The sequence below is a fragment of the Pollicipes pollicipes genome, unplaced genomic scaffold (genome assembly GCF_011947565.3).
Source record: "Pollicipes pollicipes isolate AB1234 unplaced genomic scaffold, Ppol_2.1 Scaffold_4295;HRSCAF=5057_pilon_pilon_pilon, whole genome shotgun sequence".
Classification (NCBI taxonomy): Eukaryota; Metazoa; Arthropoda; class Thecostraca; order Pollicipedomorpha; family Pollicipedidae; genus Pollicipes; species Pollicipes pollicipes.
The window spans coordinates 8433841-8505502 of record NW_023596461.1 but is presented as its reverse complement, the minus strand read 5'-3'; the positions used below and the strand labels follow the sequence as shown (position 1 = coordinate 8505502).

The following is a 71662-nucleotide window of genomic DNA, read 5'->3' as shown; positions in this document are numbered from 1 at the left end:
CAGTCTCAGGCTCAACATTCGAAAGACTATGGACTCGACCCCCAAGAACGCGAGCTTGGGGTAGGACGTAACGACTTGGAAGCCTGAGTCTGTCTGAGTCTGAGTCGCCTGTCAAATGATGGGCCACTGGAGTCAAGTCCCACTAACGTTATAAGCCCGAACACCGTCCGGCCGGTCTCGGGCCACGTAAAGACGCTGCCGTCACATCACGATATTTCACGGATGCCAGTGTGAAGTCTGGGGCCTAATACACACTCGGGTAGGGATCAAATTGCCCCCCCCCCCCCCCGAAGGTTTTCCGGAATGGTTTCCGAGCGACGCGGAGTAACCATGCCAAATTTTGTATAGCTATAGACAGCTGAATAGTCGATCATCTGGCATCAAAAATTTGATGTACCTTGTAAGGTCGTTCACCTATGGCAGATCAAAGCAGGCCATGGTTTCAGCAAAGGCAATTTCTAGGAAATCGTTTCATCTGATCCAAAGGTCAGACCAAGGTCAAGCCAAACCTGTGTTATTACTCTAGGGTTGCTGTATGGAGTAGTTCCTGGCGCCCATTTCGAATTTATTGATGACAGGGATCGCATTATACACCTTCCATGGATTCATTTAAGGTCAAGAGGGGTAACTGACCTAAAATGACCCAGGTTAACATTTTTCTTTCAGAGGCATACTGCCTGGCATAATCTTCGCCGCTTATTCAAATGCAAAACTCAAAGTGGTCTTGTATGATTTTGGTCATAATGACCTTTACAAGTTTTGACAAGGTCGCTGACCCTAAACGAGCATGTGACATTTTGCTTACACCAGTTATCTAGGTTCCAGAGGCCCTTTGAAGACCAACCTATAATTTGACCTTATTTGACCGTATCTGACCCGAACATCATGACTTAGAGACCTCAAAATTTGACTGAAGTGAGTTAACGTACAGATCAGCACACCCTGTGAATATGGTGTGTCTAACTTTCTTAGTTCCTGAGATCTCAGGGGGATCAAATTGGACCCCCACCCAAGCGAAGGGTATCCAACCGGCCATCCGGACACGTGTTAAAGGGAGTGTTCCACATTTGTCTGAAGGTTTCGAACTAAAATAGCCATCCTGAGGTTATTCAGTGCAGTTCACAGCCCTGCGATTCATAAAGCCCAAGCCCATCTAATTTCTTAACTATACGGCCGCGAAGATGTGCAGACTATTTCGAGGTCACCCAGGCGTCTGTGGCGCCATAATAACGTCATTCAAATCCCTCCATTCCGTTTGCCTGCAGCGATCAAGGCCAATAAAATATAATTGTTGAGTCGTTCATATCCGACAATCGAGAGCGCAATTTCCAGCCATCACGGCCGTCAACTGGCTCTCAATCAGCGTTGTGCAAGGTGGAATGACGTAATTAATCAATGATGCATTGAGACGCATACTTACTACCCAGAGAAATTCTGTGGTAGTCGTAAGTGAGCCTCTTTCATCTTATCCGAGCCTTGCTTAAATACTTTCCAACGTGAAATATTCCCTTTAAATAGCGATGCCACTGCGCGCAAGGCTTCGCCGGCGAATAATGATCAAGCGCCACCATCTCTGAACAGCAGCCATTGGTTTCCAACCGTGGGAATGAATCGGTACTGGCTACCCAGGGACAGATTAGAGTGCCACAGAGCACACGACCTCTTCGCACAAATGCTGTTAATACCGGCTCAGAGAAGTGGCCGGGGGTTTGTTGATGCTTTCTTGATGTCGATGTTGGTGTTTTATGATCTGGGAAGACGCCCCGGCAGATGCAATAAAACCACGACGGGCAGCTTGCGGTCGCATTTTGCAAGGCGTGGGAAGCGAGCAGGTACTGATGGCACGTTCTCGTCGTCTTGATCCCAATACTCCACGAACACCGTTACATGTGAGTCACCGAACACCGTGAGTCACGCAAGGCCTAGCTGGCGGTGATGCGACAGAGCTGTAGTGGCCTTGCTAACGGGACCATCTGTCGTTTTCTCCCGATAAAAGCGATGGCAGAGGCCAATCATAGGCATATCTACGAGCAGGAGTGTGCCACCAGTGATCTGTATATCCACCTGGAATTACTGGGCCTGGGTGAACAATTTCATTAGGTGAGAAACCATGAAGTTCGAGCCTAATGTACTGACTGATTCCTGGTGGCACATATTTCCTTCGCCCGCATTTCCTATCATGGTGCATTTTTCCTCAGACTTGATCAGTTTGCTGTCATAATTTGCTGTGGTGGTATACATGGTTTTGCGATACGACGCCTTGAGCCCGCACTCCCGCTCGCTCGCTAGTTAGTGCAACACTTCCGTGTTTTCATGCATACCTAAAACTTTTGTGAATCACTCTGTCTCTACGGTTACCCGTGCTTCTAGTCCTTCTCTATTTGACCTGAAGATTTTACCGCTCCGCTTTGGCAGGTCGCGTCTTGTTCTCAAAGGTCTAAACGCCAAATACTGCGAAGGATTTTCGGCCGTGCATGTGCTCCAAATGACGTTGTCTAGCGGTTGCGGAGATGTAAAATGAGAGCATAATGAACGTAATCGATAGTCATGACATTTGAAACGCACTCGAGGTCAAGGTCGCATCAAAGCCAACTGCCCAGACGGGGTGTAGTTTCTTATTTGGTTGGGGGCTCCGACTCCCCTGATTTTGAGAAAAAGCGCCCAAGGTGAGGCAGAAACTCACTTGTTGACGAGTATTACGAGTAGTTTTCATCATTTTCGCGGACCAGCTCCCCCTCCCCTCCCCCCCCCCCTCACTCATCGAACTGCGAAACTACGCCACTGCACCCAAAACAGTGTTGATAGACCTTTTGGACAAAAGTAATGTGGCAAATGAGGATTGTAAGCATTTTTATAGATTGAACCACCCACATTTGTGTAAAAGATGGACCGAGCATGCTGCACGCTGCCTCTCATTACGCCGCTCCAAGTGCCGGAGAACGGCAGCGGGCTAGACGTACAGCCAGTCCATGACTCCATGACAAATAAAAGAACAACGCAGTTTCAAAATGATTTACTGTATGCGTTAGGGGGGTAATGCTGCAATGGCACGTGAACACGTGTGCTGTTTCCAAAGAGCAGGTGAATGGATTACAGAGGAAGGATGAGCTCCGATATAAACTAAGTTCCGAAGATTGTGGGATTGCCACATGGAGTTGAACAGGTTGCTTTTAAATGCACCTTATACAATGTTGTAATCGTAGTTAATTAAGCCTTGTTTATTTAGTCTGGAACAGTGTTCGTTGCGGTGCGCCAAGCACAGTTTGTGTTTGAGCAGGCTATATGTTATTCCGTACCTTACGTAGTTACATCATGGCTTAAAAATATGTTGTTTGTAACTACCACCATTGAAATAATATTTGTAGCGTAGCTAGCCGATTAGGTGCCGTGTCCCTTTCAAGCTTCTGTTCTACACTGACCTCTTTTCAAGCTGCGGTGGATATGATTGGCAATATTTTTGCTGAGCGTGAAATCAAATGTGACGGCAGAACTGGCGCATTTCCAACAATCCTGTGGGCCGTTAGCCCGCCTTTCCATCAACCCAGTGCATAATTCTTCCAGCATATGTTCTCACCACGTTTCGCCCCAGCATCTGCACATTCCAGTGGAACTTTGGCAAGCCACGCCATTTGGCAAAAGTGTGCGGTTACTCATGCTCTCCGGTAAGATCCTGGTTGTTTTTGTTCCTGTTTTTTGTTATTAAGTACTTTTCCAAGATAATACAAACACATAAACAAGGTCGCGTCGGATTGACCTCAAAGGGCAGGGCTATCCTCTCAACGCTTTAGCATAAGTACAGCTACACGCTTAAAATGAGCATGGACATGTTGGTTTTGAATTTCAAAATGGAAGTTCCGTCTTTCCGCCTATTCCATTGCACCTACGTATGTTATTACTGGTCACGACCGATCAGCTGACTCTCTGAAGCTGCTGCGCCAAGGGATCCCCTGCTACGGCGATGAACACTGATCGACTGTCCGCTCCCTTAACTGTGAACACTGCTTTGTCCGCCCTGTCTGCCGTTAAAATACATGCTTTTATGAATGAATTATTTCCTTAAATGATTTCGCTTTGCCTTTCGCCGGACAACATTAGCGGGCTGAGGCAAAAGTTTTGCACCGGATCCCGCAAAACCGGCTTAACGTCCCACCATCTCCATGCAGCTTTCTAAGCTCGCCATAGATAACTGAAATATTCACCTAATTTCCAATCCAATCCAAAGCCCAAAATATTCCTCCCTCCTCTCCAGGCAGGGCAGACACCCAGTTTCAGCCAGCATACCAACTGTTGGGGCGCGACGGAAGACGCCCACCAGGCCGCACGTGTCGTATGAGGCTTGAAGCAGACCTAAGTTAAGGACGATGATGCTGATGAATGACGAAGATGGCGAGGAAGTGAATGATTGTGGATGGGCTCGAAGCTCTCACAGGCTTTTGGTAAACGAAAACAGCCTCGAGAAGGGCCTGTTGGACCTAATCCCTAGGGCTTGTCACTGGTTCGAATTCTACCGCGCATTCTACCGCGTATTCAGCTGCTCCGGTTGCCGAGATCCTCCGAGCTTTTCCGTGGTCGAAGGAAATAAACCCAGCCGTAGATCGCGCTTAGGCCTGAAGCCTCGCAGGTCCCGAAGGTGGGGGGATGCCGCCTCCCTGACTAGACTTTCCAGTGGTATAGGGCTGTTGTGTCTGCTCATAGCGGCCGCAGATGTCCTGACGTTAGTGGGATGGCCGTGTGCGAATGAACGCTTCGGTTGCAATGGTGAAATCACCCGGAATGGGGTTAAAATGTCTGTTACAGCGAACCATTTTTACGGTGAGGTACGAGTACAAAGCTGGGATATTTCCTCCCTATACCCACAGTCCCTATATTTCGTCCTGTAAGTCGCTCAATCTCATGCTGGATTATTACGTCATGCTCTCCATGTCGTCGAATAGGAGCCGGCTGCAACCGTGTTGTACCAACATTGCTTAGTATTGTTGCCATAGTGTGAGAGTGACTAAGGCGAAGCTTCCAGGGCTACATATTACTTGAAATATTTAGTTATTTTTTATGAAAGTTACTTTCAATAGCCAAATTGCTATTTCATTACGTATTGCAGAGGAGGAAGAGAGAGGGAGAGAGAAGAGAGAGAAGAGAGAGAATTGAGAGATAGAGAAGAGAGAGATAGAGAGATAGAGAGATAGAGATATAGAGAGATAGAGAAATGAGAGATAGAGAGATAGAGATATAGAGAGATAGAGAGATAGAGAGATAGAGGAGATAGAGAGATAGATAGATAGATAGATAGATAGAAGATAGATAGATAGAAAGATAGATAGGCATAAATTTATCACGAAATGAGGACTTTGTGCTGGGTAAGCCAACTCACTCAACGAGCATCGGAAAGCCTTAAGACATTAATAGTTTTGACCAGAAGCGCAGGCAGAGGGGGGGGGGGGAGGAAGCACAGGAGGAACGTCCCCCACATTATGTTTCGAAGAGCCCTTCGGGTAGCTCGGTACCTACCATTAAGGACCCGAAAAGCCGGCTGTAGGTTGTATTCAGTCCCGGCTCGAGTCCCGGCCCGAAGGCCCGGGCACTTTAATGCCAATTAAGAACTCGAAAGGCCGCCTGCAGGTCGTATTCAGTCCCCGTCCGAGTCCCGGTCCGAAGGCCCGGGCACGCCAATGCCAACCACAAGGCTCTGCGCTCTGATCAGTGGTCCCTGAGCCGATAAGGGCCTGTACGTCGCTCGGACACCACCAGCAACGCGCACTCGGTTCCGAGATGGCATGGGCCTGAGGGCCCATTTTCCAGGTAGGGAAAAAGCCAGAGCCAGCGAATTACATCGGTCGGGGCCCTACAGCGCCTAACTGGGGCCCTGTGCTGACAAGGGGCCCCAAGTCGGCCAGAGGCAGTGTTTCAGAACGCCCGAAGAGCCTGGAGGGCCCACCGGGTCCGACGATCAAGGGCTCGATTGAAGGGTCTAAGGGCACGAAGGACTGGTCGAAGTCTTATTCAGGGGCCCCGGCCTGCAGGGACGAACCCTCAAATGACAGAAGGCTGACCCTTTGTGCCGATCAGGGACACTTCTGTTAGGGCGTTCTTGTTAGGTTTCTCTATCCCTATCACATAGGGATTCGACACGAAGCCAAACAGACGGCTCCATGTCCGTTTGAGCTCTCGAAACCAATTTCCCAAGCAGCGACCCGGCCGGGCCCGCGATTTACATTGGTCGGGGTCCCTGCAGCAATGCGGGGCTCCGGTATCGCTCAGGGGTCCGCAATGCCCAACAGGCATTCTGTGCCAACAAGGGAGTCAGTCGGGGGAAGGGTTGCTCAACAGGGACGACGACGGGACCCCGAATGACAGAGGGCCTTGTTGCGTCGATTGAGGCCCTCTGACAATGAAAGGAAACATGACACCTTAGGATGGTTGCTCACATTGAGGCAATGGAAGGGTTCCGTGCCAGTCAGGGCCCCTAGTTCCGAACGTTGGGCCCTCGAACCCAACTGCATCATGGACCTGTTAAGCCAAACTGGGATCCATGTGCCAATTATTGGACCACCCGCGGTAGTCAGGATGCTGTTGCGTCAATGAGGGTTCCTGCGTCGATCCGGGGTCAACTGCAACCTGCGCGGGCCAGGAGGCCTCCCTCGTCAGCGAGGGGGACCAGTGTGATGATGCATCCCTCTAAGGGCCTCCGGATCGGCCAGGAGATCCTGCCCGTGACACCAGAATGACAGCCGGAAGACAGCCCGCGGTGGGTCGGAGTGGCCCTTCAGCCCTTGATCGGGGACAATAATGTGTCCCCTAGTGTTCTTCTCAAGGGCGTCCGTTTCCCGGAAAGCACTAAGGGGTTCCACTAATGTTGAAAAGAGTGAGCCAAAATGAGTTAAAAAGGGTGCGAGGTCTTCTCGTGCTTGCCTGAGAACGAGTATTCCTTTACAGAATCGACTAGTGAAACCAATCATCAAGAGGCTCGAGCCTGCGCGCCCGCAATCTCGGAGGTAAGGATAGGGATGGCCTGGGTTGCAGCAGCCGTAAAACCGAACGGCGGTGGTCTCTACGAGTAACGCCAGGCGGCGGATGCCGTGCGGGCGAGAGAGCAAGCGTCGCAGAATAATACTTCCGAATGTGTTAAAAAATAGATTCGCATCCGTCACACCTTAAGCTAGGCGTACCTTTTTACAACTTTGAGATTGTCCTCTGGACAGATTTACAGCTACCGCAGCACAAGAAATTGAAATTATACCTTTACTTCTCTAGTTCTATCAGCAGACTCCAGCACCATTTCGCGGAGCTGTAAAGGCTAATCCGCAAAATTCATCAATATAAAAATCGCGCAGGTGAAATATACGCTCTGCCACCTTTCAAATGTACGCTATGACGTCATACAGGGTTCAAAGGTACTCTTTCAAATGCGCCACCATTTCCGTCCATCCGTTGGCCATGGCTTAGTGCAAGCCGCAGGGCCGACGCTGTGCGGGCCGATGGAGACTACAACGCCAAGCATCGAGGTTGTATTGCCACGATTTGCGAGCCCGCAAAATTAAAAGCTACGTCGCATAATTTGTATCACTTATCAATTCTGATTGAATGTTGAATATTTCCAGATAAACCTGACTTGGCCATGTTGACACACATTGTTTACCCATTTCTATCTACATTCGCAAGGTTCTCAATATCCCTGTACAGCCCAGATAAAGGTTCTGACAAAGTGTCTGAGTTCTATCGGTGTAGCAAGGGTTTAATGAGCCATTTTAAAATGAAGAGTGCCAGCGATTTATTATAATGAGTCGTTTAACGCATAATTTCTTCAGCTGATTGACTTAAACAACCAAGCAGAATTGATCTCGCATTAGCCTCTAGCTTCTATTCCAGCAATAAGAGGCAAAAATGAGAACAAATATAAAAGCATGCCCTTATAAACAAATGGGCCATGTTAGGCATTTCTGAGGGGCCTTGTATTATCGGGGAGCCGCCCCGTGTCAACCCGTGCCCCACCCTTGTCAAGGCTCTGGCTGCGCGCCTGATTTTGGACCAAAGGTAATATTAAGGTCTTTTTGCGATATCTGCGCAGATTATTTCAGCACCCGTTTGAATAGTTGGAATAGCAGTTAAGCGCTGGAATGCTTGGGCAAATCAAAGCATTCTCTGCCAAATACTAATATTCTACGCCGAATTCTCGGCGCCTGCTAGGATAATGTGACAATTGTGCTTTAATATGGGTATGAATGTGTATCAACATATTACCTAGTGAACGGATGCTATAATTTGTACACATATGTGAGCACATATGCAATATTTACATTCGTGCATACGTTTTATCCGGATATAACTTGTGTGCATGTTCCTAAGAGCACCTATTTCCATGTAGAACGCATGGGTATGCATGCGTGTATATGAGCGTATGGATGGATGCATGTCAACACATTTCTACAATGCACTTTTAGACCTCAACATACGCACATTATCGACGACAGGAACACTCGATCATGCTCCAGACTGTCGTACACGTGGTAACCTAAACAAGAGACAATGGACCGAAACGGCACATGTACCGCAGTTGGACTCAAACGGCCACACCAGCGCTCCCGAGGCACCCCGCGCACGCCGCGCCCATACACACAGTTCGGATTCAGGCGATGTGGGAGGGTTTTCGGAGTTCGGAGTTCCCGGAATTCCCGCTTCGACCAAAACCCAGCCGGCTCCAGGACCCCGTGAGGGGAATGGACTAATCGCTCCCACCGTCCAAACTGAGACTGACAAGGGCTTCTTTCGGATCAGGCCGAGTTCTATGTGCAATCGTATGCCTGTTCACGGCCAACAGGAAGGACGCAGCCGTGGTTGACACCAGGCGGTGCCGGTCTTGGATACACGACCGGAAAGTTTTAGTGTTGCCAGCGGTCTTATTTTTAGACAAACGGTATTGATGGCCAGGAATACAAACTCTCGAACGCCTATAGCAGATATAAAGCTGCGTAGATCATGCGAACCGGGGTGCAGTTCCATGTTCAGTTAGAGGGGCATACGAACTTGTCTTAGGGAAGTGGGTCCACTGCGTGAAGAAAGTAAACAGCCCGTGGAAATGAGGATAGTTCTGATTATTTTCACCCAACACAGCCCACCTCCCTACCAACTGATTCACAAAACTACGTCCACGATGAACGCTGGCATTTCTTAGCACACCGATGATCTATTGAACTTTCGGTGGGTGCCGCTGGTCGTTACACGTTAAATTCATTCATTTAATTCATTAAATGGCGTGTATTCAAATCGGCGCTGCACGCGATACCAAACCATCGGTAACACACTCCAGTACGCGTGTCCACATTCGAGTCGAGACATCTTCACAAACATTCCAGACGCGTCCGCTGTTTATCCACCGTGTCCACCGCCCAAAACAGCCGCAAACCGTTAGATGGCAAACCACCGACTCACCTGTCCTGATCCTGAGCGTGAGTACTTCAGGCGCTCCGTGGTGCACCTGAGTCCGGACGTCCTCGGGCGCAGCCTACGAGCGGCTCCTCTCTCATCCCGCTGCGCGTGGTATGCCGCTAACAGATGGCCTCTGCGGGCTTCGGCGCCGCCACCACTGGGTCAGCACGGTCGCGGCGGCCGCGCGGCGCCGTGCTGTCGCCGCATCGGGGTCGCCGGGTTTGCGGCGTCCTACCGGCGCGCGCCTGCCCACCGCCGCCGACACAGACGGCCGCCACCGACGGCACCGCGCGGGACCGCACCGGGCCACACCAACCGCCTGCGCGACGGCACACTCATCCCGACGCAGGTACCAGCTCCCTGGAACCGCCTCCTGCAGGCCGGCCGAGAGTCGGCGGCGGCGCCGCCCGCGCGCCGCCGCGCCGGCCGCCGCCGGCCCGGCGCGCGGCCGCGTTCCCGCCGAGTCTCGGCCGGGTTGACGACCCCGCGCATCATAGCCAGGAAGCGCGACGGCCTTTGCCAGTGGGCAGACCGACGGGAAAGACCGGATAGAGGGTGCCGGAATGCGGGCGGTCGCCCGCCGCCCGCCGCCGGCCCGCTCTGCATTGTTTTCCACCCGGCGCTTCCGTGCAAACGGACCGAGCTCGCCGGTCGCGCCGTTTATTTGGGCATTACCCGCTGCGGCTGACTCGCTCCACGCTAAATGATGCGGAGTGCACGGGTCCTGTTGCTTGTCAGCAGGAAAATCATCTTTCCGTTCAATGACATGCAAATGGTATTCGGGTGCGCTGCCTGTCTTCGGGTTTGGGTCGATCCAGCAAAGCCGCAAGCTTAGCGGAGCGTTGCCCGCTTGATCCATGGCGGGAAACGTGGCTGGATGTCTGAGGCTTAGGCTCATCGCCTCTGGCTACGTTGGATGGCCCGGAACATAACAAGTGCGCGGGCTGAATGTGCGTACATGCGCACATTTAGGGTGAGCTATTGTCACAGCTGCGCGTCACAGCCAGAAGTATAGCAGGTCGACCACCGATCTGTCCGTAGACAAAATAGAATGGCTTCAGAACTTCAGATGAAGCTAATGAAGCCGATGCCGACGAACGTTGCAACGAGCCGAAACCTGAAAGTCACCTCGTGGATAGCTGTCAGCAAACCGAATGCAAAAATGCGCTCGTGTGATCGAGCCTGAGGATAGTCACCGCGATCCGACGATGAATCCTCCTGCGGCCCAGCGTTGTGGTCTACGCTGATGCTTGACGGAGCACCTGTGTGGGGCTTGGCAGCCTCCTATTGCTGGCGACGAACGCCGGGCCCCAGTACGAGTCGCGTGGAAAGTGAATGACCGAGTCAACGGCCAGTGGAAAAAGTGAAGTACTTAATGGCCCGGAAAGGCAGTTCAGTTCAGTTTATATCGGTCGCGTCCTCTATCTGAGGCCCTCAATGTCTACAAGTATGCGAGCAAAAAGTGACAAGAGACGAAACCAGCGAGGTTTTTATACGCGCCCACGGTTCATCAGTAAGCGGTGAAACTTCCGGATCAGGTTTAGCGAGAGAAGTCATCGTTTGATCTGGCGAGGCGATTCAAACTTCGGAGCCGCGAAATTATTCAAACCGGGCGTAGAATTGAGGTAAACATCCCGTTTTCTCTAAGTGGCACAGTAGTGTCGGGATTTGCCATTTACAAAACAAGACAGGTCTTCAATGTGGGTCCAGATCATTCCTAAAAACGCATCCTGCTAACTTTTGCTGAACAGTCATTCAATACCAGTCAGGACAGGTAGCAGACGATCACATTTTATCGGTTTATTCACCACGAGAACGGATATTTGCAGAAGAACATCCAAGCAGCAAATCTGCCCGGCGTTTTATAACGCGCGAAGTCAAATATTTCCGGATAAACCACGCTTAGAAAACGGGGGTGAAACATCTTGCTGGGAAACATTACTAAAAAATCACAAAATCACACGTTCGATGTGAAGAAACTTCGACTGGCTCTACGCCTTCCTCTCGGCCACATATTTGTTGCCGAGCGTTAGCATAACCTTCCTGACGGCCTGCTGACAGAGGTGATAGTCCCTGAAGGGAGGGTACAGACACTCATCCAGCCTGGTCAGGTTGTCCTTCAGCTTCTCCATACCGCGGTTCAGGTCCCCGGTCTCCAGGTCTCGCATACCTGGCGACACAAGCCACGCGCCTGACAGGTCACGGAGACCTCGTGACACAAAACAGAGCCGATTGGAGGTCACGAGCGCCTGCTGGTGCAGACCACAGACGCGGCAGACGGCACGGATGCTTGGTGACGCGCACCACACAGCTCATGAGTTCGTGGCTATATCGATACGGTACGATGGAGCTGTGCTGTGTGCACGGATACCCACGCAGCTCATGAGTTCGTGGCTACATCGATACGTTGCGATGGAGCTGTGCTGTGTGCACGCATACGGTAGAGCTGCATTGTATGTATCTCGGTATACCCAGATACATACGCACAGACATGCATACTTATAATACAGAGCTGTATTGCATGCGTCCCGATACTCCTAGATCTTGGTATGTCATGTCTCGTTGCGTGCTGCGCCTAGATATTTGTCAGGTGTCGATATACGTAAAGTATCTATACATGTTAGGTGTTGATTTATGTTACGCGTCATTCTATGTAAGGTATCAATATATGTGAAGTGTAAATATACGTCAGCTCTGACATAAGATGCCTGTGGCGGCTCTCTCGACTCTATTCGAGGGACGGGTGTCACACGGTCAGGCCGGACCACGAGTGGGGCACCGCCCGTGGCGCCCGCTCACCAGCCTTGAAGGTGGCCTCGGTGTCCTGCAACACCTTCAGCGCCTTCATGATGTTCGTCTCGTGTCCGCAGCTAGAGCAGGTGAACAACGGCGACAGCGTCTCCGTCGACACGGGCAGCGCGCTCTGTCACGGCAAACGAGCACGTCACACAGCGGCAACGAAGGGCTTCACGGGAGACGTGGGGACGGCAGTGTAGGTTACGAATGGCTCAGTTGTTTTAAAGCATCCTGTGCCTAGTTTTAATGCCCATAAGCCCCGTATAAAGGCGTCGATTTCGTCCCAGGATTCACGGTGCTGAAACAAGCAAGGGCATGATTTGACCCTGCGCCGATCGTAGCCGAATTCAACACTAGCACTTTGTTAGTAAAGAGACCAAGAACTACACACGAACGCTCAGAGATGACTCACACATAACACTGTACCTCGGTAACTGAAGCAATCGTTGAACATTGCCATTTGGGAGCATTGTCACATTATTAGTCATGTTGCAAGATGCTTAAGGGCATCAAACGGGCAATGGTCAAAGACGCTTTACAGCCAATCATTATCAGGGCCTTCTCGCTGCCCGAATGAAGCACGGTTGCAAAAAGTGCTAACTGAGGTATGGACGCTGACAAACTTAAACCTATGATGCCGTCTTACCTTGCAAGTTTGACATTTAAACTTCCACATGGAGTTGTCCATTTCAGCAAACGTTGGCCAGAGCTCCGTGCACGGCTTGCATTTGCATTCAAACTCGTAACGTTCGCGAAGATACTGCAAGATGTGCGCGTGTCAGTCAGGACGGTGTCCGATTCGACCTGTACCTATCCCCCCCCCCCCGCTTCATTCCCAATCATTGGATCCCACCACCATTCTGAAAACCGGCCATTCTGACGAAGTCCCGGCCGAACAGCTGACGGGAGTCCTGGAGTCCCGTCCTCACGGCAGTCCCGGCTGAGCAGCTGAACACGCCCAGCAGTTGGACCTCAGCCCGCAGTAGGCAGCGGTGGCCGTGACGACCCACCATGTTCCACCGCTAAACTCTCTCCTTAACGCCACAGCTCTGATATGGCCAATCACAGTAGGCAGCCGTGGCCGTGACGACCCACCATGTTCCACCGCTAAACTCTCTCCTTAACGCCACAGCTCTGATATGGCCAATCACAGCCAAAAGAGCTCTGACCTAATTAGCTCAAAAGATAGCGTCCAGTGTCCAGTTCTAAAAACTTATCACGCTGCACACAACATGCGTGACAACCACAACGTACACGGTCTTTATGACCAAACCCTTATCAGATCTTTCTATCCGTTCCAGACTGCGCTGTCAACGGGACACGTAAAGCAAACACGGCCCAGTTTTTAGACGCAAGTTTTGTCGGTGTGGCTTCGAGGGTTAAAAACGGTTTGATGCTCGTCAGTTCCTTGCACCATAATTATTTCGACCAAGGTCTCTGCCAAAACACCAATACACTGATCTTTTGCCAAAATGTTCATTGAAACGACACATGCATAAACTCCGATGAAATAATGCTAGGACAGTTCAAGGTATCAGTGAGAACAGTTCGGACCCAGATCAATTTCATCGCCGTCGATTGCAGGCACTCTCGACCGCAAATATTCTTCGAAGAAACAGCTCACTGTGTTCATAACGGACGAACAGAAAAATCCACAGATCGCTGAACGGGCTGCAACACGTGCGACTGCGCCACCAGCTTCGCCAAGATGATCGGCGATAGGGCCTCTTTACCTGAAGTCTCTCCCTCAACGTCTTCTGCGTAAAAATGGGGCCGTAGTTCTCGGCGATCATCTCGCCTTTGCTGATATTCTTTATTGCCCGAACTATGACAGTCGTTCCGCTGAAATATCTGAAAAAACAGAGTTCTGTGCTTAACCTGCGCCGGCATGACAGCCCAGAGGCAGTCCACTTAGAGGTTCCGGGTGTGACTTACGAACCGTGGGCAAGCGGATCCGCAAACTCCTCAGAGACAGGTGACAGTTTCACATAGTTTAAGGAGAATTGTTTTTCTTGTCTGGTCAGGATGCTCAGTTGTAGCGTCATCAGAGAAGGCTCTCATGACGATCTGTGTCTCTACGTGTAGTAACTCGCGGTTTCCCTGCTTATTTCGATGTAAATGGTAGATTTGCTTGACAGTATGCTATTCGGGGTCAATCACACTGCAAGATGGCATCGAATAATAAAGATTTCACCCTATGATAGGTCACGTGGGATAGACATTGTCTAGGCGTCCGATCGGATTCCATTTGTTGCGCCCATTAATGATAACTTAATCGAGCAAGCTGCACATCTCAAAAGCCTATAGGCTATTGCACGTCAATTGAGCGGTCATGAGGGGGGGGGTGGGTATTTTAGGGTTCATCCAGGCATCCATGACGCCATGATGCGGCACTGAAATTCTACCATTCCATAAGCCATGCGGCGATCAATGTTCAAAAAATATAACTGCCGATTCGGTTTCATTCTAGCGTCTGTGAGCACCGATTTCCAGATATAGCGCGGCCAATCAGGTGTGCAATGCACCATGACGTAATCAAGCATGACGGTTACAGAGGAACATATTCCACTGAACAGAAAATTGTTTGTCTAGAGTAGTCTTGTCCACCTAAAATTATACGAAAAGATATTAGTGAACTCACCTTATCATGTCCGATGATTGCTTAAGCATTTTCAAATGCGGAACGTTCCCTTTAATAAAGAGAACGCTAAAAAAGCCTGAAGCTGTTTAAATGTCCCTGGCGAGTTTTTAGACATTTTCCTTGGCCTGTGACACCAGTCGCGTGAAAAATGCCAATCCATTGAGTTCTAGCTGAGATGGACCTGGTCTGCTGATCGTCGTTTGATTTTTTGCGCCTCAATGATTATACCTCAAATCATCAAGAGAGTATGGGGAGGAACTTCAGCCTCTCCCTGGGACGTCGCCGGAAGCGAAATGCGTCGGGCGGTGCTAGGTTGTCGCGCCAAACGGCAATGACAAGAGCGCTGAATGACCCACTGACCGCACGATCCCCGGGTCGCACGAGTGGTTGAACAGCGCCAGTGTCGGGTACACGGCCGCGCCGAGGAACTGGCTCTGAGAGTCGTCGATGTTGTTGAAGCCCTTCATCTGCAGCTCGGCCACCTCGTGCGCGTTGTAGGGCACCAGCTGGATGTGGTGTAGCAGCAGAGCGCCCACGTAGCGCCGCGTGTCGTCCAGGCTCGTGGTGTCCACCTCTGACACGACACGTGCGCTTCAGTGACGGCGCGTGCATGGTGGGTTTACGGGAGAAGCATGCGTCTGAACGTGATGTCTAATAGTCAAAGATCCATGGACACCAATAATGAGAGGACAACACGGGATATTGATACCCTTGCGTCGACGAATCAACTAAAGGAAGTGGCACAAAAGCGACCACCAGGTCCGCGCTCCCCATTACCAACAGCTGTCCACAAGTTTCCACCTATGACGTTAGAGGAAAGTGTGCCATAGCGGTCTCTACGTCTCGGAGGATAGTCGCTTGTGTATGACGTGGGCACTTGCGCCGTCATAGGTGCAACTCGGAAGGTGCTTGGCCAATGAGAACTCGACCCTGAAGTCAAACGAATAACGATTTCCACAGTCACTTTATCCAGTGTGGCTCCACACCACCTCCTCGCAAGATGGCACCTGCTGTCTCTTCACCCCCAGCAGACCCCACCCTCTTCCGGTGACCACCCCGCACTACACGCGACTCGACGACTGGGTGACGCCCACCTGGCCCGAAGTAGTTCTGGAACTCGAGGCAGCGCAGCATGAAGGCGGCCATCAATGCCAGCGGGAACACGGCCTCCGCCGTCCTGCCCTCGGCGTGGCTGACCAGCCGGTGGATATTCCCGTAGTCGTCCGGGTCGTAGCGCTCCGCCGGCCGGTCGAGCCGCGGCCGCGCCTCCAGCAGCTGCTGCAGCCGCAGCCGGCTCACCAGCCGCAGCGAGAGCATGCAGGTCACGCTCATGCCCGAGGCGTACAGCAGGTCCAGGATGCGGCACTCGAACCGGTGGTAGGTGTCGAGCGCGGCCGTGCGGCACGAGAGCGAGCAGAACAACACGCCGGCGCACCCAGTGCAGGGCACGCAGTCCCGGATCCTGACGGGACAGCGGCAGCGCGTCATGGTCGGAGGAGGGGCACAGGTCCAGGGCCATGGCGACGGAGGGACAGGCACAGTCACGGTGGGCGGAGCCGTAAGTGTGGCCAATTCACCGCCAATGTGTGGTGCGCAGACTCCGACAGTTGGGATGCAACACGGCAAGGCAAAGTCACATATCCGAAGTCACTACGCAAACAGAAAGCATTCTTAACTGTCTTTGCAAATGCACTCAAAATCAGTGTCTGCATATATCATCAACGTTGAACGTGTGCTGCTCGTAATATTTGTTCTCGGGTTTGTGTCTTCGTCTCAATAGCGTGGTGACCGCAAGCATCTCATCTAAATCTGTTGGCAGATGCCAGGACCTGCTTCACTTAAAACGCCGCCGTGTGACCACCGGCGTGTCTGTGGGCAGCTGCAGTCGCTCTGACCTGGTCTGGCAGTGGATACAGTGTGTGCCGTGTTTCTCTGGCCGGAGCACGGCCGCGAACGGCCGCTCCACCACCAGCACGTCACCCACGGCCACGGGCTGGCTGCTCACGGCGAACCGGCCCTCCGTCGATGTCGAGCTGAACGCCACCTGCCGGCGCAAACTCACAACATGGGAGAGGGACGGATTGGCTGGGGACGGAGAAACGTGAAAAACGGGGAGGCAGTGGGCGGCTAATCGGAAGGGGACTGGGAGTTAAGAGCTGCAGTGCTCACAAAGCGACGAGTCTGTGCGGCATCGCTAGTTCCGTCTCTCATGTATCGACTGTTTTCGTGTTCATTTTCACGGATCTCTCCTGGATCCCTCAGGTAATGCTTGCTGACAGGTAAAATGAAGCCTTTTGTTGACATCGCTGATGCAGCAGTCGCGACTTTGTGCACTGATAATGCTTAGAGATGGATGATTATCAAACAACATGGACTTAACTTCTAAAACATCCGTCACGTCCTACACGACGCGTTTATAGTCTTGACATATACCTTTTTGGAGGCGGACGGATAGTCCGGGTTCGCTCCGGACGTCAACGGAGGCAGCGGCGGCAGCCAGGACTGAGGCTTGGCCGCTGGAGCGGGGCAACGAAGATTAGTTAAAACGGCTTAGAAAATTCATACGCATGGTTCTTAATTTAAAACGGTCGCGAGCAAGATGCATCGTTTCATTTTTGTGTTAGTTTCTGTTCGATATTGTGTTTTTTCATTTGCTATGCTTGATCCATTTGAAATGGTTTATAACGCGTTCAGTATGCGTGACAAATTTGACTGGTGCAATTTGTTTAAGATACACAAAAACCTTATGTCAGGTAATGGAACTGCACTGCGCCATATATCTAGCATTTTACTCCGTCATGTCTGGCTGATTGGTTCCTAAGCGGGCTTTTAAAAAACTACGTCACACCTATCGTATCCTATCTGATCAATTTGAGGAAAAGAACCTACCTAATACATACAGTTACTTTGACTTACGTGCATCCGTGTATTTAGCCGTGTCGAACAGTACTAGCATCTTCTGTATTTCCTTCTGCCAATGTAAGTGTTTGCCTGCCTCCAGATTGGCGTCGTCCAGAGCTTTAATGACGCTCTGGAATGCTGTCTTGGCTTCGCTGAAGCGTTTCAGTGCCATCAGACTGCGGGCTCTCCTGAAAGCAGAGCATGCAATTTTTACCAACTTTTAATTTTTTGCTAACTTTTGCTGAAACACCAACACATACAACTTTTTCTTAGCGCATACGCTGAGCTATCATTAACTATACTGAGCCTTTCCAACGTTCCCCGTCTTTCATGCAGAACCGGTCCAATCCGCCACCGACGGCCGTGGGGACACCTCGCCAGCCGGGCCGGAGCCGCCTCGAGGCCACGGCCGCTACGGCAGCGGAGCGGGGGCGCGGCGGACGGAGACCTCACCTGTCCAGCACCTTGAACCGCAGGGCAACCGGGTAGCCCGACTGCAGGGCCAGCTCGACGTCGGCCAGGCAGCGCGCGTGCCGGCCGGCGTGGAAGAGGCAGGCCGACCTGTTGGCGGCGCACACCGCCACCAGCTCGCTCGTGCCGTCTGCACAGGGGAGCGGCCATCATCCACGCGCAGCCGCACATGCCAGCGGCGTGGGCTTCACGGGGCTTAGCGCCATCTGCAGAACAGCTCTACGGGCGCGGCAGTCATAACCCTAGAGATCATTCGTAATATCCTGGAGCTGTATACTGCTACTGCTAACATACCAATGGGGTCAAACGCCTTTGTGCTGGGGCGGGGGCCTCTGATGGACCTGCCACCTGATATCTTTCGCATCGCACTCGCGCATGGGTCACTGTTGTATGCCAGTGTCGCGGAAATTTGGATAGCAATTCGGTCCAGGGCCCTGCGCTTATCATCTAGGTAGGTTTATCTGTCAGGTAGTCGATCGCATGCACTACGTTCTGGCAGGGTGACCGCTCACCTTCTTTGAAGGGCGCCACGGCCATAGCCCGACTGTAGCAGCGCATGGCGGCCGGATAGTCCCCCGCCAGGAACGCCGCGTTGCCCTCATCCTTCTTCTTCTTCGCTTCAGCCTCGTCCTTCTCCTTGAATACCTCGGCCAACGCCACCTGTCGCACTTCCGGCAGGTCGTAGACGAAGCCGATGCGCTGTTCGTCGGAGCTGAGGCTGCAGAAGCTGGCCCACTGGTCGGCACGGAGACCGCGGAACACGCCCTGGCTGAACGGCCGGAAGAAACCCTGGCGTTCTTCGTCCAGCTCCATGGTGCGTCTGCCGCTGACACGTCTCGAGAACTCCCGACCGGCGTACGTTGGCGACGACGGGCCCGACTGGAGGTGCAAAGTGGGTTTCCCTTTCGGGGCGGACGTGGGCCGGCGGCCATTAACCGGCGTCGGCTTTTGGCGGCAGAACGCTTAAACAGGCTGCTCACAGATGTGTCTAGACTAATGTAGCAAATGAGAGGGATCTGTTTCCCCTGCCCATGGGCTTAAGGTATGCATTTTCATCCCTGCTGAACATGATACCCAGGTGCGATTATTTTTGGACCGAAATAAAGGTAAGAGGTTGTGCTGGCATCTAGCGACGCGACAAAGAAGTGTCACTTATATAGTTCTTCGTATAGGTGGCGCTGCCATTCGGCATTTCTGCTGGACTTGCCGATTTTCGCGTGAGCCGACTGCGATTGAGTCTGGTCATCTAGTGAGCCGGCTGCGATTGCTCCTGGTCATCCGCGCAAAATATCGAGGTGATCCCATTCTGTCGTCTCGCATGTGCAGTCACCACTGCGAGGTCAAACCATCAGTATGCCGCTGTGGCGAAACCATGATCGCGAAGCAGATGCTTTCGCCGAGGAATGATCACGCACTGGACTAGTCCGCTGCCTGGTCCAGCTGGGTGTATGGGATCTGGTAAGTGCTCAACCTCCATAGCGAATTTATCCACACAAGTGTTGGAGAGTTGTGTCAAAATTTGAGATCCAATGGTTCACGATTTGCCGTTCATTTGATGCTGACGGCAATCCGGAAGCGTTAGTGATTTCGGCCCTGAACGAACGCAGTAGCCAATCAGCCCGGCTGGTAACAGCGTCACGTGACTGCGCCTGCAGGGGCTCGCTAAATCACTGGCGGCAAGGTCACCACTCACTTCCCAGCATCTGGGTCAGCTGGCTCATGATTATTTATCGGGTGCCAGGACACTTCCTACTTTGGGGGGCGACTTCCACTACGCCCGATAACGGCCAGCTGGAAGGACGCCACGCGCAGCAAACTGACACCAAGACCCACCCGGTTTTTACCTCGTCAAAAGAGCTACCGCTGACTGGATCCGTGGTGACCACATTCCGCGCTCAAGAACGCACGAACTCTCGAATTTCGACGGCAGCCGCAGGACCATATTTCTCGCACACTCAGCGCAGCTTACCCTGGCTCGGACGGCATCAACTACGCGCTATCCGCGCGTGCTGACTCATAGCCAGCCATCAACGGCCTCCATTTCACTAGGCGATAAAGCGTCGCCGATCAGCCTTGCCAGGCCCGGAGACGGGAACAAGCCTCACACAGCGGGTGATCTGTTCAGCACCTGTATTTCTATGTTTCATGCTAGCACAGTGCACCGTGCCAGTATGGCAGGGGACAGTTTCACTCATGGCAATGAACATGATTATATACATGTTTGATGAGACCGACACTCAAACCGCCACTCACGCACCGCGGCACGGGAACACCCGGACCCAGCCAGCCTTAGAATGTGTTCTATACATTAACGCGTCGGGCACTGCGCCACGCGCCCATATTGCTCAGATGCTGGCCGACTATTCCGGCGCACAATGCCACCGCTGACACTCACCGACTCGAACCCGTAGAAAGCGGGGGTTACACTCAGAACGGGCGGCTGGTGCGCCGGTCGCCGGCGCTCAACCCGGCCCGGCGCAGACAGCGGCGCGCGCGCACACTGGCCCTCCGCGCGGCCAGGAGGGCGGCGAGCGAGAGCTGCCCCCTGGCGGCGCCGCGCCAATCAAAAATAAATATCATCGCCATCAAAGATCACTAGCCGGAAAACAGCACGGAGCACCTGAGCGTCGCCCGTAGCGACGTCCCTCTGACGGCGCCGCCGCCCGGGGCGGGGCGACCCCTGACCGGCGGGGCGACCCCTGACCGGCGGGGCGACCCCCGACCGGCGGGGCGACCACCAGCTAGGGCGCCGGGCCGGGCGGGCCGGCCGGGCCGGGCGGCGCCGCGGCGCCCGGCGTGGGCGACGGCGCCTGGCTCGGCTGCGTCGCCTCCAGCTGGGCCAGCACCTCCGGGGACGCGTTCGTCTTGAGCACCTCGTTCTCGCGCTCGAGCACGCTGATCTTGTCGACGAGTTTGGAGATGTTGGCCTTGAGCACGTCCACCTCCTCGCGCACGGCCAGCAGCAGATGCGACTTGACCAGGTCCTGCCGAGCACGCGAGAGGCGTCAGTTCAGTCAGGCGGCGCCCAGAGGCCACCACGCCTTGGCAAAGCAGCGACGAGAAGAGATAATGGACGCAACGTGTTACGGGTCTGGGTCCACCAAATGATGTGTTTATAGATACGGAAAGTCATGGCACCTTTTGCTGACATATGTAGCACCTTTTCTGACAGCCGTTTGTCCCTTACGCCGCAATGCTTCTCCAGCGCTGGACTTGGTTACCTACTTGGTTACCTGGCGACACATGATCGCCATGTAACGATAGTACATTATAACCTAGTCGCGCCAGCATTATGTCGACACTTTGCGCACCAAGCTACAACACAGCCCGCTGACCAGGTCGAGCACGAAATGTCTGTTCTACATCCGTTGCAGCAAAGCAAATATTTGCAGCTTCTTCACTGCGGAGTTGTTTTGGTCCGTCATGTCATTGGGGCTTCACGACGCACTAAGCTGCTGAGGCCATATGGCGCCGCCTGCCTCTCACCCTGGCAGGAAGGGCGGGCACCGCGGGAAATCGAACCCCGTACCTCTGGTTTCCCAGACGCACAGTAGTTAGCGCTGATGCGTGAACCACTACACTACCGGTACCCTTGTTTTGGTCTGTAAAACCGCTCCATAAACGCTGGTGTCTCTGTCGTCACACGTCACATCACGTCACGCACAACCGTGTAACCGCAAACACTATGCACGTAATATTGGCCTACGCAGAAAGCACATGTTTTCGCGTTTGTGCCTTGCCACATACATGGGTGGAATTGCAGGAAAGCACGTTCATAAAAAACAACGGCGCCACTACATGCAAAATATGTAGAATAACTCGGCTATCCTCCCCAACCGACAAAACATGTCACCAACTTCATTCCAACTCCAATGGCAAGCCAGTGGATATTCAGCCGTCCAGAGGCATCCGGTGCTAAGCCAAGCCCACGTGCCCGACATGCCACCTAACTGCAGCTGCGGCAGAACGGCGGCGGCTTTGGAAGCGAAGACGAAGAAACCGGCCCGAGGGATATCGGCGAATGAGAACGGACTACCGCAACGATCGGCGCTCCCATCGAAAACGCAGGGATTCCCTGCGCACACACAGCACGGAGACGCTGCAGGATCTACGACAGCGACTACAGCTACTAGAACAGGGCGTTTTCATTCAACGTGCGGAGATTACTCTATTTCGCAGCAGGAGAGAGGAGCGTGATCTCCGAATAAGCCGGCCTCAGCAGCACCGTGCACGGTTCGGCTCCTACCGAGTATCCCATCACCAGGACTAGCAAAAGGGCAACAGAGATTTACCGGCCAAAGCTCACGCAGGCCGCTGCCTAGATGGCGGAATTCATTTTCATGACGAAATGGCGTCACAGAAGATACATTATAGGCTATTCCACTCAGACCCACTCCGCGAAACGTCGCATAACGTCACAAAATGTTTCCTAGAACTGCATTAACTACGTCAAGGTTTCAATTGTTTTCAGACAGAATCATTGCGCTGACAAGTAAAACCTTTTTTGAGATGTTGGAAAGATGTGCAATATTTCAAGAAATATTGCTTCGTAAAAAGTCTCCCAGCCAGACGGCTATTCAGCATCAAGGGCCACGGCTCACAACCTCCCTCCAAGCCAAAGAGGACAACACGCCGCTAATTCGCCATGCAATACATTCCGATGATACGAAACGAATCATCAGGAAAACAAATTATTTTGCTAAGTACATCTAGTCCAACATGGACGTACAAATCGCAGGACCGGAGCCGGAGATCTTTGACCCGGGCTCGCCCTTGTCCGGATGAGAGCGCCTCAGGGCACGCCCGCGAATCCCTGCACCACCTGGTGAGGTGCTCAAGGGAGCAAGGACACGCTGCGGTCCGGCAGCACGCGCCGCCAGCCTGGTCGAACGGTCGACCAACGTCAGCTTTGTGAACGGCTAACAACGACGTTTGCTCAACAACTTATTCATAAAAGAAACTTAATGTTCGTGACAGCCCAAATTACGAATATTCAGAATGGCAAAGCATAAATCATGACGAACGAAAGGGATGAAAAACAACGATGGATGAAAATCAACGCCACCTGAGCTCCAGGACCCGCAGTTAATGTTATTACGTAGCTAATCAGAGCGCAGGCGAGGTTTGGCCGCCACCGGCATGGTCATGTCAACTAGTAACTGGTCAACGTGGGCCCACCTGGCTCTGAGCGGCTGTGTAAGAGCACGTTTGACAGCTAAAACCCGCCGCGATACTGTCTGGTAAAAAAGAGAAACGCCGGAGGCAAAATCAACTGAACGGGGATAGAACAGGCTAAATGGTGGGCGTGTCAAGCCCTCATCACTAATGACTGATTCCAAATCTAACCATTGCAAATGATCCAAACTCAATTTTAGAGAGGTGCTGGAGCTCCTGGACGACATCCGTCACCAAGTTCCGTAAGGCGGGTACCCACCTCTTCATTAACCACCACATAAACGTGGTCGCCCATGAGCTTGACATCGAATACCATGGACGTTTTGCGGCGGAGCGCGGGCCGGCTGGGGGTGGCCGGCGGCGGCGCCAGCGGCAGGTACGTCAGCACGCCCGGCATGTCACCGATCTTCGTTCGCTCAGGCGCGTAGCTCGAACGTCCGGCTCCCGCGCGAGGACTGATGCAGCCCGCTCCAAACCAGGCGACCCGCGGCTCAGCACCGTCTCACAGTCCGCTCCAGCCGCCTCCGTGCCGACAGGCCTGCCGCACGCTGGCTTCCGACACCGTCCCTATTCCAGACGCGCGCCGACGTCACCGCCGCTCTCTCGACCCTCCAGCCGCACGACTGTCTAGTCCGAGCGCCGGCAGGCGCGCGTGGCCCGGCGCGGGTTCGGCGGCGGTCCGCCAGGCGGCGTGCGAGGCGGGGCGGGGCGGGGGGGCCGCGGCGGCCGGCGCCAGGCCGTCTGACCCGCCACGCACCAGATCTGGGGCGCGCAGCCCCTCGGTGACCCCGCCGCCAGCAGCGGGGCTAGACGCGCCGCCGCTTCCCCCCGGCGACCGGGGCCGATGGCCGCCAGCTCCGGCTCAAACGGCGCTGCAGCGTGCGTAACCGGGTCGCCGACGACGTCGAAATAGACGGCGGCCGCTCTGAAGTCGGCGGTGACGCGACAGCCGCAGCGAGCCGTGCGATGAACAGTCTCGGTCGCAGACAGAGACGGATGGCCAGTTTGCGTCACCCAATCATAAACGATGTAAAAATGTGTGCAGATAAAACGCCGTCTGAACTTACGACTTATGTCTGGGCGCCAAGCGTCTGCACGAAAGGCACTTGCGTGGAAAGCATGGCGAGCAAAACCATGTTAATCCAGACATAACTCAAGGTGGTGCCGGCAGTTTGGAGTAAAAAATCCGGGTTAACAGATGTTTCATCCTCCACTTCGAAGATGCCCAAGAAGCAGCTGCGGTGCCAATGTAAACACAACGCCAGGTGACTAGGTCAGCTGAAGAGCTGCCATAATTCCTCAAAGTTAAATATCATGTCATTCTTTACTTTACATACATTATGACAATTTAAAGTTCCTGAAATTTATATCAGCTGACACCAAACATCAGTCAGCCAAAGGCAACTGAACACAAAACGTCGACTGACATTGAAAACTGACGTATCTGACACAATTTCAATACTAATTTCATGTACAAACCATCATACTTCTTTCCGAATTCATCAAATTTGCCAAGCATCATTTTCTCAAATGAAAAACATCAGCCGACCAACATCATTCCAAAAGGTCCGTGCTGTGGCTTGCACTCGGCTTCACTCATCGCTTTTTGACCTAGACATCACGGTTCTAAAAAGGTGTGCATAGGCCTCCTAACAAGCTTACAGGCGACGTACCTCAAATTTATTTCACGGTTGTTCTGCCCAATCCTGTGACTGGCATGCACTTGACAACTATATCATTGGAAACTTGGTCTTCCATAAAAAACCTGCAGATTACTTTCAAGAGGTGGGGAGAAGAGCGTCGCCTGGTAGCTCGGACCTGTGATCAGACTTTATATGGGCGTTTGCTACCGTACCGAAGAGCCCATGTCCGTGTTCAGGCCACCGAAACGGAAACTAGTCACCAAAGTTCGTAAACAGATATCTGGAGGCTAATTTCCTAAATTAATACAAAAATGACGTCAGTCCGAAGGTTAATGCAAATATGACGTCCTCTGAATTCAAAACTACCCGTGTAAGCCAATCCGAATAAATTCATAGAACAGCCTTCTCTTTCGTGGATGTTGGGAGTGCATGTCAAAAGTCTCGCGTGTCGCCATCCAACCCATTTCCTGAAGCCCCAAGAATAGCTTCGAAAATCGATTCAGCTGATTCCCAATTGGCTACTTCTACCAGGCACTGCAAAGCCCTCCGGGTCTTAACGTGAGCTGTTCGGTCAACTCACGTCCGTGTGCCTGCATGTCTCAGCATCGAACGCCAGCTAAGCCGTCCACGCCCCGCGGCCAGGACGGCTGGCTGGCAGGCCCCGCCCCACCGCTCCACGCCCGCCGGCTCTCCCCGGCCCCGGCCCGAGTCTCAGCTCGGCGCGCCGGCCGGACGCGAGCGTGCGTACGCGGCACGAACGCGCCGAGAAGACGGCGGAGGGCGGGGCGCGCCGAACGGGCCAAGGCCAGTGGGCCGCCCGGGCCGGACCGCGCCGCCCCGGGCGCCACGGACGGGTCGATGGGAGCGCGCCGCCGCTGACGCCGCGCCCGCTCACCCCCCGGGCAGACGCCGCCGCCCCCAACCGGCGGCAGGCAGGCGAGCGGCTGATGGTGGCGACGGCACCCCGGCTAAAGGCGAGCAGCGCTCACCACTTACACAGCTGACGCTAGCAAACAATGACCGCTTATTGGGACTTGGCTAATTGCTTTCGTTGCGTTGATTTGATAATTATTGTCTATCAGCCGTCTCCAGCACGAATGCTTCCCTTTCCTCACGGAACCGGACATCACAATCGGTAACGCGAAATCGATTGGCTCCGTCTGATAGTGTATACATTTCCTGCCAAATTTACTGATGATAACACAAAAACATTGTGGGAAGAAGCCAGGCATTGAATCAAACCTGACCCAGAAACCAAAACGAGTGTAAACACGACTGGCATGGTGACGGACATGGCCATGGACTCTGGGTTTACGCGCCGGGTGGCGCCGTCTAACCAAGCGTAGGCCAGCCCGGAAACACGGAACTAGTCTGGGTCCAGGGCGGGCGCCGGGTGGCGCCGTCTGACCGAGCGTAGGCCGGCACGAAAACGCGGAACTAGTCAGGGTCCAGGACGAGGGCCGGGTGGCGCCGTCTGACCGAGCGTAGGCCACTCCGGAAACACAGGCTTAGTCCACGTCCGGGACAGGACAGGACAGGACAGGAGAGGACAGGACGCCAGGACGGGTGCCGAGTGTCAGCCGCTGACCCGGCGCCAGCCACGGCAGGCAGCTGGTTGGGCGCCGACCGCCGAACATCCAGAACGGATGAACGCACAGCAAATCGGCGGAGATCCGGCAGGACAACGCTCCTCAATAACTAACGCCGTTCTGCATAAGGTTCTGGCAACAGTTCTTGACAAGAGACCCCGGAACAACGAGCAGCCATTTCTGCCGAAAGCTGAGCCCCCGCCGTCGCAGCGCCCCACCACACCCCGGATTATGCTGACATTTGTAGCGAGCCACTTCCGACACGAAGCCACTGGCAGTGCCGGCCGAAGGGGCGGCATCAGCCAATCAGCCAAACCTCGGCAATGTGGTGGCCGGCTGGTGCACTGAACCGCCTCATACGTCACACCCGTCGAGATGACCTCATCACGCGCCAATCCGGCGGTAATGACCTCCTCAGGCGCCCGCTGCCCGTCAGCCCACCGATAATGATATCGCACGACGCCACAAAAAGCAAAGGTCATCGCGCGTCCCCAACAAGCGGGTCCGTACATAAAACCAGCCAGGGAAACAGATACCAATACAAGACCACCACTGGCAGTGGTCGTACAGCATCCGAGCTTTGTTCAAAATATGAGGTCAAATTCGCAGAAAATTTATATTCACGGTGCCTGTTCGACGTGTTTTGTGATTACATTAACAAGTACAACAAAGTCTAGCTTCACGGGATATTAAAATAATGATCTATCCATCATCTATCGAAACATCATTACGCCGTCACCTTAATCATCTATCGCAAATCTTGCAGTCTGGTCACCTTATGCATTTCAATGGAAAACTACATAAAAAAGACAGGCGGATTTAGGTTGATACCCGGGCGGGACGCGTTTGAGTTAAGTGAGAGCCATTAAGGTGAGCCGATGGCCAAAGATGGTGAAATCAAGTTAACGACTATACGTGTTTTGCAATACAAGCGGACAAACAAGCAGCATTGCTTTACAGACACCCTATGCAATAATGATGTCTCGGTTTGGACTTCTGTTGACAACCATTCTTTTGGGACGAGACCTTAATATCATTTACCGAACGCTTCAAAAAATTAAGACGAACCCATTTGTCACTGTCTTGGGCTTGTCACTGTTTTGTCATGAGAGCAACAATATAATCCCGGTAACGTTAGATGATAATCTCACGTCTGCCCGCTACTGGGATTTCATTGCACATAATTCAGCTGTTATTGAGCCCATTATGGCAGTTGCTAACAGTCCCGACTCGATGCAAATGCCGTGGCTTACTTCTGCCTCCGTTATTTATGAATGAGCGCTGCGTGTAGCAGCTATGACTGAACCGGCCGAGCCCGCTGGGGAGCACGCTGCGGGAGCGGTGCGCTGTGTGTGGTGCCGTGCAGCCAGTCTGGCGCCTTGTGATTACGCCGACTGTCACGCATTGCATTGCAATGCCCCAATGGGCGGGTACCCATAGAATATTCCACTTGATTTGTTGTTCATTGGAGTTTTCGGGCGCGTAGACTGCAGTGGTCATTTTGCGCCCAGAATATTCCACTTGACATTCGTCCGCGTTTGTGACGCGCAAGAAAATCTAAGCCAATGACGCCCAATACAAAATGTTTTCTCCCACGTAATATGTCGGTCAAACGGTTAACCGGATATAGTGTGTCAACGTCCACCATTTAATATGACGCTCAGATATCTTTTTAACATATCCATCCTTAATAAAAATTGGTGTTTGGTGAAATAAAATATCCTTCTCGCTTTGTGAAAGGATCATTTCTATTGATATAAACTTTCAAAACTGCCGCACTGCTCCAAATATGTTGAAGATGCTTGTAGTCTTCTACGCCTAGACAGACCTACCGAGCGGACACCACTCCCCTCCATCCAGGGCGAACGCAAGGCGGACCGGCCGGGCCCCGCCATGCCTCGACAGACCCACCGAACGGACACTGCACACCTCCGTCCAGGGGAACGGCTGCGCGTGAATAAGACAAGACTTCATCACAGCTAGACGTTAGCGATTTACAGGGCTAACTGCGAGGTCGCCAGTCCCGCGCCGGAGCGACACTGCTCGCTGTGCCGACTGCTGCACTCCAAACAGGTGTGGTCGGGAGGTCCAAATGACCTGCCCCGCCCTGCCGGCGACAGGCGGTATCACGCGCTGCGATCCGCACCTCTAACCCACCTCATAGCATATTCATCGTTGTCTCCCCCTCCTAATAGGACATTCATCCGCCGACGCACCATCAACAGAGTCCCCTCCAGCCTCCCGCCACTGATGAGTGTGATCGGACGAGACCTACGCGGCGGCAACAGCTGCCGCACCACGGACCACCGCTACCAATTGTGGCATAGATGAGCCATCGTGTTTTTTGCCCACGCGGAAAATACGCAACTACGCGACGCCCTTCCGTCGTCCAGCCTGGCCCAGCCAGCCCGTGACGCCGGCTCGGTGTCCTGAGATCGTTCAGACCGCGCGTTCTCCCTGCCAACGGAGCGGCCGGCAGCGATAGCAGCCGGGCCGGATTTCCCAGCGCGACGGCTTTCCGACCGCACACCATCCGGTCTGGGGGGGCCACGGCCGAGGCGTGACGTCAAGGTGACATCACCCTTCCGCTGTCGAGTGTGACGTCGCCTGGTCTACGTCACCGCTGCCTGCACCGGCCGGATCTCGCCAGTCTGCAGCTGCAGCGACACTGCACCGCAGAGTGTGACGTCATAATACCGCAGCGACGTCACAGGCTCGCCCACGGCCGAGCCGGTGGCGTCACCACGCGAGCCGGGCCGGACAGCGCTTCCGTCCGTGTGTCCGGCGGCCCCAGCCCAGCTGACACCGGCGACCGACCCCGGCCGGCGGGCCGGGCTTGCGCCAGGTGACGGCCGCCGCGGCGGCGACGGAGCGCCGGCCGGCCGGGCTGCGGTCCCGCTCCGAGGCCGCCGCGGCTGGCGGAAAACCACTTCTTCGGGGACGCATGACAACCACGGTCAAGACTGGGACTGCAGGTTAGCAATAAAAGCCTTCTGTTACTTCCGACACGAGTAGACAAAGCGAAAGAATTCGATGCAGGCCGGAGGCAGACATCTGTCAGCCCAGATTTAATTACAACCGACACGCAACAAGTCAAAAGCCAGAGCCCTCCGCCATCGACAGAGGCCCCGCTCCATTCCTGCAACGCAGTCTTCCGTCGCTGTGCTGGCGGACAGATCTGAAGACTCGCACGTCACAAAGGCATTGATCACCTGATTCCGGATACCTGAACCGGGCCACTTTCTAGGAACGAAATGCACTTAACGGAACTTTCTGGCAGCACCTCGCCCTGGCGGCCGAAGCTCTCCGACTGTTCACCGTGCGACTCCACCTTACTGCAGTAGCAGCTGCTGGTTGTTTGTCATTTGGCTATTTGTGAGCCCGTTTCACCCTGTTTACATGTCCTCATTCTACAGCGCGGCCGCACCAAGGCCACAGTTAACGTTTCATGACTGGGTCAAGCATTTAAGTTGTCAGGGAACAACGAGTTCACAAAGATTTCCACGTACTGGCCATGAAACTAGCACGTTTTGGTGGGCCCTCAAGCATCTAAAAAGCTGGCGATGCGACAAAGTAAAAGTTGCCCCGCAAACCATCGTCATAGCAACTAATGGGAATACCGTGCCATCATCGACGGCCTTGACCCGCGTAGTGTGCGGTCCGCGGGGGGGGGAGAGCTCTCGGGAGTCCATTGAGCGGGACGTAACGGCAGGTACTCACCATGGCCTGTTCGATTTTGTTGTCGATCGGTTCCACCTTGTCTACAGCGCCGCTGCCGCCCGGCGACGTGCTGAAACAGACGAGCGCCGCGTGAGGGCGGTGGCGAGCGGCAGTCCCTCGCACGGGGGCACGGTAGCACGGCCGCACCACACCACATAGCAGCGGCCCACCACGCGCGGACCGCCGGCCGCCGGCCGCTCCGTGGCCGACAGACGGGTGCCTGCCTGGATAGGGCCGCGGGGCGGCGGCTGGGCGCAGTGTCGCGGTCCGGGTCACCTCTGGGCCTGGCCAGCGTGACGGCGCCGGACCGGACCACGCTCGCCAGCCGGGGGTGGTGCGGTGGCGCCCGGCGCAGACCGCCGTCTCCGCCACCCCCGTCGCCCGCCGGTGGCGCCACTCGCGGCCGAGCGCGGCCAGGTGCCGGGCATGTCGCTCACCGCCGCGAACCTGAGCAACCACCCACCTGACGCCACCACCACCCACCACGCACGCTCTGGCCACAGACACCCAACATCAAACGGCCTGCGCCATCGTCACCGAGCGTACTACACAGCCGCGAAGAGCCCGCACAGTACGCGGCGTGCGCACGAGAGACGTCTGCCGCGGCTACGGCCGGGACCAGAGTCACATCGTCACCACGCATCAGCAGCTGCTGGCGTAGCTGCGGCGGATCAGGCGCCGGTCGGCAGCGAGCCTCGGCCCGCACCGGCGCACGTGGCGACGTGGGGTCCAAAAACATCATCTCATCAGCTGATCAGATCGGATCGGCCTGACCAGTAACGCAAAGCCAGAGTCGCTGGTAACAGCCCTGGAGTGAGCACGACAAACAACAAAAATACAGGGCACCATGCTTATTTACCGCAAAAGGGTTGCATTAGAAAGAACAAGCGTTGGGCTACACTGCAGCGTGAAGAGAAACACGGTTTACCATGCCATTAGCTCTTTGACATTCTACCCTATTCGAAACCGTTTTCGATCATCCAGCTCCACAGTTCGTAGACAGCGCGGCCGACAGGTCCCCACCTTTCCGGCGATGACACGTCACCAGCCACTTCCACTGACAGCGTTCGGCTTAAAACTCGAAACACTTGGCTGTCAGAAGAGAAACAGCGCCTCAACAAAAAGCACGTGCCGGGAAACTGCAATGACGCGTTCCAGGACGCAGTGCTTATGCCGCACACTCAGCACGGCGCAGTCGTTGCGGCGCACTACGTGGCGCAGTCGGCGCGGCGCAGTGCCAATGCGGCGCAGTCGGCGCGGCGCGCGGAGCGAGAGCGCCCGCCCGTCTCAGGTCAGCTCAGTTTAATCAAAACAAAGTTCACAGGTACGCCACATGTGCCAACCAAAGCTGGCCATTCGGGCAGTTCATTTTGCCCAAACGGAAGGCGCCACGTACGTAGTTTGAGCAAACGGCGATCTAGCGCCCCATTCGTTGATCGGGTCCTACAAAATTTAAGAGCTGTGGTTGAAAGCCACGCACTAGTACTTTCTCGGCATAACAGCATGCATTCTGCGTTGTTTATATGAATTCGGTTTCTCAGGAGTCTATGCCGCTCCAATCGTGTTAAAATAACGGGTTTTCCTTCACTGCATGAGCGTCAGACGTTAAATTCGCCTACATCTGACAGCAGCCTGCCAGACAGGCCCAGAAACACCGAAACGAAGCCCGGTGCGAACAATGCCACAACGCAGCCCCATCTCGCATGTATCAATGTACATATGCTTCATTGCTACAAATGACCTTTCTTGAGCAACGAGCGCGGGATGATTACGAGGCGGAGTATGGAAGAGACGTGCGATTTGAGAGGGACTGGATCTGCAATGATTCACTCGACGCAAAGGACCGCTTCAGTTTTGCAACATGCGTACGCAGTTCACATGACGTACTTAATAACTTCCAGGCTACGCGTTTGCATGGACGTAACCGCCAATGCGCCCACTGGGACGCGAGCAGCAGCGACTCACGGGGAGAGTGGACCAACGTCCGTTTCCACCATACAATATCAATCATAGATTATAGCTGAAGGCGAGTCGCACCCTAGCCAACTGGCTCGGGACCCTGGTACTCATGAGTGTGCTCGGCGCTCGTATAACTGATGCGATGCCTGGCATTCCCTTGCGTAAGACAGGGCAGACCGCCGCCTTGTTGGAGCGGCTGTGACGTGTATGTCCCATTGAGGCTTTACGACGCACTCAGCTGCTCAGGCTATATATCGCCGCCTGCCTTTCACCCGGGCAGTGAGGGCAGTGCGGGCAGTGCGGGCAGTGCGGGCACCGCGGGGCATCCAACGGCGTGACGTACTGATGGCGCCGGTCAGCGGCCGGGGCCAGGCGGGCCACAGCGGCCCCTGGCCGTTAGACTGCGCCGGGCAGTCCAGCGGGCACCGCTCGCCCCCTGACGGGTCAGCGGAGCGCCGGCGGCCCCGGAGTGCATGCCCGTCAGGAGCGTCGATGGTCACTGAGTGCCTGCCCGTCAGGAATGCTGGTGACTCCGGAGTGCCTGCCCGTCAGGAATGCTGGTGACCCCGGAGTGTCTGCCCGTCGGGAGTGCCGGTGTCCCCGGAGTGCCCGCCCGTCAGGAGTGCCGGCGGCCCCTGAGTGCCTGCCCGTCAGGAGTGCCGGTGGCTCCAGAGTGCCTGGCTGTCAGGAGTGCCGGTGTCTGCCGTGCGACCCGTACCGCACATACTCGGTCACCAGCAATTAGAAGAGGCAGTTCAAATGGCTGTCCTGAATGTGCATAACTCTCCCGCGAAACTCACCGAATTACTCTTGAAAAACGCATTAACAAGATGTTGGTTACTCGACAATTTAACGACAGCCCATACACCAACTCTGAAAAATGAGCAAATAACAACTAGGAAAAACAGAGTACTATGAAAAAATGTGTTATACACTCATATTTAAAGCATCCATACACGCAGCACCGGAGCCTTTAGAAAGCCTTTCCAGCAGCCTTTCTAAAGGCTGCCGGAAACCACAATAGTGGTAGCAACCGGCAGCATGGCACCTTCCGGCAAATCTGATCTTGCTAAAATCAAGGTGCTCCGACAGCACCCCGCCTCCTTATCCTGCACATGTCTCCTGCACACTTGACAACCATTTACCACGTCTAAACTCATTCCAGTGTTATGCCTGCCCTCTTCGTAACCTTTTATGGAAATACATTCTCGACAGAACGATGAAATATGCATGTGGGGCACCGACTTATAGACCAGTTCTCGCGACCTTTTAAAAAATTTAGTGCCACGACCCGTTTGTCCGAGTCGCGCGGCGCTGCTTTGATATAAAGCACGATACACTGCCAAACAGCCAACTGCGCGACTGACGCCCGTGCTTTGGACAAGCGGGCGCGGTACCAGTTCATAAACACATACGGCGCCTTCCAATCACACACATCCTGGTTTTTCCACAGGCCGTTAGATCTGTAATCGCAATACTCATGCCGCGGCGACAAACCAATGCCAGTCGCGCCTTCAGTGAATCTAACGAAGAAAACTATTTACAAACTCGAGACCAGTTTATGGACTGGGACCGTTCGGCCCGGCGGCCCAGCAGAGGACCTTGCCTACCCATAACTTCTCGATAACACGCGCCCTACGCAGACAGCTAAGTCTACAGCTAGTGACCGTCGCATGTTACTAAATCAATCGGGAAAAACGCACGCGACCCGCAAACCGCGCGGGTTCAGGCTGTGTTCGTGTGAACACGTTAGCCCTGTGCAGCGACCGCCGCACAAGGGAGACAGCCCCAGCCCGCGCACAAGGGAGAGGGTCCGCTTCCGTCCGCCGCCGCGCGGCTGCAGCGCACCTGACGTCCGCAGAGAGTGCCCCAGCCCGGGAGCAAGGGAGAGGGCCCGCTCCTGTCCGTCGCCGCACGGCTGCAGCGCACCTGACGTCCGCAGAGAGAGCCCCAGCCCGGGCGCAAGGGAGAGGGCCCGCTCCTGTCCGCCGCCGCACGGCTGCAGCGCACCTGACGTCCGCACAGACAGCCCCAGCCCGCGCGCAAGGGAGAGGGCCCGCTCCTGTCCGCCGCCGCGCGGCTGCAGCGCACCTGACGTCCGCACAGACAGCCCCAGCCCGCGCGCAAGGGAGAGGGCCCGCTCCTGTCCGCCGCCGCACGGCTGCAGCGCACCTGACGTCTGCAGAGACAGCCCCAGCCCGAGCGCAAGGGAGAGGGCCCGCTGCCGTCCGCCGCCGCGCGGCTGCAGCGCACCTGACGTCCGCGGAGGCGGCCTTGTCCGGCAGCCAGGGCGTCCTGGCGTCCGGGCCGTCCTGACCCATCACTGTCAGCGACAGCTGGCGCAGCAGGTCCAACTTCATCCGAGGCGGCGGCACGTGCCGGCCACGGGCCACCACACTGCACACGGACCGGCGGCACTCGGCGTGGCTGGCGCTCCGCCTGGGCGCGCGGCTGACCTGACCCGGTCACGGCGGCGAGTGGGCGCGCGGGCCGGCCGGCCGCGCAGCCCGCGGCGATCGATGGCCGCCGCCGGCGGCTGAAGGTCGACCGCCGCCGGCGCTCGCTCAGGCCGCGTGCCGCGCGCGCTCTCCTCCTCGCCGGCTATTTCTGCCGGCGGCGTCCATCGGAGGCCGCCGCTGCGCCGCATTCCTCGGCTGTTTAGCCGCGCCGACCGGCTTCTCTCAAAACAAACCGGTGACGCGGCGATCCGGGGACGGCGCTTGGCCGAGAGCCCCGCAGCCTCAGGCTCGAATCTCGCCGACGCCCGCTGTTTTCACGATCTGAACGCGGCTTCTCGCTGCGACACTCGAACACGGCTGCGACGGACATCTGACACGAGTGTGCAGATGACGCAAAAGTGAAAATACCGGAAGCGATGCAGCGGACAGAAGGGGGTCAGCCCGGCTGCAGCGTGCCGCGCTGACCGGTGCGATCCCGGCCGGCCGTCAGCGGCGTGGTCTTGTCCGGCGGCCGGGTACCGCTAGCGCAGTCACCGGCGCAGCGCACCGACGCTGGCCTGCTCGGCCACTAGCTGCACATAACAAACCGGTCGAGTACGGCCCGGGCAGCACGTGTGCTGTGTGACCGCACGCGGCCGTGCTATCGGCGAATAGGCGAACGGAGCGGACGGGTCAGGTGCGCTTCAGCTTGAGGTGAAACCTCAGCTTCACAGTCGCCATCGAGTGTCAGGACGAGCAGCATCGCCCCATCGGCAGCAATGACCACGCATCTACCACAACCACCGCAAACTTCCATGGACCAGACATGGAGTGAAGCCATATTGCAACTGAAAACCTGAAGACCATGGATGAAGTGGACTACTCGTGAACCGATCGTCCAACGATAAATTGAGCCGACCGTGCATCAGCTGACCAGGGATCAACGTCGCATCCTGACGACCATGCAAGGCTTCCTTCACCATCCAGCCATGCCTGAACAGCCCGGTGGTGTTTCAGGTCAGCGCCTGGCCTGCACCACCGCCGCCGCTGCTGCGTCTCCGCCAGTCCCACTGACCTGACGTGCTTTCGGACGAAGAGGGAGACGGCCAGCAGACAGCGGGCGTCGGCGACGTGCCGGCGAGGGGCGGCGGCCGGCGGCGGCTGGCCGTCCTTAGCGCCGGCCACGACCCGCATCGGGCGCATCGCCGGCCGCGCCGAGCGACGCCGGGATGTGGACGACCACCCTCTGCGCTGCCACGGCAGACGGCCGCACGGTGGCCCGCCGCGCTCACACCGCACCACGCTCACGCGCTCGGCTGTCCCCCGCCGATTACAGGCGAGCGCCCAGCCACGCCGTCGCCGTCGCCCCTCCCGACGCGGGGCGAACACGACTGTACACGGCCGAATACGAGAGCAGCGTGCGTCCGCTGGCGACGGCGGGAGGCGATCACCGAGCGGCGTCCGATGGCGCGGCGCGGCCGGCGTGACGCCCCCGGCGCCCGGACCGGTCCGGAGTGGCCACCGCGGCCCGCTATCCGGCGTCACGTCACGCCGCGACGACCAATGGACGGACCGGACAGTCGCATCATCGGTGGAGGCCGACTACACCGGACAATGGTGAACCTGCCACGCTGCCACCTGGTAGGGTGACAATGCGGCGAGCCAGCCCCACCGGTAGAACGATATTTCGTTATCATTCGTGCCGATGGCAAGCCCATCGTTTCGTATCGTTTGTAAAAAATCACCTCATTCCTACCACAAAGCGTAACAATCGATAATCTGTATCACGCTACCAGGGAAGATCGGATACCGCACATGTCATGAAAAATGTGGGGTCAAAAAGCAACGAACCCACCCAAAAAGCGTTCAGGTTCCGGCCAAACGTCCGGTATATGCGCCTAAATTCCAGGCGGCACTGAAAGTACCACGCAATCCACCACTGGATATAAGGAAGCTGGTAATGCCATAACTTTAAAAGACATTCCCTACACATGGAGCACAGGTAAGTGATTGAGAAAAGCAGTATGACAGAAACAGCACTGGAAACATTCTCCCCGCCGCCTGCCACATTTCCCCAGACTCACCACGTATTTGGGTTGCATATTCTGCAGCAGATCCCCAGTCTATGAAGGTGCTCGTTACTGCTGTCTTCCCAACAGTGAATGGTTTTGCACTTTCCAATGTGCCAGGAGTGTCAGCTCGGTGCCATCAAGTTCTATTGGGCGTTATCTCCAAAAGGCCCACGGCTCACCATACAATCTTCTTTGGCCTTGCATGATTTGTGCTTAAAGTGAATGGGTTTTATTCGTTGCATATAACATAATCCGACGGGCGAATGACCTGTCCACCTGGGCTGAGCACAGATAAAAATCCTGTCATTTAAAAGTTTTTGGTCGCAGGCATCATCGATACTTTTCGCATAATCCGTCCTAGTTTTGCGGACATTCGTTTTATTCCAGGAAGCCGGTTCAAACTGCCGACCTCGCGAACCGAGGCAGTCAAGAATGTCAAACGCCGCGAGCCATTGTCGAACAGCCGTCTGTGCTTATCTACCCCGTATCCCACACCTCGCCCTCTTTATCGTGGACAAGTGCGCTTCCCCGATTCGGTCTACATCCCATTCCTGCTCCCTTTACTTTTTCCCCTTCGTTATTTTCGCTTCCATCACCTGCACATGCATTATTGGTGTCAAGATCACGAAAACGTTTGTTGTTCACACTAACATCCTGCGGAGAGAAGACAATTGATAGCTCGCGTCTTCTCTCTTCACTACCAAAACAGAGCTGCTAAGAAAGACACTCTGGATTGCGGCTGGCATGACTAAGAGAATCTCTTCTACAGACACCAACCCTGCTGGCCTCAAATGTCAACTACACGACCCATTCATTTGTAGCCATTATCTTCCTTTTTGTTGATATCTTTGGAGGTTTCCATCATTTCTTTTCGTTTCACCTTCGTTTCCGCAATCACGTCGCGCTCATCTTCAGAAAAATATAACATAAAGGGCATTGCCACCAGATCAAAATTCGGCTTTCTGTTCATATATTGGCGAATGTTTTCCTACCATAGTGGAAAAGAAAGCGACTGTTAATCCAACAATACATCTCCCCAAATTGCAGGGCCATATATCACAGGTAAAACCATTTCCTCGTCAACAAAGAGACGTTTCTGGACAGTATGACACATGTCGACCAACCAGGAGAACACAATACTGCAGCGACGCATGCGACGTTCTCAGGATGAGCACTCACTCATTACTACTCCATCGCAAACACCAAATGTTCTAGTGACGTCACGCGATCAAACTGCGCTTTTCTTCTCTTTGGTATGACGTAAATAAACGACCTTCAATACACCGAAATATTATGATTAAAAGGTAGAGGGTGAACATTCGAATACACTTAGAAAATGCATGTCATTTCCAGCCGTGCTCTCGGGCTCCTCAAGACGAAGAGCTTTATTGGAAAAGTAATCATTTTCGCTACATATGCCAACGACTGCCTGATGCCTAAACTTATCTGTGGCCTCATGGCATGCTGAAAGTTGGTTATTTTCGGCCGAAAGACTAATATGGATAACGGAAGATCCCAATCAGTCCCTCATTCTTAATCAAATAAACCTTCCCCTCAGCAAACTAGCCCGAATCTAACAAGGCAGAGGATTCCGGTCCCAAGAACACCGACCTACCGAGATTAGTACTGAGAACGCTATAGATACATTAACCAGTGCTTCCATCCACGCCGTTGAAACAATCACATTTTATTGTAAAGGTTTGGGGCGTGTCGACTTCGCGTATCATTCTGCATCCGACCGGTTTCAACAAAGTGTTGCTGGAAAAAAGCCTCTGCAAATTCGCATCAGAGGGCATCTTCACCAGAAACTGTCAACTAGCACCGGACTTCAACGCGACGGTCGAAACCCAATGGCCATGAATGAGCCGAGCCCGCCCGGTGCTCAGGCGGCGCAGGGGTCACGGCGTCACCGGCCGCGGCCGCCGTCGACCGGGCACGGGCGGTTAGTGGGAACGCGTGCTGCCGCCACTACACACGCACACACACACGCTCACTCTCAGCGGGCGACGCCGAGCGGGCGCGCGGCGTCGGCCTGTTAGTGCGGGCCCGGCCGGTGCGGTTAGGCGGAGAGCGGGGCGGGTAGAGACGGACGGGTCACGCCAGGTCAGGGCGGGTCACACCAGGTCAGGGCGGGTCAGGCAGCGGCGGACGGCGCCCACGCCGGCCTACCTGGCCTCGACCATGGGCCCGGCGTCGGCCGGCGGCGACGAGCTCAGGAAGGTGAAGTTGCCTGTGGAGAGGGCGCGCGCCAGACCCGAGAAACTGCTGTGGACAGGCGGCGGGCGGCAGGCGCGTTAGCGGCCCGCCGCGCCGGCCGCCGGCCCGGCCCCGACCCACCCGCACCACCGACGGCGGACCGACACCGCGATACGACAGACGGCCACACGCGGGAGAACCACGAGCGGCGCACCACGCCTATCCACCCGGCACCTCCAGCTGGCGCCAGGATGTGAAACACAGGAGGCATGTCCGTAAGAGGTCCTGCGCGTATGCAAGGCATGATAACGTGTTATGATATCAGAGAAAATGTGAGCATCCTGTCACATGTTGCTTACCACCACGGGTGTCACAGCTCAGCACTCACCTGAAAGAAAAAAGAAATCGACATTAATCCATGTCAAGCTCCAGTAGGCTGTGTTTGTGGTAGACCGGCACGGATCAAGCCTTGGCGGATATTTCGCATACTTTCACGCACACTGCGTTAAACAGACAGCGAGGCAATGTGAAGTATGACAAGTTATGGCTATGCATAACTTAACTGATAAATCGAACCGCTGCGACTATCACAGTTGCATCAGATGGCAAGACTGCAGGCATCAACACTCCTAATTCAGATGGATGACATGTTATCAAATTAGTTTGCATGCGCGACCGGGAGAGTGAGTGAAGGCCAAGCGGTGGCTCAGGCGTCGCATTCAGATTTCAGCACGAGGAACAAGGTCACATTCCGAGCCGAGACACACCGGCTGGCGAACCGACCGTCCAGGCAACGCCGTCAGCCGTGCCCGTGGCTCTGGAGTGATACTGGGGGGCCGCCGACCCGTCAGGAGCGAGCACGGGAGCGGTCTCTGCCGCCAGCCTCGGTCACGCCCGGCCCGGCCCGCCCCCGTGTCGGCGCCCGGCGCGGCGGCCGCCCACCCGCCGCCGCCCGAGGCCCGTTAATGGCTCGGCTGACCCCGCTGGTCAGACGTGTGACGTCAGCGGCCGCTGCAGCGCCGGCGCCGCTCGCCGCTCGCTCTTCAGACGGGGTCAACGCTCAGAGCGCGGCCGGCCGGGCCCGGCGGCAGCAGGCGCGCGACGCCCGGCACCAGAGCACCGCAACAGATGGGCTGCACGCTGCGCCGGCACAGCCCGGCACAGATGGTGTGACAGGCCAGATCTGCACAGGGTGCGCCAGACCACAGGCCGGCGCAGAGTACGACAGGCCACAGACCGGCCCAGAGTGCGACAGGCCACAGACCGGCCCAGAGTACGACAGGCCACAGACCGGCCCAGAGTGTGCCAGACCAAAGACAGGCACCGTGCTGAGCCGCCTGCACTGGACCAGGGCGGATCGAGCGACCGCCTGGAACAGACGACCAGCGACCTGGAGCAGGCGGTCGGACCGGAGGCCTAAGCCGGGCCGGCATCGACCGTTCGACGTCAGACCGGATCACCAGCGTCATAAACCCACATAGCGCGCGGCAAACGACCAAAAAACCACCTGGGCCGGGAGTAAGACGGGATGTAATTCAGCCGATCAAAGGAGGCGCTCGACCGAACCCGGCAGGCAATGACAGTGTCGGGCTGCCCAAACAATGACTCAGGCCCCGCGAAGCCAGGACGCCAAGGCCGGATATACGCCTGCCGCCAGCCCTATCGCCGCCGGCCGCCCGATCATCCTCATACGGCGTTATATCCTGTGTTTCCACCCCGCCCCGTCCGGCCCTGGGCTTGCCGCGTCTGTCAGCCATCAGTGCGCGTCACAGCCGACAGCCCGGCGGCAGTCCCAGACCCGAGCCTGCTCGAGTAGCCAGGCTATTCGCAATACAGTTAAAATACGAGTTTGGTGTTGATGGGTATTAGGTTGCGAGGGTATTTCATGGCTTCCCAAAATTGGCATCCGATAGTCTCGTCACGCATCCGGAAAATGACGACGCATCACCTGCCTACAACTACCTCCAGACAACTCGTCACCTGGCGTCAGCACAGGCAGGCCCAAAACGATAATAAATTCTACAAATACTGACTGAATTCGTTTCTCAAGTGCAGAATCAAGAAAAACGCATTCCTGGCGAGGCAGGCCAACTGCCTGCAATACCGAAGGAATTTGCGGACGTTGGCGGGTAATTTCGCTACTCCATGCTCATCACAGTTTATCCGGAATCCCTGTTCGACATATCGTTAAGCGTGCGCCCATCTGCGCTCGAAATGCCTTGAGTGCGCCAAACTTGATGATTAAATACCGTTTCCTACATTCAGCCCGACCGGGCTTAAATTCGTTCGCCACCCCGCTCTCAGCTTGAGCAAATGTATACATTATAACGGTTCGCGCCGCAGCTTCTTTCATAACGTGTCAAACACACTGCTAACGATCGGTGTACATCTTTTCACGAGATTCGGCAGAAGTCTGCAACAGCGAGCGCGTTTTTCAAATACTTTGCACGAACAGACTACACAACAATCCGAAAATGTACGCAAAGTTTTGACAAACTAGGGGGAGGCATCCAAGAAAATCATGAGACCATTTTCACCGTTACAAACATAATCGTAGTTCGTATCACGAGACTATACCCTTTGGCATTTAATGTTTTCCCCCAACCGCGTCCACCACCCGTAAGATGACGCGCGCGCCATCTACTGTTCCGACCCACAACTACTTGTTCGCACCGAATCCGCGGGAGTACCATAACGCGGCGGTCAGACTGGCCGACTGACTAATCACTAACTAGTGACTTTCGTGACACCTGACCGTGAAAATCAACACTTGTCGCCTGCTGATACGCTTGGCATCGGACCAGCGCGGTTCTGACAGGCCCCTCCGGCGAGTCCGGGAGGAGGTGGCCAGAGGCCGGCCGCTGCCAGCCAGAGCCGAGCCGGGTCGGCGCGCGCGGCGTTTGTGGCTTAGAGTTCGACTCAAGAGCCGTCCCGTACGCACCGCGTAATCACTCCTTCGTGTATAGGTGTGCTTCAATCGACCTGCTTGTTACTTCATCCTAGTCAATAATACGCGTGGGGAGATGGAAAAACGGCTGAAATGAAACCGCATCACGCACCAATGCCATATTTTCTCTTCATACCGTGAAGTTCTCCCAGTGGCACGTTACGGGTTGTGTACATAAATTATCACAGGCTCAACTTGTCAACTGTTCTAAGCTAAGGTTGATAGTTTGTGATATTAATAACCTGTACCGCATTCGTATCAGGCATACCATACAAGTATGCATATAATTTGAACAGCAATCACTATTAACATTATGCGCCATATCACAACGAGCAAGTCGCATCGAACAATTGGGTTGCGGCGGCGAGGGGAGGAGAATTACTGTGCCTAGCATCCCGTTTTGTCAGCATCGCAGGATGCGCTCACTGCAAACTTTTCCAATAAGCCCAATCGTATGCCTCATCATCGGCGCAAGTCTTTGTCTTTCTTTCCACTTTGGCCGGGACCCAGTGGCTTCCATATTTCATGACGCTTGACAACCACGACACAATTTTAGCTGCCACACTCACCCAAAAGAAGGGCCACCGTCCACGTGAATGAACAGCGCGGAGGAAAATGGTCCTTGTCCTGAGACAATGCCAGCAAACATACGACCTTTTATGAAAGGCACGCGACGCACGTCGTCCACCCCTTTTACAGAGCGTCGGCGACTGCGCTGGCCGTAGCGCTCAGGAGCCATGGCGCAACCGGAATTTGAACCAGAACTGGAGCTCAAATTCGACCCACAACCCAAACTGACAAATGGCATTGCTTGTGGCGTCGGTTCGAGTAAGCAGGGTACGCAATCGAGATGTATGACCGCAAACTGATGCCTTAATTAGCTTGAGAGCACGTGCAAAGAAAGGCGTTTATCGGCCACGGACATGCCTCTGTCTGGATGGCCAGGTCCCGTTCAGCTGGTGGTGTGGTGGTGTGGCGTGTCATGGTGTGTCATGTCGTGTCATGTCATGCCATGGTGTGTCAGCTGGCCAGGGAGCTGGCGCCACCACTGTTAATTATGGACATTGAAAAACAATACAGCTCAGAGGCTCGAAACGTCACGAAATGATATGCTTCGCATGAACGAGTGGAAACTGGAACTAGCGTGTCATGCGGACCTGCACACGGCTTCCTACGTCAGCAGATCCCGTCAGTCCCCGAGACTGACGGGATCTGCTGACACCGAGTGCACTCGGGGTCAGCAGACCCCGTTATCGCTCTGACCCGAGTGCACTCGATGCACCGCAATCGGGGCAGAGCGAGGGGCGAGAATGACACCCAGCGGGAGTTCACTGCATTCCCAACATCCCACCGAACGTGCACCAGGACCAAACAACCATCCGGGGACCAGAGAACGTACATTGGGACCACCAGACCGTACAGGTATTGGAATAGAGGACTGACAGTAGATAACGTGACGCTAGCCACACAAACAAGCGACAGGAAATGACCTTATGCCGAGGCGGAGAGTTTAAGAATTACTGGGCACAGCACACCTGCATCTTAGGTAATCTTACAGTGTTGCGTTTATTAATCCAATATGCTAGTTCAAAACCCGGGGAAAAGGCACCGCTAGGCACCAAAAGCCCGAAAATCTCCAACCTGAAAAACAGGTTATTGATCGCATGCATCCCACGGAGGAGGGTCCACCACCGTTTGCATCCACTCTTGGAATTCAACCAGAAACGGTGCCTTTAGTGTGCGGGCAGAAAGGCTTAGCGTGGGATCGAACCACAGCATCCGGGAACATATAATACTGGACCCATGACAGTGCATGGGAAGAGGAATCGATCTTCCTCTGGCCCAACTCAAATGGCAAGGGAGCTACGCCGCGTATGTAGAGTACTTTAAAAAAATAATCCAGCAAGGAAAATTCGGCAGCTCCAGTTAATGCACTATGCATGCAAGGCATGCGGATACCTCGTTTCACTGTTTTTGTATCGTTTCCTTGTAATTATTAACGCCAAAGAACGAATACTTTGCGTCGCTCATAATTCAACGTCATTTCTAGTACAGGCCTCACGGCGTGGAGAAAAAGCCGAAAACACCGAGTCATGATAAACGGACCATAAACAATGGCCCAACATGACTCCACAAATATGTCATATCCTTTTATCGGTCCAGCGAATCGTTGTGACGACGGCCATCTAACGGAGTGTTTTGCGGAAATAAAACAACCGGAATCGAAAAATAACACAACGACCCTGACTTCATGGAATTTTTCCTGAACATTAAGACTCCGGGCTACAGTTGCATCCAGGCTACAATGCCATTCGGGCTACAAGTACATCCAAACTACCATTATGGACCGAGCTGCACTTAGTTTGTGAAGAATAACTCATCATTTTGTGCGCCAAGGGGTCATCCCCTTTGCACACTGATACAATTCCAAACAAAATATCGTTATAAAATAAAGTTGTCAACACTCATGTCTATATCTAGCATATTCGTATGATAAAGTTGCCTAACACCACGAAGAGCGCCAGGCAGTTCTCCCGCAACACTGCAAGGCGCTCCATTCCGTCACGGAACGTTTTGATCGATAACTTTGAAGCACACCGCCGGTGCGCATGCACATAATACATCCCATTTCATATGTACCAGCCACATCACCAATTTGGCGCTCACAAAAAGGAGCATCCGCAAAAAAATACGCTCACGATCGTAAAAATATCATACATGCTCGCACTTACTTTTCAACAATGACCACGGTAACTCATCAACTACATAAATAAGTGGCGCGTATTTTGCTGAACAGGCCCATTTCATTAAAAGACGCGAACAGGAGCTATATGGAGCCCAATGTCCTGACGGAGCGAAACACCGCGCGGTTGCACGCGGCATTTCCTGGACTGGTGCACGGCGGCGGAGATGACTCACGAGCCGCGCAGACCGACACCGGTCGGCATCCGGCCCGGGTCGCCTTATAAGGCGCCAGGCGTGCCAGCGACCGAACGGTGCCCGACACGCCGCCACTACCCACGTGCCCACATAACTGACACCGCTACACGCCGAACTGCCAGCTACAGCGCGCCCTCTTCTGCCCTCTGTTGCTGAGGTGAAGACCCGGTGGGGCACAACCGCTATGTTGGATTCGTGGAGCAGAACTTGTGGGACTTCTTTTATCGCTGTGATGACGGCTGGGCCTTAGGGCGCACCGACGGTGGTCATTTAGTGCCCCTTTATACCGGTATCATGACGATAACTACGATTTCATAGAAATCATCTCCCTTTTTGCTGTTTAGTGAATGTCACGAATAGTTATGATCATACCTCCCTTCACAATGTATGGCGAATATCACAAATATAAAGCATATTCTAGCCGCGAAATGGTCAGAACGTCTGGACATCAGACACAAAATCCAATATCCTTGTGGTGGAAACTTCCTGCTTCAGCACTGGTAAGGCCACTTTGGACGACACGATGACAAAGCCAACCACATTAAAAGAGAACAGGAGACCATCAGGGGCGTAGGATGGTATCCAGCTGTGGACAGGAGGGCGTGGCTGGACCCCACCATCCTGAAGCCCAGCCGTCCCACTTTCACAACGCCCTTTCAAACCTTACACACCAGCTCATGAGCAAAATTATTACGGAAACAAGCGACAACAATTGCTAAAATCAATCTGTGATTCTTTCAAACCTTATACACCAGCTCATGAAAAAAATGACGAAAACAAGCGACAATTGCTAAAATCAATGCTCGATTCAGCCCAAATTAAACCTTAAAGAGGTCCACATCCAACGAGAAATCGACATTGCGGCATGTTAGGTCCATGAACCCCCAGGAAAGATGCCTGAACTAGCTTTGCAAAACATTCCTTGGGAGTATGATCAAATTCACATTTTCAACTCCGAATAACAGTATAATTCATCACCAAAATGGGCGAGAATTAGGGTTTAGTTATGATCACATCATAAATGGTGCGTATGGCGACACTGTGGAAAATCAGTAGCATACACCCTTTACTGGTTCATTATCTTTACGTGGCAGATTTTGATACTGTGAGCAATTGTATGACTTCTAATATTGCCCATAGATTTACTTGGCATGGCTCCAGGGTCATGCCCACATAGATAAATATCATGCAAATGACATCGGGTTTGCCCACACGATCTCCTAACCGAGAAGTCTCACGTTTCCGTGCCGAATTTGCGGTGATTAAGGGTACGGATTACTCGGAGACCGACTTTGAAAACGGCTTAAAAATATCCTGAAAGCCGTTACTGTGCAACCAATAACCTCCCATCCATGCCACATTCGCCATTTATAACAAAGAGCATATCTCTACCCAGACCCTTCGGAATATGTCCTGCAGTATATCCTGCCATAACATGTGTTCCGACCCTTCGGAATAAATGCCGACATCCCCAGCCCGCGATCATTCAACGGCGCAAACGTCGGGGCGCTCTGCGGACCGCGCAAAAACAGAATGCGACCGGTCAGACCCCGACAGGTATGCGAGCTACGCGCCACATAAGTCGCCTATCCGGAAAATCACGCAGCAAAAGCTATGAGCCTTTTTTCTTGGAACGTCACGCATTGAAGAAAACGCTACACGAGGTGACTGGGGCGCGATTCACAGCACACCTCCCAACTGTTATGATGATTGAGGTTTCTGTCTAAAACGGTCAAAATATGAAGTGATGAAGTGATACGAAGCGGTCACCCGTTTGAGCGCCTGACTCCCTGACCTGTGGTCAGGCGGCTCAGCAGACACCACAGTTCTGGCGTTCGAACACAGCGCCTCCCAGCGCTCGACCCCGCGCGTGCCAGAGGAAAGAGTCACTGTAGATGAAGACGAAACGAGCTGGGCACGAGTTCCAGGAGGGAGGAGAACCACTGAGTGCACACTGGGCGATGAGGTGGCCGCGGCCAGGTCGCGGCCGGCGGGCGGCGCGGCGCCAGGCGCCGCGGCTGGTAGGGAACAATGAGCGACGGGTGAGTGGCCGGCGCCGGCTCGGCGAGCGGCGCGTCCGTCGGCGCCGGCTCGGCGCGGCCGCCCCTGCGCGCCGTCGTCGGCCAGACCGGGCAGCCTCGAAATCGACAGTTCGCTGAAGAACGTGAAGACGACATACCACTTGTGGTTTCCTCAATAAGGAAAACACGAACCTCCCTGAAGCCTGTCCGGTCGCAAAATATAACCCGATGCATATCAAGAGTGTTGCGAAGGCTCTCCTCCCTCTCGTCCAGACAGCATGCATGGTGCCATGCGGGACCGCCAGAGCGCGCCAGTGCCGGCGGCCGTGGTCGAAGCGGCGAGGGGTGCCCACATGACTCACCTGTCGGCGGCTCCCTCTTGCTGGTCGTCGACCGCGTCACCCTGCACCAGCTCGAGCAGACTGGAGTTGGGCAGCAGGTCGGGCAGCGTGAGTCCGCCGGGCTCGGCTGGCCGGCCCGGCGCCGCCGCCGCCGCCGCCGCGCTAAACACGGGGACGCCGTCGGCCAGCAGGCGCGTCTCCTCGGGCGTGGCCGGCTCGCTGCTCTGGCGCGCCAGCGTCGCCGGATGCGCCGCGCGCGCCGCCGCCGGCGCCAGCGACAAGGCACGGTCCGTAGTCACTGAGTGCACATTGGGCGCCGCGGCGGCCGCGGCCAGGTCGCGGCCAATGGGCGGCGCGGCGCCCGGCGCCGCCGGCTGGTAGGGGACACTGAGCGACGGGTGGGCGGCCGGCGCCGGCTCGGCGAGCGGCGCGTCCGTCGGCGCCGGCTCGGCGCGGCCGCCCGGCGCGCCGTCGTCGGCCAGACCGGGCAGCGTCGCCTCCTCGGACGCTGCCGGGTGTGGCTCCCCGGCCGTCAGCTGCACCGAGCTGTGCGCCGACGACGTGCCCGACGCCGAGCCGTCCCGCGCCGGCGCCACCGCCTCCGGCTGGTCCATGTAGTCCATGCACTGCCAGCGGCCGCGCTTGAAGGGCACGTTGGTCTCGATCTTGACCACCTTGAAGCGGCTCTGCCAGGTCTCCTGCAGGTCGTCGCCGGGGCTGCCGGGCGCCACGCCCACCGTCAGCCCGGTCGGCATCAGGTCCATCTCGATCTCGGACGGGAACTCGACGATCTCGGCGGCGCCGTGCGCGTCCACCGCCTCCAGCGCGCCGGGCATCAGCGTGATGCCGAAGCCGCCCATGGTGGGGATGACGGGCAGCACCTCGGCGCCGCTCACGCCCGGCGAGGCGGTCAGCTCGCGCGGAGTCAGGCCCGCCACGGCCGGTGGCGTGCCGGCCAGCGGCAGCAACAGCCGAGACGGGAAGCCGTCCACGGCGCTGGTGTCGGCGGCGGCCGCCGGCGCCGGCCGCGGCGCCGACTCGGGCGCGCCGCGCGACTCGGTCGTGTCCGAGACGTCCTCGTCGCCCGACTCGTCGATCGGGTACGTGTCCGGCTCGGCGCTGCTCTGCGTGATCGACGTGATCTGAAAGCCCATGCTGTTGCGGTTGCCTGAGTCGGCGTCTTCGACGTCGGCGCCGTTGGCCGGCGGCGCGGGCGCGTGCTGCGGCGAGCCCCCCGGCGGGTAGACGCCGGCTGCCGGCGCCAGCCGCGCCAGCGCCGCCTCCGCCGCCGCCGACGGCACCTGGCCGGCCCGCGCGCCGGTGCCGGCGTACGCCGCCCAGTCGGTCGCCTGCTGCTGCTGCGGCATCGCGGCCGGCACGGAGCCGTGCGGCGGCGCCGGTGCCGAGCCGGAGGTCGCGGTCGCCGGCGGCGGGTAGCCCCTCACCGCTTCCGGCATGCCGACGGGCGTCCGCGCAGCGAGACTGCGTGAGACGCGGCACGACGTCAGCACAGACGGACGCCGCAGGGCCGAAATCACCAGAAATTTTGTACGGCAGTCAACCTTTACTGGGAACAGTAAGATCACACAGACGGACGCCGCAGGGCCGAAATCACCAGGAATTTTGTACGGCAGTCAACATTTACTGGGAGCAGTAGGATAAAAATGATTCTGGGGCTATAAACAGCAAAATGGACATATGAATGGACAACTGGCATGCATACTGAATGTGCTTAAATGAACTCAGAAGCCAGGGACATCATTAATTGGAATTGGCTGTCGCTGGCTGAAACAATGCTGGATATAAATCGACGTTCACTCCACATGATCCATGATCAAACAATTTGGTAATAGCATGCTGGAACGCTAGAAGGCCGCATTTTCTTGTGCATGCAGGATCAGGGGCGTAGTTTCGAAAAACGAGGGAGGCATAGCTGAGAGCTGAGAAAGCTGAGCTTGAGAGGTGAACTAAAAAAATTTGCAGCCTACCCCCACAATGCGTCAAAACGGGCTTCTCCCCGGATTTGGCCCTCTTTTTCCAAAGTTGGGATGGGGACTAGAGCTAAGGTTAGAGGAGGAAGGGGCTGGATCCTCTCGACAGAATAGGAAACTGCATTCCTGGGCAAGAGGCTGGCGGGCGTTATTACCACAAGCAAAGGGACAGCACAAGGCAACAAAGACTACTAAAAACGAGCATTGGGAACTACCATTTTCGTGGGAGGGGTCGAAATTTGGGGCACATATTGTTTGATGACATCTAAAGCCATATTAATGTCATATAAACAGGTGGCAAATTGATGGAATACAAGGACATAGTGGAAGCGAGGACATTAAGCTTCAAAATATAATTGCAATTTAAAATTTCCCCATCAAGTACATGAAACACATTTTGTGAACTACAAACAGCACCTTTTTGGAGGCTATCCAGCACTCTACAGGGCACTTTTTGGGCTATGTAGGTCTATTCATGGGCTATCCATTTTCGAAGTTTATGGAGTGCTCTAAAGAGCTCTCTGTGTACCCCATTTCAGAAACCCTTAACCCAAAAACAGCCTTTTGTAAATGTTTACTTCTGTGGCTGCCAACAGTTGTACACATTGTTCTGTACCTGTACCAAATTTGGAGATGACTGTATGGGGAGAGCCCTGGCCACAACCACATCACCAAGCATTCAGCATACCAAATGCATACAGAGCCATCCTCCAGTTGCCCAGTCGCCAAATCCATTAGACTACGGCAATCTGGACACACAAAGACATGAGTGGAGGATCTAAGGAAACATTGTAGTAGACACTGCTACACCACAACTGGCATCATAACACTGCCTGCCAGATACACTGTCTCAGCTCATTCTGTGCAGGATATTGCCCACATATATGGCACTATCTATCACTATCACCAAATCTCACACACAGCCTTGAACTGAAGCCATGGCATGCCTATATCACACATAATAATTGACCATGAGATCCAAGACATGTGCTTGACATTTTTACAACTTGACTATGACTATACTAAAAATGCCACAAAAGTGGGCATGGCTGGAATGACCATACTGCATTTGTGCTACCAGAACACAAATGATCAAGCCAATAACTGGCATACAGGACTGGAAATATGAAATGCTTTCTAGGTGTACATGATACTTATCAATTGACACCATTCTCCAGAAAATGAAAGAAGAGTTCATACACATTGGAAACCATATGTAAAATAATCAGCAAGAAAATGCTTCAACCATTGCTTCCTCATCAGAACTTGAATTTGCAAAGCAAAAGCATCAGATTAAAATTGTATCCCATGTAGAACCAAGTCAACATGAAAGCACTAATGCAAGTTGTGTTAGCATTTTGCCTATCTTAAACAGCACCACATTTACACTGTACCAGCCATGTTCACATTATAGCATGGAGTTGTGATTTCCAGACTATAAACATGTGCATGGGTGAGGGTCAGTTTGACCTCCCCCCCCCCCCCCCCCACTTTTTCTGGAATGGTTCCCGAACAGCGCGGTGTAGCGGCGCCAAATTTTACATAACGGTAGGCGATTGAAAAGCAAATTGTTTGGTGTCAAAATTACTATGCATCTCAAAAGGTCACTGACCCACAACAGGTCAAAGTCAGGCCATAGATTCAGCAAAGGCGATTTCTAGGAAAAAGTTCCCAAGTAACAGTTGAGTATTACACAAAGTTGTGCATCTCTGAGATAGCTTCCTAGGCAACACAACAATTGAATGAACAAATTCCATTGCCCAAACAACAAATTCCTGACCCTAGTAGGGTCAGGTACAATATAACTGAATAGGAAGGTCAGACCTAGGCCAACACCAACCTGTTTAATTGATCTAAAGCTTGCTATTTGGGGTAGTCTCTTGTGCTCATTTTAAAATGAATTTATAACAGGAACCACACCATATGACTTCCACAGACTTCTTAAAGGTCAAGATAGATCACTGACCTAAAATGACCCAGGTCAACATTTTATCTTTAGGAACATACTGCCCCATGTAATCTTTTATGCTTATTTGGATGCAAAACTCAGAGTGGTCTTGCATTATTTTGGTCACCATGACCATCAAAAGGTCAAATGAGGCCACTGACCTTAGATGAGCATCAGTGATCTTTTGCTTAGAACAGATACCTAAATTCTGGGGCACTTTGGACATCAATCTGAAGTTTGAACCAGTTCGACCTGATTTAACCTAAATGTCCTAATGAAATGTTCATGACCAAGAACCCCAAATTTTAACACAAGTGAGTTCATGCACAAGCCAACACACCCTGTGAATTTGGTGTCTCTAGCTTAGCTTCTGAGATCTCAGGGGGTCATATGGACTCCCACCCAAGCAAAGGGTATCAAAACCACTGCCCCAGCGCATATTACTAATATATGGGATACTGCTTGGGGCTACAAACTGCCTGCTATTGGCCGGGAACCTCATGCATAACAATTTTTGTTCCCCAAATTACTACACATGTGAACTAAATGGAAGGCTTCATGCAGCTCAAAGCACTACAACAGTTCAAACCCTCTGAGTAGATATTATGGAACTTTTCAATATTGCTGGTATGCCATAACACCCTTTAACAAATTTTTTTTCATGTGGCTAGTATTGCCAGAAATATTTGGCCACCAACAACCTTTGAGAGGCCACTTGCATTTAAAAATTGTTGTCCTACATAGGACATCAACCACCATGGGTACCAATCATGGACAGTACAGCTCTAAAATGCATGTATGGCTCTAAAATGCATGGCCTTTTAGAACTTTTGACTTCAAAAGACTTCCCCAAGTCTTCTGTGTATTCTACAAACAATGGGAAGTGAGTATTATGGGCTGCCGAGCATATCCAATCAGGTCACGCCTCAGCATTTTCTTACAAAACCAGTACCATTTATAACAGTCATATCATGACAATTTGCATGAAATCAAAGTTCAAAGAGGGCTTCAACAGATCATGAATTTGTTTGTAAAGTAAGAACTCAAAAGGTCACCACTAATGATTCTCATGCATACACCAACAAATAGTATAAAAAATAGACGTATTAATGGACAGCGAATCAACAGAACTGGAATAGCCAATTTCTTCACACTCAAAGCATATTATCATATAAATATATCATACCAAAAGCACAGTACACACATTTTGAATGACTCAACTCATTTACATTCTTGCTAATCAATTTTTAATTGGATAAGTAGGTGGCTACAGGCTACTCTAAAAACTAAGAGAGCTAGAGGCACAAAATTCACAAGGCATAGTCCAGTATAAGAATTCACTTATGTCAATTTGGGGTTCACCAACCATACCTGGAACTCATGTAAGGTCAAGCTACGCCAAATCCCAGTTCAGCCTTCAAACTTCCCTCAGAAATCCTCATAATATCCTCATGAAACCACATTTATCCTAGACACCTCAACTAAGCAGAAGGCTATTGGAGCCATTTCAGGTCAGCAACATTTTTAACCTTCAAAGGTCAAAAATTTAAGAAATGCATTTGTTGACATCTCTGTGATGATGAAACTCAAAATGAGTGTAAAAAACTGTCCTGCGAAGAAAGATCTCCAATAAAAACACAATATGGTTGACAGTGACCATCATACCTGACCCAAGGTCAACAAATTATTTGCAGTCTTAAATTCAGTAGTCCTATGTATCAAAGAAACCATACCAAAGACATATGGCTTCATCTATTAAGCCACTGTCACATTAAATGAAAAGATTCCCCCAGGAACTGCCTTTGCTAACAGCCATGCCCTGACTTTGAACCATCAAACCTATGTGACCTAAAGTGTACCTAAAATTTGCCTATTACCAAACCATCAGCTATTTAATTGACTACAGCTATGCAGTTTGGCACAGCTGAGCTGCACCATCCAGAAGTCCAGAAGTTATTTAGGGGAAATCTTGGGTTTTGAGGGGTCAAGCTAACTGCCCACCTGAGCATGTGCTAACCTACATGCATCTATTACACCAGCTGGCAGAGTATGGTAATGAGGTCCATGATTCAGAGCATTCTTCTAAAATTTACCAAGCCAAGCTATATGTGCACAGCTTATTGCACCTCCCTTATAGGATCATGTGGAGGGTGAAAAACCTTATGCAAACATGACACAACTTGGATTGAATGAACACAACAGGATACTCCACACCTTGCATCATTCCTGCATGTGAGCCAGGCCATGGACAAGCAAGTCCTCACTACCAAAGCCAACAGTCAATATAACTTTAATGCTTCCTTTTAATGAAACTGCAATACCTCAACATAAACATTTAAGTGCTAAGTTCTCAATGTGTCTCTCTGTCAAATCTTTTAAGAAGACAGTGGCAGGCTTCCATGCATAATTATTTTGCAGAGGGTTTCTAATTAAACCCATTGGTGCAGGTACCAAAAATGTCCCTGGTTCCATAAGTTAAGTTTTGGGCACCATGTGCATGATAATCAGTGCAAACCTTTTTCTGAAATCATCTTATATTACTACATAATGTCATGCTCTATAACCATGAAGTCTTTCCGGATCTATAATGAACTAAACATCCTGGCATCATGGCAGTGATAATCACCAATACAACATACCCAAAATGCTGAGCATACATTTACAACCAACCACACTGCACAGACTTCATAAACTGGCTATGCTATAACTAATGAAACTATTGATCAGCATGATGCATCATGACTGATACCAACTAATCCAAGCCATATCTGCTTTGCTTAAAAATGTACTGCCTTTAAATAATCCCTTTCCATATGACTATTACATATTATATGCATTTCCCTGTGGATGTAGTTTTTGATATTGGGTGTCATATTGCATAAATATAATCCTTCCCTGAAAATGAGGGTATCCTAAGAATCCCTACCATATGCTTTATATATATATATATATATATATATATATATATATATATATATATATATATATATATATATATATATGCATATATAATACAGGGCATATCTCATGCTACCATTATCTTGAACATCATCACAATAAAACTGTTTATATAAATATGCAAATCAATCAGCATGGGGTAGATAATAACAGGTAAAAAGTTGACCCAATGCCTCACCTGCTTCTGCCATCACTACACAACTATATAAAAAAGATGCATGGGTATTCATTGGCCTGGTAAATTTGGATACCCAATCCTCAATGGAACACATTGCAATAATTTGTCAGCTGGTATAACAGACAAATGTTGATAAATAAAACAGGCCTTCATCCAGGGCAACAGAAATGTGGTACATAATGTGAGCTGATAGCTATGTTAAACCATAATTGGCATACCAATGCATAAAAAGGAATATGTCAGCCCTCACCCCAAACGACCCAAGACCGTGGCAATAGGCCACACAACGAAACAAAATCGCTCTTACGAACTGCGCCAGATTTGTCCAGATGGGCACAAAATGAACGGCGCCATGTCACGGAAACAACGGTATTTAAACAATGAGTACTTGTTGGGAACAAACATGAAAGGATTTTCAATTGTAATTAAATCACTTGCTCACTTACCTCAACGGTTTTCAGGCCACAGTGTTCTGAAGGACACGGGTGCCACTCCCGACACGGAACTCGCGATGACGAATACTGACGCACAAGCCCCGAAAATCGTGCATGCCCCTGTTCCAAAGGACACGTGACCTCTGGTTCTTACGATATAGCGATTTTACAACGTCACAGATTTATTGATTATTTGTCTTACCAACCTGGAACAACTCCTCTCTGCAGCGAGGGACTAGCACCAATACCCACTCACCCACCGCCCAGCGGATGTGCGAGTGTGTTTTCGTCCACGGTCCACAAGGTCATGGCTGTTAAATGTTAGTCATAGGTTTCTTAGTGGGACTCCAGAATAAAGCAAACGCTTTTTGTCTTACGTGGTCATGACATCTTTTTTATTTGTATGCTGTAGGTGATAGTGAATTTCAGGGAAAAACAAAAGGTGCAACTTATTCGTATAGCAAATAATGAAGTTTTTGAACCTTCAGGGCTTCGAAACATAATTTTTAAGAGATGAAAGGAAACATAGTATGCTTTGAAATGCTTGTAAAAGCAAGAAAAATAACCATAAGAGTTCTGCTTTTTCTTCCCTCACTTATAACATCACTTTTAATATATTGAGTCTAGAGGCTGTGAAGGCCGGGCAAACCCAGTTAACGCCGTATTTATGTCACCATAATTAAAACTGTAATGCATTTGTAAGGAATTTTCACATAAAAATCGAATCATACTGTTTTGTTCACAATTTGACTTCCGAAGAAGTCCGTTTTAAGAGTCATTGCGCTTATCTGCACATGTTTTGAAGACAACTTGAATGCTGTACATATATAACAAGGCAGTACTTTAAAAAGTATAATTATGACGCAGCTATGACAATCTTTGTTGCAATAAAATTACTATTTGTTAATGTGTATGCGACTGCTGTCGGCGGTATTTAGTGGTTGGACTGGCGGGTGGAGGGTATTGGCCTGTGGGTAGGTATAGTTGCTTATCGACACGGAGTAGTTCTGCATTCTGCGCAATTAGGCCGCTAGATTGGTATGGGTGGGCATATGTACCTAACGCTACAAAGAAATTGTACTTCGTTTATCTTTTTAGCGCAGCAACCGCCGTAAATTATCATAAAACTCGTACGTCTACAATTTTACGTTCAAACTCAAATAAGTGTGATAGCAAACATCCAAGCTGTCCAGGGACCCAACGCTCCTGATGCTGCTGACTCCATTGCACTGACATCAATCTGAAATTCCCATGAGAAAACCAAACCAAACCAAACCTGATCTGACTGAACTGTTGTCACATTGATTAACCTCCCTGCCCAGCTCTCTGCGACCCATTGTCCCAGCTGCAGCCATGCCATCAGTGACAAAGCTACGGCTGACCAATGCATGCTGCTATTGTACTTCCATATTTCAGGGGTAAGATGACAAGATGTCCCCAAAACATTTGTGTTTTATGGGTATTAATGGTGTTTAATGTCTTAAAATGTCAGGAGATGAATCATTTAATGTTGGAGTGTAAATAGTCAGTGTAGACCATGATTACTAGATTCTGTTTTTAGACATAATGTTGCATAAATGGCTAGCTAAGATAAAATGGTATCACAGTTCATGGATTTTTTGTGTACATTTTGAAAGCAAGAATTTGATGCTTGGTGGATGCTATCATGTTCAAACCAATCCTACCACTCAAATTTGTAAGGTTGTCCTGTATTTTTATCTCAGATTGTTGGTGAAAGGTTGCTTGATATTTTAAGGTGTGGTAGAGGCCTGAAAGCCATAGTGTGACTTTCCAGTGACAAATTTTTGTCCTGGTCGAGGAGGCACAGCTATCAAGTTGTTCTCCATAAGGTTAAGGCTGAACTAACTAAAAATGTTATTGGTTAATACCAACACATTCACATCACAGTTTTTTTTGCATGAATGCTTGACTTCAAATGCTGGGATTTGGTGTACGGATGCCACTAATCGCACGGCATGGAGATCTAACAACGGAAGGGTTTGAAATATTCTCAAGGTAATGTCTAGCAAAATTGCCCTTATTGAGCAAAAAAAAAGAAAGAACATCAGCATAGTGGGCAGGTTTCTTTCAGGCTGACCAGCAAATGAGATTTATACCCGCATGCAGATATGTTGTGAATCTAGGAGTGCATGGTCATGAAGGTCATGTGTATCCAACAGATAATGTTGACACCAATCTGGAATTTTGGGAAAAAATCTGGAATGTCATTCAACATTGCCAACACAAACATTATCTCAGATAATTTTGTACCATACTGTTTCTGTGAAATTATCACAGATTATGCTGTGTATTGGAGTAAAATCCTGGAAAGTTTTTAGAGCATGGCTAAAACAAGGAACTGGCAAAGAACAGTCCTAAATTATTTGTTTTTACCTTGTATTTTATTGTTATGTATCATGTTACTTATAAGGTAATATAGCAATACAATATGGTGAGCTTGTCAGTCCCTTGCAATGCTTGGCCACAAGCTAGGTGGGCCAAGTATGAACTAACTAAAAGTTAGTTCCCAGTCAGTCACTTAGCAGACATAAAACTCAGTGATCACTGATTTTACCACTGCCCAGTTTCCAGTAGCATATGCACAATCCTTTAGATGTTTTGCTATAATATTTTCAAGGTATTTGCATGCAATATGCTTAATCAAATGACCTCTGTGATGTTGCAGCATCACAACTACTTCACCTGATTTTAATTTGTCATATTTCTACATGGTGAGGAAAAGACATCTGGCTTTTTCAAACTGAAAAAACATGAGAAACACTTGTTCAGGTTATGATGAGTACATTTAAAGGTCTAAGACCAGCACATTTTGATGAAAGAAGGTTATGATGACTTTACATTTTAAATGTCTGAGACCAGCATATTTTGATGAAAGAGGGACCAAACAAGTATATTGTCAAAGGTAGAGGCTGAAGTGTGCTTGATCACATGCTCAGGAGTGTGAACCATGGAAAGGGCAGTTGTAGAGTGTTTTTGAAGAACAGTGTCTTGGCAACCAGGGTAGATAAAGATGTAAAGTGAAGTACACAGTGTAGCTGTTGATCAGTACACCATCTACAAAACACCAAGCATTCCCAGCATCACTCAACCTGAAAGTGTGACAGTCATAAACTTTGGAATTGCAGACATCATGTTTTCCAAGAGTGGCCTTGAATGCAACATGGCGTGACACAGCAAAGTAGATTGGGTTAAGCCAACTGCATAGGTGTATGGTTCAGTATATCCTGGTCAGCATCCCTCCAAAATATTGGTTTTCTGAGCACCATTTTCTACAATCCATAAAAGTCAACAGGTGCAGATATCTCAATTTCATTGCTTTCAGTTGTCATACCTCAGCAGTCCAAAAGTCAGTCAGCTGCCAAGCAATGTTTTCTCACCTGCCTGACCAATTTGCCAATCCTGAGGTACAAATGTGCTGGGTTGGCTGGTCTTGAGCAAGAGGAGTAGTGAACTCTGAGTTGGGAGTGCAATAGCATGAAATAATATTGACATCCACACCAACTATGTTACCGAGTGTTTGAACACTGCTTCCAGGCATGCAACATGAATTTTGGTCTTTTGCAGAACTCTAGTGACCTGAATGTCAGCAACATGAGTGGAATGAATAAGATGCCTAAGGATGCTGCTGTGATGGCAGCTATCCTGAAAGAAGCAGGCATCTCATCATATGATCACAGAGTTATCAACCAGATGCTTGAGTTTACGTACAGTGAGTGTATGCATGGGGCAAAATACACTGAGTTCATACCCTTTCTGAGACAACTGTTGTATTTGCCTATAAATAACACACTCGCACTCCATATGCAACTGATGATGTGTTCTTATACAACTCAAGTTCTTGTATGGAAGAGGAGGAAGCACACCCATAAAAACAGTATTGTTGATTGCTCGAGATGCCACGTTTGCACGGCCATGTGTAGTTGGGTAATAATGATGTTTCCCTTCCTCAGAATATGTAACCAATGTGCTGGAAGATGCCAGGGTATATTGCTCTCATGCAAAGAAGAAAAACATCGACCTGGAAGACGTGAAGCTAGCTGTGCAAATGCAGCTTGATCAAATTACACCACTCCACCACCTAGAGATGTAAGAACTCATACTTCACATTCCATCCACTGCCATGGCTACTTAACCAGCATGTGAAAAGGTTTCTGTAGAAAATGTTGCGACGCCTTGCCGTAGTCTCATCACTGGCAACGATAGCGAACAGCCGATTACACACGGCCCCAACGTCCTACTTATTTTTGGATCTGGCCCTTGTTTTCAGTGGAGCTACCAAGGAGGACTTTTGGAACCATTGCCCCCCCCCCCCCCTACCTCCCCTTGACGTGCCATGGGTCCCCTGGGCCCGAAAATTCCAGTACTTTTTGGCATTTAGATGCTCATGCATATGTACTTGACACAAGCCGCCCAAAGGGCTCCTAAAACATAAAAAGGGCCCCGAGGCAAGAAAATGCGAAAAATAGGGGCCACTTGAACGAAAAGCACCTGTGACCTGATTTGGCCGCCTCCTGGGTGAAATCCTGGGTACACCACTGCAGCTTTGTCGAAATTCAACTTCAAATTTCTCTGGATCCTTTGCTGCGTCACTATTCCCCGCTACGTCATGGCTCTTGAATGCCTGTAATGGGGCCCGCACTTACTACACTCGGGGCCCCCTGAGGCAGAGGGGAGCCCCTCTCTCTGCGTAGGGGTCCCAGAGCCAACTAACGGGGTATCTTGTCCCGCACCAGACAGAGGGTTTGTGTCAGCCAGGGGGTCCTATTAACCGAATAGAAATGTGGCCAGGGTTCAAGAATGCCGATTATGAAGTTGCCGGCGTCGCTCAGATCAACTTGAGACAGGCATATAGTTCCCTTCTTAATGTTGGTGGGCCTCCCTCTACTTGGGCCACAGTCCCCACCGCGTATTTTTTTGCGAGAGGTCTTATTGCTTAGAGGTACATGCATTAAAAATATTTCATTAGAGGTTATGTCGCGTAGCAGTTTTTGCGCCGGCAGTTCCATCATGGAGAAGTATTTGCGTTGAAATTTTGGTAAAAATTTAGTCGTTAGCAGCAATTGCGTTAGAAGTTCTGGCGTGAGACTGTCTACCCCAAAGTACAAATTTTGACGATGTTACGCCTGACGACGAAGTGCAAAGGCTTAAATGTTTTAGATGATCGGATTTCTTGGGGCTGAAAACTGTCATTTACTACCAGAATTGGTGTTGAATCTCCGAAATAATGATGTAACATTTTCGAGAAGCGAACCCCTTTGCATGTGCTCCCCTTCCAGATCGTACCGATATGTGGCTCAAGTCGTGCTCGTTGGTGCTAGAGGATGCTCTCTGGTGCAGGCCCGCAAATATCGACCTTGCAGCCTCAGCAGAGTCTCTAAGCGGCATTCAGTTGCCAGACAGTCGTGCCGTTTGTACGAAACCTGCTTTCTTATCTAATTCCGGTGGAAGTCTGTGGAATGCATTCTAGAGAAAACGGCAGGCCAAACTGATACCGTGATACTGAAACGTGAAACTGAAACCCGCGATGCTGTCAATTTTTGAGACTCTTGCCACCTTGTGCCAACACGAAGTCAAAGTCGGTGATCGATGGGGACTATGGTAGCGGAACCTGTGCCTGGGCCGGGCGTTTCGTGGTCGCCTCCCGGCGACGGCGAATGGCTTCAGCACACATTCGTCTGCGTGTTTCAGCTGCTGGCCGACATCGCGCGCTCCCGCAACAGCACCCCGCTGCCGCTGATCAAGCCGCAGTGTGGCCTCCGCCTGCCTCCCGACCGCTACTGCCTCCTGGCCACCAACTACAAGCTCAAGCAGGCCAAGAAGGTGAGCCGCGCTGCACGCGTTCGACCCTCCTCCCACGCCAAGCGGCTCCCGGGAGTGTTTGCTGCTTGTCCGGGCGGCTGACGTTAATGTTGGCGGTGTGGCGGACATTCAGCGTGTCCGGCCATTTGGCGTCACAAAAGTCTGACCGGCTGCCACAAGCGATGACGAAACACCGCGGTGGCCCGGACTCGCCGCCTCCCGCGGGCGGTCTCGGGTGACCTCTGCACCGACTTTGCGGCGCCGGCCCGGGCCTGCACGAGTTGTGCCTGTGCCGCGTGTTTGTAGCAGAGAAATTGTTGATTCCGTTGGGCTTTCTGTGACATCTGACGACTCTTAGCTCTCGCTGACGCGAACGACACTGGTGTCGTCTGCAAGTGTCCTGCACTGTGTGTCCATCTGTGAATGTTGCCCCCCCCCCCCCTCGAGGGTGCCCAACCGTGAGTGTCATCTCCCTGCGAGCCTGTCTGAGTGCGCCGTCGTCGCCGTGCGTATGTGGGCCGGCGCTGACGCCGACCGCGGCCGCAGACCACCGGCCGCCAGACGTCGAGCGGCGCGGCCGGCTCGCGCGTGACGGTCGGCGCGGCCAAGGGCGCCAAGGTGGCCGTGGTGCCCAGCAAGGCGTCCAGCGCGCCCGCCTCCGCCGCCGCCACGCAGCCGCCCATGCCCAAGTTCAAGGTGCAGACGAGCGCCCAGACGACCGGTGAGTGTGGCGTCAGCGCCGTTGGGACGGGAGGTGGCGCGAGCGCGGCCACTGACGGCTGGGCCGCTCTGGGCCCTCGCCCAAACATCTCTTCAGGCTCATAGCCAGGCAGAGTGATGATAGGAGGTTGTCAAGCTCTGCGACGATTTATCACCCCTGTGCGGTGCCACCGCCGCGGCACAATCCTGGCTTCCGTACCCCCGAGCTGTTGTCTGTCCTGTGAGCAGCATTGTCGTGGCTGCTCGCAAGATCCACCGAAACATTCGATATCGTTATCGCTAGATTATCCTCATGTGCCATGACTCATTAGTGAAAACATAGGAACGCGTGATTCTTTGCCTTGTTTGAGGGAGTTTGCTCGTTGGTTCGGTGGTCGTGCTGCATTTTTGGTGACATTTGTATCACGGAGCCTTGCCTTAAAAACACTTCCTAAATTCATCACAGCAGGCGTGTTACGCAGCCAAGCCACTCGTGTAAGAAATCGACACGCAGTATTACACTGTGTCCAGAACTGGACAGAACTGGACACATGCCGTGCTATATCGGGCCCGACGCCCTGCACGCGGGAGCAGTACGACAGTCGGAGGAATTCCGGCTGGTAGTAACGCAACCTTGGCGACAATGTCTGATGATAACGGTCACTGCGAATAGGGGCTAAATGCGCGCCGACATCACGATCATTTTGCCCCCTACGGCATAGTCTGAACTACCGGTATGACACTAATGAGTGTTGGGCATAGTTATACGTCCCAGCGCGTCGCCACGCGAGCTTTGTTGTTATGGTAACCGGACTTTTCAGAATGCGTGTGGACATTTCCACACATGTGCGTCCTCCCCACCTGCGTGCCTGCGCGTGTGCGTGTGTGCGTCTGTGGCTGCGCGTGTGACCGATGTCGTGTTTCGGCAGCGGGCGGGACGCCGACGGTGATGCCGCGCATCCAGTTCTCGACGCCCACCTCGGACCCCACGCTGGCCGGTCTGAAGCGCAAGAGGGAGGACGAGTGAGCTGGCGCCCACGCCGCCGGCTCGAGGAGCCCTTGCCGCCGACTTAAGGCGCCCCCGCCGCCGGCTCGAGACGCCCCCGCCGCCGCTCGAGGCGTTGTCGCCGCCGGCTCGAGGCGCCCCCTCCGCCGGCTCGAGTCGTCCCCGCCGCCCGCTCGAGGCGCCCCGGTTGCCGTCTCGAGACGCCCCGCCGCCCGCTCGAGGCGTCGTCGCCGCCGGCTCGAGGCGCCCCCTCCACCGGCTCGAGGCGCCCCCGCCGCCGGCTCGACGCGCCCCCGTTGCCGGCTCGACAGCAGCGGCCGTCCACGACCGATACGGAACAAACAACAGCCGGCGGGCTACGATCGCCACCCTGGCGTCGGATTCGGCGGCTCGAGGACGTGCGGTCCTGGGAGGGGTCGGCTTCGGGTGTCCTGTGGCGCGGGGATGGAATGTGGCGTCGCACGCTGATGTCTCGCAGGCGAACAACAGGACTCGTTATACAGTACCAGTGGTACGTGGCGTACCCACTATAGGCAGGGCACGTGCCCGGTCGTAACGCCATCATCTCAATCATGTCCGAGCTCACTTGCACTAGTGTGAGATACATGCCCTTCATATTCTGAGAATACACGTTGTTGAATACTCCGTCTCTTCTCGCGTATCGCACCGGTGGCAAACTACGCCGTCGCTTCTCATGGGGTTGCCGCTGTATTTGTCCTTGAATAAACTTGGTTACATCCATCCTCCCAAAAGAGCGTGCTGCAGAAAGCCGGCTGGCTCCGGTCATTCGGCTGTGAACTTGGCTTTGTCAGCTTTGGTATGAAGCTGCGGTACTGCTACAAAGCAACGCGCAGTGATTGGGCGATGGCCGCGTACAGGCGGCCATCTCGCTGTGCGAGCCACCTTTCCCATCAACTGCGATGGTCAGAGAGAACATAGAACTATCAGTGCGAGGCCCCGGTCTGGCGTCAGCCAGCGCTGCTCTGCTCTGCCCAGAGCGACGCGGCGGACGCGGCGTGACTGTCGCAGCGCGGCAGGCTCGCGGCGACGGCAGAGCTATTTGCGGCTGCAGCGTTGCATGACGTCCAGTAGCAGGTCGATGATGGTGAGTGCCGAGTAGCCGAGCAGCAGACCCAGGTTGCCGCCGAAGTCGGCCAGCAGGTCCGTCAGCGTGTAGGCCACGCGCTCCGACGTCAACTCCGTCCTGCCGGCGCCGAGTTGCAACAGACGTGACGAGAATTAAACGCTGCCTCTGCCCAGTTGTCTTCCATGGACTAGAGCGCAACAACGCGAAAGCGGCTTTCAAATGATGCAGTCTGTCTTTAGGTAGTGAAAGCTGAGACGGGCCGACCGTTCGCAGTGTAATGAGGTTGCACTTCATGTGCAGAGCATTGCTGGCATGAGTCTGCTTGCCCCCCCCCCCCCCCCCGACCCGCGGGCGTTTCGTACCTGGGGTTCAGCTTGATGAAGGTGTAGGAGTCGTTGCGTGTTGACCTGAAACTGAGCGGCTCGTCCCAGAAGAACTGGGAGATTTCCACCGCGCGGCAGCTCGGGGCGCATACGGAGAAGCAGCGGTAATGGTCCGAGATGCTTTGCCAGGCCGCGAAGAAGCGGTACTGATCGTCGTACGATACACACGCGTCTGGCCCGTCGGTGAACGGACCGCTGCAGTTCGCTATCGCCGCCGTCAGATTGGTGTAGCAGTCGTTCAGGCACTGTAACCGAGCACAGCAAGTCGGGGGGGGGGGAGAGGATCGGCAGCTGCTGACCTGTTGACGTGATTGTGCACCGCGCCCGTACATGAATCAGCGACAGCAAGGAAAGGCACGGCTGGGCTTCCTCTCCAGCCGACCTCACTGGTCTCTGCATACGAGGGGCGATTTATGCTTCCGTTGCCGGCGGCACATCTGAACCACTATTAGGTAGACAGTCTGGTTGGTGGCAGTACTCTCCGATGTCGCACCACACGAAAAGCTGAGTGAAAGCATTTCGCTGTCCGTTACATTAAATCGCTATGAGTCTGCCTACCCAGGCAGCCAGGCGTGTTATACAGCCTTCTGTCTTGCCCCAATCGCCGGGCAACGACTGTTAGAAACCCGTGACGGATGAGAGACTGACGGGCAAAAAATTTTGACGAACGAGATACCATAGGAGGTGGAAGACTGATGAGTGACAAACAAGCAGGTAAGAGGATGACCAAATAACAGTTGAGAGGCTGTGTGGGACTGCGATGGGTGAACACTGCACATGACAGATGAGAACTATGGTGGGTGACAGTCGGTTAGGGTTGACTGACGGTCAGAGTTTCCGGACGGTCAGGACTGCCGGACGGTCAGGGTTGACGGACGGTCCTGGTTGACAGACAGTCAGGGTTGCCAGGATAGTCTGGGTTGACAGACGGCAGGGGTTGCCGGACGGTCAGGGCTGACAGACGGTCAGGGTTGTCAGACGGTCAAGGTTGCCAGACAGTCAGGGTTGACAGACAGCCAGAGTTGCCGGACGGTCGAGGTTGACAGACGGTCAGCGTTTCCAGACGGCCAGGGTTGCCAGACGGACCGGCGAGCGCCTATGCTCGGTGACCCGGCACTGCGAGAGGAGCCGTCAGACGGCTAGGGTTGACAGACGACCCGGGCTGCCAGACGGCAAGGATTGGCAGACGGTCAGGACTGACAGACCACCAGAGTTTCCAGACGGTCAGGGCTGCCAGACGGTAAGGGTTAACAGACGGTCGGGGTTGACAGACGGACAGGGTTGCCAAACGGACCGGCGAGCGCCTGTGCCTGGTGACTCGGCGCTGCGGGCGGAGCCCTCAGACGGCCAGCGCCCGGCAGCGGGCCACCCACCGCTCCTCGCTGGTAGTGCGGCCGGTCCACGCAGGGGTCCGGCGAGTCCAGGCCGCCCTGGTCGCCGCGCCGATTCTGCGCGCGCATCGACGCGACGATCGTCAGCCTGGCGTTGGGGCGCACCAGCACGTGCTGCGTGCCCGGCTGCGGCCGCTGCGGCCCCGGGCCCGTGTGCAGGAAGAGCTTCAGCTCCGTCCGGCCGTGCCTGAACGCGGCGTGATCAGCCGCGCCGCCCAGGCCCAGCGAACGCAGCGACGGGTGGTGGGTGCGTAGGATCACGTCGCTCAGGGGCTGCGTGCTGTTGGACACGAACGTGTAGCACAATGAGCCGAACGGGAAGACGCTGTGGCGGTACCAGGTGCCGACGGCGCTGTGGGCGACGTTGCTGCTCTCCTCCTCCACGGGCATGCAGTTGCCCTGGGCCTCACAGTAGAGCAGCAGCTGGGGCAGCGGGATCGCTATCTGGGGACACAGTCGCATCAAGACCTGTGAAGTCGCGGTTGCTCACCGTGGCGGTCTGCCACCGAGAAACACATCGTACCTGTTGTCCCACGAGTGCTTTGTGCACGACAAACTTGCCCATTGGAGCAAAGATATCTGCCGTGTTCGCTTGTTAAATGAGCCAACCATACATTCCCTCTCGGGGACTAATGCAGAATGCCTTTCGCTCTAACATCCGATATGTGATCTAAGATCTGCGCAGTTCTGGGAAGTTTTTTAGTAGGAAAGTATCTTGCCAGGTTGTCGGTGTGAAAATTTAGTGTAGCGTGGTGCGTAATGTAGTGTAGCCATGTGCGCGAGATTGCGCAGGACTTCAAGACGGACCTGCGCTTCCAGAGCAGCGCTGTCGCGGCTCTGCAGGAGGTCAGCGAGGCGTACCTGCTCGGTCTGTTCGAGGACACGAACCTGTGCGCCATCCACGCCAAGCGGGTGACCATCATGCCCAAGGACATCCAGCTGGCGCGTCGCATTCGTCGCGAGCGTGCTTAAGAGCGCTGAGAGCGAAGTCATCAACTTTTTGCTAATGCGCCGCCGCCACGTGCCGTGCCGTCCACTGGAGGTGTATGGCCGCCGAAACCGTACAGCGTACATCCCTGACGCTTCAGAGCGTAGACAACGTCCATGGCGGTGACCGTCTTGCGCTTGGCGTGTTCGCTGTAGGTGACGGCGTCGCAGATAACTTTCTCCAGGAACACCCTGAGAACGCCGCGCGCCTCTCCCTAATGTGGATTGCGTGTTCGTAGTGAATTTATTGATTCTTCGTAGTGGATTGCGCAATGCATTCCCCGGTTTACTACCCCCAATTGCCTGAAGCGTTTAGGGTGACCTTAAGACTTCAGGTCACCAAAAAGGTGCATGTGCTTGACGTAATGGTGAGCACGGAGCCGTTGTCGGGCTCGGATTTCATGCACAGATTAATACTGAGGAGCAATGCGCGACCGCGTTTGTTGTATCTACAATGGCCTGGAGGCTTCGCGGCGACATTTACATGTCAGGCTGCCAAAGGTGCACTTATCTTGCGTTTTGACGAGCACGTGGCCGTTTTCAGATGTGGATGAATTATTGACGAGATGATTGGTGACCGTGTGTTCTACCCCCAAGTTGTCTGGGGGTTGTGCAGTGACTTTTAGAGGTCAGATTATTCGAGGTGCATATTCTTTGCAAAATAGCGGGCGCCTATCAGTCTTCAGATTAGAATCTGATGCATTGCTGCCGGGCTATACGTGACCTCTTTTTGCCGGAGCGTGTATGGTGACCTCGGGGTCAAATTGCTAAAGGTGCCTATGTCGGGCGAAATCGGGCACGAGGCTTTCTTCAGAATTGGATTCCATGCCTTGATGACCGAGTTATGCGTGACAGCGTTTTCAACAGATGCGAACATGAATCCCAGTATAAATACTTTACAAACATGACGCGACGGTCTTTTTACCCTTGGTTGCCTGGGGGCTATGCTGTGACCTCCAGACGCCTGGCTATCAAAAGCGCATGCACCTGATGCCAAGGCGAGCATGAAGCCGCAGTCAGATTTATATGTGATGCATTTCTGAATGTGGAGCTAATGGCGCGAAGAAGGTGCGACGAGTGGCAAATGGAAAGTGACGGACGCATCCTAATGCATGCATTGACTGCGTCACGTGTGAAGATGGCGGAGAGCAGTGACGACTGGCGACGTCTTCGGAGACTGCAGCGCACGAAACCGCCGCCATGTTTAACTTAAGCGTGTATGCGCAACCTTACTTATTGAGATGTTGCGGCAAGGTGCAGTTTGGCACCAGGTTATGTGAAGGAATGTGAAGCATTCGGAGGGAGAAATGTGCAGAAACAGCAGAGACATTAAGGTAGATGAGAAAAGAGAAGGGGCCTAGAGCATAGGCGTAGGAACGTTTCGAAAAGTGGCGGGGGGGGGGGGACACTTCAGGGCACACTCCAGGAACTTTTTCTGGAAAGGAAGCCCGATGACCAGGTAGAGATGGAGGTTGTTATAGCTCTTTATTCACATGTCACGGCAGCTGTGCTATATATGCGTCTAGAGCTGTCTCTCACTGGTGCACAATCTTGCCTAGTTGACTCATCTATGTCATTCCGCAAATGAGGCCATGCAGCTTCCCAAGATTGTTCGTCAATTTCAACATTGTCTTTCCTGAGGAGGCGAAATTGCACAACGGGTAGGCATTTTGGGTCATTTAGGAGACATCTGCCTCCGCATGGTAGATGCTAAAATACGGCCTGGACATAGGCTGATGATAATTTTGAAAGTGAATTGAAGACTCACAGTGTGACAGATTTTTCCTGCGCCTTCGCTTCGCTGGCTGCTTTTTAAGAGATAAGGCTCGTCGCAACATTTTAGACGGGAACGAATTCGGAAGCTGGAAACTGCCAAAAACATGGTGACAAAAGCCATAAAACTGGAAATTCTCCTTTAAAGACCAAGCGACAGAATGAAGGCCTTCCGGCATATATTCCTTATCTGCGCCCTGCTCCCGTCCGCCGTCGGCGGCCACTGCCCTGGCCCGGCTGTCTCCCGCATGACTGCAAACTGATCGTATGGTTGCTTTGTCGCATATTTCTGCATCAGCATTACTACTAAATAGCGTGTTAAACATGTGTAGGGCACCCGCAACAGCATTTTTTCCGAATTATCTTCCCTTACGCCACACCACCCCAGAAAAAAACTTCCGGGAAACTGCCTGACTTGGGTATGGACTGGCCTAACGGACATCTAATTGCCCATCATTTAACCAAGACAACCTGATCTGCTTTTGTGTGTGGGCAGGGGCGCAGCCAGAGCCTTGCTAAGAAGGAACACAGGGTTGACAAGAACCCCTCTTATGGTGACCCCTCCGCCAAAAAATCGCTGGATATAGCTTACTTGTTAACAAGGGATACGGTTTTCTTCGTTTCATTGTCATTTTTACCTTGCGACCAGAACAGAAACCAGACGCGACCGTGATATCAATTCTGTTTGTATTTTGCGGTCACTACATGGGTGTAGGTACAGGGGAGGCCATGGGTGCCATGGCCCCCACTCTTCAAGGTGGGGGGGGGGCAGCAATGTTAATTGGTCCACCCCCCCCCTCCCCACTTTTCAGATTGAAGGCTGTGTTTGGCTTACTTTTGCACTATGTTAAACATATTTATATCGCGGTTTACCTAGTTCACCAACCATCTTCCTCAAGATGCGTCATCTTTTTCGGTTGCTCACTTAGTGTTGCAGCCACAGGGCCGACGCCGCGCGGTCTATGGTCAAGACTGCGGCGCCGGGTATCGAGGCTGTTGCAATTACTTGCGAGCCCGCATGTTCAAACCATGTTACATAGTTTGTATCAGTGATCAATTCTGACTTAAGTTTGAACATTTTAAGACGAACATGGATTAGCTACGCTAATACAAATTTGGAACCCCTATTTCATCTACAATCCACATTCAGGGAGTTCTCAATATCTCTGAAGAACACAAAAAACATGAAACCGGAGTCTATGGGACAATTATTGGACCACCTGCGGCGATCAGGAATGTTGCTGCGTCAGTGAGGGTTTCTGTGCTGATCCAGGGCCAGCTGAGCGGGTCAGAAGGCCTCCCGTGCCAGGGAGGTCTTCTGAACAATGTGATATGATATGTCCTTCTTCTGACCTCCGGAAGGACCAGGAGATCCTGCTCCCTGTCGCCAGAACGACAGCCAGAAGACGCTTCGCGATGGGGCGGAGTGGCTCTTCATACCTTGACCAGAAACGGCAATGTGTCCCTGGTGTTCCACTCAAGGGGCGCTTTGCTCGGTAGGAAATAAGGGGTCTCATTATTGTTGAGTAGAGTGGGGGTTTCATTATTGTTGAGTGAAGTGGGTGGAGATGACCTTAAAACAAACAAGGCCATCCCATGTTTGCCTAAGAACGTTCATTTTTTAGAATGGATTAGTGAAATAAATAACATCAAAAGGTTTGAACATGCCCGCCGGCAGCTTCGAGAGCAAGGACATCGATGACTTGGGCCGCAGCCTCCGCAAAACCGAACGACTTTGGCCACTGCAAGTGCCACCAGACGGGCATCGTGTTAATATGGCTCCTAGACGGATCAGAAATTGCAGAAACACGAAAGATAGAGATTCTACCTTTACTCTTCCAGTTTAATCACCAGACACCAGTAGCACTGTGCAGTGCTTTGCCACGCGCCCGGGTGGCCGGCTAGATACCTTTCGCTCGGGCGTGGGGGGGGGGGTCATTTTGACCCCCTGTGATCTCGGGAATTAAGGGAGCTATAGACACCAAATACACAGAGTGTGTTGACCTGTACGTGAACTCACTTAGGCCAAAGTTTGAGATTTCTAGGTCGTGACCTTCGGGTCAAATAAGGTCAAACAAGGTTAAATACCAGATTGGTCTTCAAAGTGCCCTAGAAACTAGACAAGTGTTTCTAAATAAAAGGTCACATGCTCAGCTAAGGTCAGTGACCTAGTTTGACCTTTTGAAGGTCATGGTGACCAAAATCATGCAAGACTGTTCTGAGTTTTTGATTTGAATAAGCAACAAAGACCACGCCAGGCAGTACGCTCCTAAAGAAAAATGCTGACCTGATTCATTTCAGGTCAATGACCTATTCTGACCTCTAAAAAGACCATGGAAGATGTATAATGCGGCTCCCGCTATCAACATTTCGAAATGAGCACCAGAATTCATCCAATATAGCGAGCCCCAGAGGAATAAAGCAGGTAGGTTTTGACCTTGGTTTGACCTATATACCTGACCTTTTGTCATCATCATTTTCGTCTACACGTTGGTTATGGCTCAGTGTATGCTGCTGGGCCAACGCTGCGCGGCCTACGGAGACTGCAACACCCTGGGTCGAGGTTTTTGTTTCTAAGATTTCCTGGTGCGCATGCTCCAAATTATGTCACATAGTTGTATTGATAATCGGTTAATGTGCTAAAAGGTAATTACTTCAGAAGTGTCATCATTTTCGTCCACCGGTAGGCCAAGGGTACAAATTAGACGCAGGACTAACGCCCAGTGGACTATGGAGACTGCAGCGCCTGGTAGGGAGATTTTTGTTCAGATTTGAGGGCGCGCGTGTTAAAAAGCGCGTGCCATAAATTGTATCGCTAATGGATTCTGACTGAATAGTAAACATTTCCAGACAAACATGGCTTGGCCTCTTAATACACATCGTTGACCACTTCATCTACAATTAAATTTCATTTTCAAACTTTGATCAGACATATCGATATAATTTGCCTCCGCGATGTCTTTAACGTCTGTAGAACCCAGATAAAAAATTCTGACAAAGCTTCTGAATTTCATCGGTTTACAAAGTCGTCTACGCTTAATGGTGGGCGACGAAATGTCCGCTGGGCAGGATTCATACCTAAGGTAGGCAGCTTCCCGGAGGCTATTTTTTTGCTGCGGTGTGGTGTGGGGGAAGATAATCCAGAAAAGGATACTGCTACAGGTGTCAAACAAATGTTTTACACACCAATTGGTAGCAACACTGATCAAGAAATATGCGACGACGCAGCCATGCGATCAGTTCACGGTCAGTCATGCGGGAGACAGTCGGGCGGGGGCAGTGCTTGCCGACGGCGGACAGAAGGAGGGTCCAGATAAGAAACATATGACAGACAGGCCGTCATTATGTGGCTTGATTCTTAGAGGAGAATCTCCAGTTTTGCAGTTTTTGTCACTTTGTTTTTGGCAATTTCAGGCTTCCGAATTTTTTCCGCCTAGAACACTGCGACAAGTTTTGAAAAAGCCAGCGAAATCTCTTGAAAAAGCCAGCGAAATCAAGGCGCATAAAAAATCTGTCACTGCGTGAGCCAGCGATTCACTTTCGAAATTCTCACCAGCCTATGTCGAGGCCGTATTGTGGCATTTACCCTGTGGAGGCAGATGCTTCCTTAATGACCCAAAATGCTTACCCGCTAGTGGAATTTTACCTCTCCAGAGGCGACAATGTCAAAATGGACAAAAAATCTTGGGAAGCTGGGTAGCCTTATTTGCCGAATGACAGATGTGTCGAATGGGCAA

At 53.0% G+C, this 71662-nt stretch overlaps 3 protein-coding genes across 3 annotated transcripts; 1 reads left to right on the top strand and 2 right to left on the bottom strand.

Annotated features, from left to right (window-relative positions):
- Window positions 1-11211: 11211 nt before the first annotated feature.
- On the bottom strand, window positions 11212-19064 carry LOC119096653 (SET and MYND domain-containing protein 4). Its single transcript, XM_037219550.1, has 11 exons — window positions 18742-19064; window positions 18212-18359; window positions 17774-17946; window positions 17291-17373; window positions 16753-16901; window positions 15952-16319; window positions 15218-15431; window positions 13950-14067; window positions 12863-12976; window positions 12220-12343; window positions 11212-11590 (listed from the first exon to the last, which is right to left on the bottom strand). The coding sequence occupies exons 1-11, from the start codon at window positions 19040-19042 to the stop codon at window positions 11412-11414; spliced, it is 1971 nt and encodes a 656-aa protein (XP_037075445.1). The 5' UTR covers window positions 19043-19064; the 3' UTR covers window positions 11212-11411.
- A 1556-nt stretch (window positions 19065-20620) lies between these two features.
- LOC119096652 (TSC22 domain family protein 1) lies at window positions 20621-47440 on the bottom strand. Its single transcript, XM_037219549.1, has 5 exons — window positions 47292-47440; window positions 38995-39090; window positions 30357-30426; window positions 21005-21213; window positions 20621-20627 (listed from the first exon to the last, which is right to left on the bottom strand). The coding sequence occupies exons 2-5, from the start codon at window positions 39006-39008 to the stop codon at window positions 20621-20623; spliced, it is 300 nt and encodes a 99-aa protein (XP_037075444.1). The 5' UTR covers window positions 39009-39090; window positions 47292-47440.
- A 10949-nt stretch (window positions 47441-58389) lies between these two features.
- Window positions 58390-62395, top strand: LOC119097604 (transcription initiation factor TFIID subunit 9-like). Its single transcript, XM_037220647.1, is given in 6 exon segments — window positions 58390-58509; window positions 58751-58858; window positions 58861-58886; window positions 60489-60620; window positions 61146-61320; window positions 62228-62395. Coding segments are annotated over 6 exon segments (657 nt in total). The 5' UTR covers window positions 58390-58391; the 3' UTR covers window positions 62326-62395.
- The last annotated feature ends 9267 nt before the right edge of the window (window positions 62396-71662 follow it).

Bases quoted from the DNA above. Each gene is read 5' to 3' on its own strand.
- LOC119096652 (XM_037219549.1), bottom strand. The intron at 21,214-30,356 runs GTGAGTACCTGC...CGTGCTCGGCAG, and splicing joins ACAAAATCGAACAGGCCATG to GACCTGGTCAAGTCGCATCT.
- LOC119096653 (XM_037219550.1), bottom strand. From the start codon at position 19,042: ATGGAGCTGGACGAAGAACGCCAGGGTTTCTTCCGGCCGTTCAGCCAG. The intron at 17,947-18,211 runs GTGAGGTCTCCG...CTCTGCTTTCAG, and splicing joins CGGTTCAAGGTGCTGGACAG to GAGAGCCCGCAGTCTGATGG. The intron at 12,344-12,862 runs GTAAGACGGCAT...TTGCCGTGACAG, and splicing joins TTAAATGTCAAACTTGCAAG to AGCGCGCTGCCCGTGTCGAC.